Source organism: Acomys russatus, chromosome 31 (assembly GCF_903995435.1).
Source record: "Acomys russatus chromosome 31, mAcoRus1.1, whole genome shotgun sequence".
Taxonomy (NCBI): Eukaryota; Metazoa; Chordata; class Mammalia; order Rodentia; family Muridae; genus Acomys; species Acomys russatus.
Genome location: NC_067167.1, coordinates 11,362,967 through 11,435,055, shown reverse-complemented (window position 1 = coordinate 11,435,055; position 72,089 = coordinate 11,362,967). Strand labels below are relative to the sequence as shown.

Sequence of the window (72,089 nt, the reverse complement as noted above, 5' to 3'; positions counted from 1 at the left end):
AGTGTTCACTGCTGGCAATGGACGCATCAGAACCACCAGAACCAGAGACTCTTCAAGCCAAAGAAAATAGAGCTTTGAAAAGTCTAAGTGTCTGAAGAGACTGTTTTGGCAAATATGGTTTCAAAAAGCACAAGTCATTAGCTCCCTTAATGTGGAAGTAGGACTTTCCCAATGCACAATTTATTACTGGCACAAGATTCACCAAACTCTGCCAGTAAAAGGGGGGAGACTTGTTGGAAAAGTGATCTACGTACACTATTCCAGTTAAGTTATAAAAGCAATATGTAACTTAGCAGAGGCTGGTGCCACACTATTATGGTAACAAGCACTAAAGCAGAATCAATTATCTGCCACATTTGGAACAAAATGCTATTACTCACTGAAAAATCTTGTATAAAACTTAGTTTAAAAGGAAAAGAAAAAAGTCAGAAAATGCCTGCAGGTGTTCCAGGAACCTTTATTAATGGCAAGGTCCAAATCTGAGGATTAATGAATAGATCATAAACCTAGAAGGAAGTTTAAGTCTCAGTTTACACATGAGGAAACAGGCTTAAAGGTGACAAGGCTTGAACAGGGTCATACATGTGTGAGACAAGGCTAAGAAGCTACACTGAGTTGCGTTTCAGGGGCACACATGCTTCTAGGCGCTCAGCCCGTCTCTCAGAACAACTGCTTTCTGCAGTGGAGTGCATCCTGTGTCCCCCAGCGTGTACCTGAAGAAGATACAGGAGCCAAAATGCAAGTATTGCTTCCTGTTCTGTGGACAGGGACTTGGGAAACAAATGAAAGACTGTGTTAGTTTCCATTGGAAGACATTTATATTGGTTAACTTAATTTATTAGGCTTTAAAGTAGATCTATGGGGCTGTGGCAAGTGAAGAAGGGCAACTCTAAAAGCAATACATTCCTGGAGAGAGCCAGGTCTTAGGTACAGTGAGTTTTCATGGCCTCTGAGGGAGGAAGGCCCCACCCCCATTATAGCGCATTTGACTACTCAGAGGGAGCTTGAAAACAAGAGTGATGCTTTTGTAACCTACAGGACTTTCCTATGGTGGCGAGAGTGGTCACTGCATGGGTAGCCTGCAGATTCAAGCTTTTTATACTAGAGAAAACATTGAGCAGGTTTGAAAAGGGCTTTTGTACCCTCTTAGTTAGAGGATGGAACGGTTCTAAACAATTCTGGGAGGAAGCAGAAGAAAAGATAACAAGGTCGCCGAGAGTGCCCAGCAACAAGAGGCTGCTGAGGATCTCACACTGCAGATAAAGATAAGCTCGGCACAGGTGGGCTCGCCTCATGAGTAAGAACACATGGCACTGAGACGGAAAGAAATGGCAGTGTTGTCCTGACGTGAGGCTGTGTGGCACCACTGGCCCTCTTTTGAGAGTAGGATTCATACTGTTGATGTAAGTACTGTGAGGTCCTTTGTTAGAGACAGATTTGCTGCTTTAGCCCAGGCTGTCTTTGCTCTTGTCAATACAAATACAAATAAGCCCCTATTAGCTAAGATGTGGGCTTCTGTGATCCAGCTTCAGTGGCTTACAATAATGCATGCAGTGGATGGCGAAGTGCTCGAGACTGTATCTATACACCAGCAAAAGTCCTTGGTTCTCTGCCTTCAGTCTTCCTCTGCATTAACAGTCTTAGGAAAGCAAGAGACACAGTGACCCTATGAAGCTGAGAAAAGGGGGGCATTTCAGGAACATGTTTGAACCTTCAGGCAGAATAAAGTAGGTTTCACCACCCTACGGCAATTTACAATGAAGGAATGCTCTAGAATTAGCTAGAGTTAGGCTGCTTTGGGGGAATGGCAATGTTGTAATTAGGGTTTCTGTTGCTGTGAAGAGACACCTTGACCATGGTAATTTTTACAAAGGAAGACATTTAATTGGAGCTAGTTTACAGTTCAAAGGTTTAGTTCATTACTGCCATGGTGGATGGCAGGTGGGCAGACATGGTGCTGGAGGACCTGAGAGTTCGATGGCTTGATCCACAAGCAGAAGGAGACTGTGTGCCACACTGGGTATAGCTTGAACATCTGAGACCTCAAAGCCTACCCTCACAGTGACACTTCTTCCAACAATGCCACACCTCCTAATTGTACCATTCCCTGTGGGCCAAGCATCCAAACATATGCATCTATGGGGGTCATACCTATTCGAACCACCACAGCAGTAAGGTATGTTTACCAACTTATCTATATCAACTCCACTCTGCTTATTTTCACATGCAAGGAACTGAACTAACCGAGGAGAGTATACAACTAATTAGAAGGGCAAGAGAAAACAGGAAGGCATACCACCACCCTGGACGAGGACAGGTCTCCTCCCATCACTGATAAACTGAATGAGCAGATACCATGGCTCTCTAATTACTCTACAGCCAGACATTTTCTAAAGAAGATGGTAGTTTCAACTTTGACAGCTACTCACAATGTATGTAAGAAACACAAAAAGTATTTACTTATAGATTAACAATTTGATGCCAAAGATTAGTGTTAACCTTGAGAGACTCCTCTTGTCTTGCTCCTATAAAATATTTAAAACCACCAATTTGAAGAAACAGGAGCTATTTAGACATTCTACATGACTTCAAGCTGGAGCAGAGAACAGGCAGGTGGTATCACGCTGTGGTTGAAAAGATGGATTGAGCATCTGTACAGTGCTGTCATGGTTGGGGTTCCTATCACCATGATGGGATAGGACAGAGGCCCTAAGCAACTTGGGGAGAAAAGGGTTCCTTTCAGCTTACAACTCTCAGGTCACACTCTTAGCTTGCTTGCCATGGATTGCTCAGCCTGCTTTCTTATAGAATGGAGGACTACTTGCTCAGGCTGCCACCACCACAGTGGGCTGGGCCCTTCCACATCAATCATTAACCAAGGAAAAGCCTGACAAACTTGCTATAGGGCAATCTGATGGATGCACTTTCTCAATTGAGAGTCTTTCCCCACATGACCCCAGCTTGCGTCAGGTTGACAAAAAAAGTCAACCAAGGCTATTTGCTATTTTTCCTCATACAGTTCCCCCCTTGACTTGTGATAATATATATATATATATGTATGAGAGAAAGGTAACAGGACAGGTAACTTATAGAGACTCTATCTCATGGGTCCATCACACACACACACACACTTATTTTAAGTAACTAATAACAATATTGTATACAGTCAGGGAAAAGAGTATGAAATAACAAATTCCACACTGACTATAAGAATGGCTGAGTAGGTCAGTGAAGGGAGATGCTGTTGCAGCTTCATGCATGGGTAGGTTCAGAATGCAGGATGTGAGACGAGTGGAATATGAAAATGTAGTGACGAAGAGAAGCAGAATCTAGGTTCGGAGCTGGAAAGGATCGTGCTTATGTGAGGAAGGATTTGTGGTTTGGTTTGAATGAAGAATGGAATTCAGGACAAGGAGCAGTAGGAAACAAAAGTTGAGTAATAAGGGTCTGGGATACAGGTTGGCACAATGAACTAAAAACAATAAAATTAAATTTAACTTGGATGGACTTCCAGTTTTGGAATGGCAGGATAAAGATATTGTTTCTCCCTTTCTTCTTGAAAACCACCCCCAAACAATTAGAAAACAACCTCTAACTCTACTGACTAAGAGGCATGCAAGAACCACAGTGCTTGAAAATTAGAAGCAGAGAGAAGGGTGGCTGATGAGGTAGTACAATGGAGGAAGGTCAAGTCCATGTGCCCCAGGGGGAGGTACCACAAAGGAGTAGCCCTTCCAGAAGCATGGAATGCCAAGAACACAGGACACCTGTGCCACAGGCTAGGGGAGGCAGGGGCTTCAAACAGGGAAAAGCTGAGGCCGATCAAACTGGACCACTGCTTATGCTCAGGCCGAGAAGCAGAAAATACAGTCTAGAGTAGAGCCAAGCACTTTAGAGAGTTTTTTTTCCCTTAACAAAACGTTTATTAAAAAAAAAAATTTTTTTAAACAAAAATTTATAAAGACATTAGTAAAAAGATTTAAACATATTTTAAAATTAGAGACCATTTTAAAAGCACATATGGTCTGGCTCTTACTTCCACATCTAGAGATTCCAGTTCTGTGGGGGTGGAGACATGAGCCTGTATTTTATAGATCTCTCATTCTAAAGACTAGGGCAGAAGACACTGTCATTTAAGGTAGGGTGACTAAGGGAGTTCTCACTTAGAATTACTATTTTGAGTGAAGATTTGAATGTAGTCAGGCAGCTATTGGGGAAAAGTATTTCAGGCAGAGAATAGTTGATGTGAAGGACCCCAACCAAGGTACCGAGCACACACCTATCCAAGGAGCACCACAGAGGCCCAAGCAAGGTACCGAGCACACACCTATCCAAGGAGCACCACAGAGGGCCAAGCAAGATACTGAGCACACACCTATCCAAGGAGCACCACAGAGGCCCAAGCAAGATACTGAGCACACACCTATCCAAGGAGCACCACAGAGGCCCAAGCAAGGTACTGAGCACACACCTATCCAAGGAGCATCACAGAGGGCCAAGCAAGATACTGAGCACACACCTATCCAAGGAGCATCACAGAGGCCCAAGCAAGGTACTGAGCACACACCTATCCAAGGAGCACCACAGAGGCCAGGTGAGTTAGAGCAGAGTTGTTAAGGACTCATCACTATCATACTCCAGCTAAACCCTGTCTTGTTCTCATTAAAAATGTATTATTTTTATCCCGCACTCCACCTTACTCCACAAACCCAAAGGCTGGGACCCTGACTGTCAGAGGGCCACTTTAAAGCAGCACATCTGCTTCTGACACACAAAGGAGAATGTGGCTGCCTTTTGTCACCACCCAATCAGAGCTCTCTGGTGTCACATGGCAGTATTTGCCTTTAAGTCATTTTGGTGGTAAGCAATGTTACTGGCTGTGAAATAAATTTATTCTTTAGTGTCTGGAAAGCATTCCTTTCTCTCTCCCCATTAATTTCTGGATTACCAGAAAAAACAATAATTTTGTTAGCTCTTTTCAGGTTATATGCAGTAGGGCTTTCTCTAGGTATGGGAGTAAGTTTGTTTCTGTTATAGACAGCCACAAACTTTTTTTATATTATACCATGCATAATTTCTTAGAAAAACATAACCATAAAGGTGTATAATAGTAAAACTATTATCTTATGTAGCCAAACTAGCTGTGTTCTTTTTTATAGACCAAATTACTGATAGATGAACATCAAAATAACATATATTTTAAAGCCATATTTACTCTAGCATATGGAAATCAACTCAAGTACTGATTTACCAAATAAATAGTGCTCTTTCATGTTTTTCTGATACAGCCAAGATTTCAAATATAATACTACTAATAACAGCCCAGATCCGCCCTGAGCTGCATTAACCTATGTCGACCAGAAGCGCACTGGAGATCAGAGGAGAAGCCTGGACTTCCGACTCCTTTTATGAGTGCATTAGCTAAGAGGGAAGAAGCAAGAGACTGGAAGACTTGGGCATTTGGCTTAGTCGTTTTCTCAGACTGAAAGAAAGTAAAGTAACAGTGAAGTCTCCAGGGCTAGATAGAGAAGACGGACCAAATTATCTTACCACTTGGACCATCTTGAGGTATCTGGCATATCGTGGATCCTTGGCTACAGTTAGGACATTTTCTGACGGTGCTTCACTTTCCTGTGCTGCGGAGTCTTGTGTGGTGTTCTGCTGCAGAGAGGTTTTATGTTAATCTTTAGGCAGTTCACACAGAGGGTCCATCGTGCTACTTAAAGGAATGTTTCTTTTTTAAATTATGAGGTAATACATATTCAAAAATTGTATTTTTATATTTAAATGCCAATAATTTAATTATGGGATATATGTTTCCAAATGATCTATAAATAGGTATAAGCTAAACTTAATAGCACCCTTTTGTTGTTGTTGTTTTGAGACAGGGCTTCTCTGTGTACCCTTGGCTGTCCTGGACTGGCTTTGTAGACCAGGCTGGCCTTGAACTCACAGTGATCTGCCTGCCTCTATCTCCTGAGTGCTGGGATTAAAGGCGTGCGCCACCACGCCTGACAATAGCACCCATTTTAAAAATGCAAATATATTTCTATGAAACAAGATGGGTGGATACATCAGGAAACTAGTAAAACAATTTTGTCAACTGCTCAACTAATGGACAGTGAATTACTTTTCTAGGTATCTGCCACATATACCACTGTCCCTTTCACTTATTAAAGCCTTATATTCTAAGTGGATACGGTGATTCTAGGTTTTTAGAAAGCAGTGAGCAGAGATTTCTTGGAGAAAAGCAGTCTCTGTGTATATGTTGTCTGTTGATGAGCACCTATTAATGGTAATAAAGTTAACAGAGTGGCCAAAATACTACATACTAGTTTCAGTGACAAATACTTAGGGATTATGTTTTTGAATTATGGCACTCTTGACTCTGCACAGCACTGTGGACAGACACTCGAGCCCAGTGAATCCCCTCTTTGCTTAGGTGGGAAGCAAAGACTCACACAGCGCACAGTGCTCCGCTTTTCTACCAATCTGAACACTAGAATAAACTTGCTTTTGTGACCCTCAATCAACACGGCCGTAACTGCTACAAGGAACTTGTTCCACATATGCCTTCAGTTTTATGTAAATCTATGCTAAAGTGGAGACAGACCAATATTTTAAAAATCTTCAGTTGGGCAGGGTGGTGCACGCCTTTAATCCCAGCACTCAGGAGGCAGAAGCAGGCAGATCTCTGAGTTGGAGGCCAGCCTGGTATACAGAGCAAATTCCAGGACTGCTAAGGCTACACAGAGACTCTTCTCAAAAACCAAACCAACCAACCAACCAACCAAACAAACAAAAAAACCCTTTAGTTTTTAGAATATGAACATAAGTTATGCTTATATATTGAAGTTTTTCTAACATAATTTATATGTAAGCCAAATCTTTTTTAAAAAGGAACTCTGATGCAATAAAACAAAACCAAATTCTTTTGGTATCTTCCACTATGTGATATTGTTAAATGTTACAAAAGCAAGTGAAAATATTTATGAATATATATATATATATATATATATATGGTCTGAAAAACGCTTAAATACACAAGTCTAAAACATTGTTAAGCATAAAAAGAAATAAGAATCAAACCTATTTTTAAAGTCTTTATGTACAGCTCATCCAAAGCCCAACACGGAGCAATGAGAAGAACTCCATTGCAGCCGAACAGCCTCCAACTCCGTGCAACAACCAAGAGCTCACCCGGTTTAATTACTATTTACGCAGCAGCGCACCGTCACTACATGAACGGCCCAGTCAGCCTTGTGACCTTTCTCTCACTGTCCTTCACCTCATTCTCAAGTTGATCTCACTCGGTCTAACTGGATATTCTACTGTGAACAAAGATAAGATCTGAGCCATGAAATTAATCAGTATACAACCTCAGGATTTTGACTCACGGTATAGAAATAGCAATAAATGGGTGGTTTTGTTATTATGTTGTATTATAGGTTGGCCTCCAATTCACTACCGAGCCAAGGACGGCCTTGAACTCCTGCCTCCACCGCCCATGTGCTAGGGCTACACGTGTATGCCATTGCGAATTTTCAAAAGTACATAGTTGAGTTGACTATAATATTCATAAAAAATGTTTTAAAGCAGTATTTTAGTTCCCTTCAAAATATTTCATTTTATTTATTTATTTAGGTTTTTTGAGACTGGGTTTCTCTACAGAGCCTTGGCTGTCCATGAAGTAGCTCTGTAGACCAGCCTGGCCTGGAACTCACAGAGATCCGCCTACCTCTGTGTCCGAGTGCTGCGATTAAAGGTGTGTGCCACCACGGCCTAGTTCCAAAATAGTTCATGTAAAAATATACTAGTTAATTTCAGTGGAGAAAAAGAGAGAAGTTGATGTGAATGCGGACGTGCTTGAGCGCCATCTCCCCAGGTGATCAGCAGAGGACTGCTGTCACAGCTTTAGAAATGCAGGGAGGCGGCAGAAACCCCAACACTTTAAATGAATTCATTTACAACTCAAAAATTGTCAGACATATGACAGGTGATTCTGAATCTGCAAAGCAAATTAAGGAATTCAGGTTAGTAATCAAGTACTAGGTATTCTGGGGTCTGCAGGGGACTGGCTCTGGGACGCCAGGGACACTGAAATCTCCAGCTGCTAGAGTCTCCCATATAAAGCGACGCTGTGTCTCAATGTGACTTACTCTTCCCCTACAATGTGCCTTAGGCACCTCTCGCTTACTTTTATAGTACCTGTTACAATGTAAAGAGTCTTATTATTGAAGGAGTAGAGAGAAGAAAAAGAGTCCACGTATGTTCAGTACAGACACATTCCTTTTTCTGAATACTCTCAGTGTGTGCCTAGGTGAATCCCGAATGCAGAATCAGGCACACAGGACCAACTACATAGGGTCATGGGGCCGTTCTGAATTTAAATGCATTCAGTTATAAAAATGCACTTTGAAGGATGCGCATGTGCTGACACATGGCACGCTCCCTTCATTAGCTACTACCGTTATTAGCAACGTCATTATGACCTAAAAGTACTGTGTGAGAGTACTTGTAGGTAGAGATGTAAAATTCACCTACTTAGGGTGTTTATTTCATTGATAATATTTTACTGGGTCACCATTTTGGTGATATTTTGTTTCATATTTAAGTACCTCACTGAGGTGTGTATATAGTGAAGATTTTGAGTAAACAGTAAAAAAAACAAAAAAACAAAAAAACCCAAACCCTTAAATGTATAGAAGCATAAAAGAATATTACAGCATAAAAGCCAAGTGGACAGTGACTCTTATTATAATATAGAAGTGGCTCTAATTAGGATGCTGATTCAAACAAATCAACCTCAAAACTACATTTTTTTCAGTTCATCCAAATGTATAGACTTGGGTCTTGTTAACTTTGGTTTGAATATATGTGTGTGTGTGTGTGTGTGTGTGTGTGTGTGTGTAATTTAATATGTATATGTAATAAATATATGACATTTTAATAAAATTAGAAAATAAAATAGCTAGCTTCTTTTCCTCAAAATGTGTTTTGCATCTCAAGTTTTTATGATTTGATTCCTAAGAGTTTCACACTTGTTCAGCATCAGATTGCCCTGTTCAACCCAGATGTCCCACAGCTCTTGTGACTCAGACGCTCACCTGAGGTTGCTCTGAAGTGGTTTCAGAATGTGTCCCGTTCGTGACGGTAGCAACACTTAATGGAGGCACTTCAACTGTGACATCCTCCAGGCCTGGGATGGATGACAGCTGAGAAATATAAGTTAGTGTTGGCATATGAAGATCATTCTGGGTGTGCAAATAAGACTGTTTACCTGTGGCTTCCTACTTAGCTCCCTTAAACCTATACAATTGTATAGGTTCAGAATGTTCACCTTTAATATCCATGTCATAAGTTAAAAGTGAAAAACATTCACGATACCTTGTTAGAGTTTTTTCAGAAGTTTAATTCCGCTGATAACAATTTCCCTACACGTTCCGTTAGGATGGCAGAGTGTTCCAGGGCAAGGACTGATAGCACGGGCTTTGGAGTCTGACTGTCCAAGTGTACTAAACTACTAACACACCACTGGCCTCCTGGCTCACCTTCCTTATCCTCCTATTTTTGTTGCCTGTAATGGGGATGAGGAATTTTTCCTTATAAAACTATTTTAAACATTTTAATTAAAAATGCCTTGCTAAAGACAAGCACTCTGCAGTACACTGTGTATGCGCATGAGTGGTGTATGCACGCCGTGCCTGTGTGGGGGTGAGCAAGCATGGGGTGTGTATGCACTTGTGCTGGGACCCTCAGTGAGCCTGGAGCCTCTCCTTTAGCTGGATTGGCTGGCTTTTCCTTTCTCCCATCTGCACTGGGGCCCTCAAGCTTGTACAGTAGGTATGTCACCAAATGAGTCCTCTCCGAGCCCTCTAGCACATTTTAACTTTAATTATACGAGGTCTGTCTTTACATATTAACGTTTATCATTGGATGTTACTAAATGCGCTTTCTTCATACACGGCACAGTGGCATTCTGTCGACATTCCAGACCAGAGCAGTAGGCATTTCAGAACAGAAAAGTAAGCATTTGGGGTTAGATTTCTAAAATGCCTTCCTGATTTTGTCTTGGTGAGAGGTGATATGTGTTTGTCAGCTGTTTGGCTTACTGTGAGGATTATACTGTGGCTAGGGAAATACTAAGGTTAGCTTGTCCATACGGAAATGTAACTTGTGTCCTTGGACGGCAGCACCATAACATTCCCCACTGCTAACTAAGACACAGTCATAAGAAAGTACCAGTGATAGGATCTCAGGCAGCAAAAGCCATTGCGAAGTGCTGACTGACCACAGTGCTTTGCAAAGTGGCAGTGGCCCCAAAGTCACAAGTGGGTAGAATTGTGACTGCTAGAATGTCCCCAGCAGGTTCAAGGCCAGGTGTTCTAAATTTCTATGCCTGAGAAATGTTCTCAGGCAACAGACTTGCTGAAGTCCACAGTGGGCAGAGAAAGTATAACCACACCTTTCCTTCCTTATTCTAACATGAACATAAAATTTTCCACTTAAATATTTAGTAAATATTTTGATCAATTAAAAAAATTAAATTCACTTTTGAACTGACACATAAAAACATAGCCATTGTACACTTTTATGGAATAACAGGAGAGGATTAAAAAAAACACACACAAAAATACAGTAGAATTTTTAAAAAGAAATCAGTACTTTTCCTTGAAAACACATGTGCAACATTACAAGTTAAACCATGTTAAATGTGTCCTTTATTAATCACAATCTCTATGCTTCAGAGAGTTATTTTCCCAGGTAACATGGGACCTTTGGTTTGTTGTTTTGTTTCTTTAATTTTTCTTTCAAGAGACAGTCTCTCTTTCTGTCTGTCTCTCTCTGTCTCTCTGTCTGTCTCTCTCTGTGTCTCTCTGTCTTTCTCTATCTCTTTGTGTGTCTCTCTCTGTCTCTCTGTGTCTGTCTGTCTGTCTGTCTCTCTCTCTGTCTCTCTGTTTCTCTCTCTCTCTCGATCGGGCTGGCATCAGACTCACTATCCCCTGCCACAGGCTCCTGAGCGCTGGGATTATTGGCATAGATTACTGCAGCCAACTTCTTGGTAATTTGTGATTTCAAACTGGTATTTTTCATTAACTTTCAAGATATTTACAAATGAAAATAACAGTTAGTGTCAATTAAATTCTGCTCTGGAGAGATTTAAGTTTTATTCTAATGATGACATTATTGCTCTACTATTACTATACTATATAACCACTAAAATAAAAACGTGAGTTTCCATTAACTGCTGTGAATAACACAACAGCTCAGTTTGTTAGCATGTTGTTTGTACTGTAGTTTTGTAGACCTGGCATAATAAAAAAAAAAAGTGTGAGTTCATTTGAAATGACTGAATTAATGTTAATGTTTATAATAAACACTAGTCTTGAAATTATATTTTTAATGTACCACACTATATTGCTTCACAGATGCAGGGGCTAGATTGATTTCATCCCTTTACATTTTAAGTATGACTGAAAAAGATGGCGTTCACACAGAAAATCTTACCCTGTACTTAGAAATACACACCTTCGCATCTAAAATATTGAGAGTTGTTTCAATTTGTTGAATACGAAGAGAAAGGTCTGCCAGTTTCTAGAAAAGTTAGAGACATAAGAATAGAGTATTTGGTTACAATGGTGAAAAAGAACCGTGAAGGGCAGATTTACAAATTATAAAATACATGGCTTAAGTGTTTCTCACTTTCTCATACATCACTGTCTTCACAAGCATAGCATGGGAACTCTACATTATTAGAACGTGTCGTAGATTTTCTAGATAGTCACTGACAAATGCTAACCTTTTAGCCTTCTTAAATTCACTATCAGAACAATAAGCCGATAAACCACAGCACCAACCCCACCCAGTCCAGCCTTTCACTCACTGCTGTATTCCCAGTACCCAAAACAGCACCTGGAATGCAGCAGCGGCTTAATAATCTTATACAAATGAATGAATTTTCCCATAGAAAATAAGAGAAAGAATAAAAATTAGTCAGAGATAGCCTTACATTGGGTCTTTGTGTAGAAATTTCTTTGGCAAATAAAATTTAGTCCAAATTCAAAGTTTGAAAAGCAAAAGGAGGTGGTGGTGAAAGGGGAAGATGAACAGTTCCTTTTGGAAAGAGGAAAAGAGCTCTCAGGAGGCAAACGGCACACCTACTATGAAACCAAACATAAGCCAGCCCGAAGCGCATCATTCCATGTGACTATTATCTGCTTAGCCCTGGGGACATGGTGACTATTATCTGCCTAGCCCTGGGGACATGGTGACTATTATCTGCCTAGCCCTGGGGACATGGTGACTATTATCTGCCTAGCCCTGGGGACATGGTGACTATTATCTGCCTAGCCCTGGGGACATGGTGACTATTATCTGCCTAGCCCTGGGGACATGGTTTAGGTCATAAAGCACTTGTTACTCAAGGGTTTGATGGGAGCTTGCATCCCCAGCAGCCACACAGAAGCCAGGCCGGCACAGTGCCCCCCACCCCTCATAACCCCAGCACTATGGAGGTAGAAACTGGATTTCCAGAGCAATCTGGATAGTCAGAAAAGGCACACATATACTTTCACAGCTAAAAGCTAGCATAATAAAGTACAGTTCACACAAACATTTACTGAGTACCTTGATTCTACATGTTATCATATTTAGTTACACATTCCAACAGGGCTGGCCAGTCTACCCCATGGCACAGAGGCAGCACCCTGTCTGCTACCGGGGCTAATATAGAAATCCCTATTAAAAGGAGAGCCCTAATGCCTCAAGGTCATTTTGGCCACAGTGAGGAGTAAAATGCTGGGCACTGTTACAGAGCACTAAGTGTTTCTTCATAGGATACTTTGTTGTTTTGAGACAGGGTCTACGATGCTACCTATGCAGGTCTCAAACTTGAAAACAGCAGGGCCGGCAGGCTATATTACTGCACCTGAGTCTGCCATCTGAAATTAAATTAAAGCTGCTTTCTTTTTATTTTGTCTATTTTATATTTTGTCTCCTTCGTCTTTGTGAGCTGGGGTGAAGATGTATGACACCTCATCCTCAACCTTGGGGATGGCAATAAAAGCCCTAGTGGACGGAGAAGCAAGAGTACAAGAGGACACGATAGAAGCAGAAACGGCTCTTGGATGTAGCAGTTGCTCTGGTAACTTAGATCAACAAGATTGGTACACAAGTGAGACAAGTACTTCAACATTATTTAACTCATATGTTGCATTTTATCACACTATTATACCCCTTTGTCATACATGATGCAAAATGTACAATTACAGAACACATGTTTTTATTTTATTAAAGATAAGGCTTATTTTAAATTACGTGTATGTCTGTATGTACACTTGAGTGCAGGTACTAGTGGAGGCCAGTAGGGGGAGTCAGATCTCCTCGACCTGACAGGCAGTTGTAAATCACCCAGTATGTGTACTGAAAACCAAACCTGGGACCACTGAGCTATCTCTCCAGCCCCAGAACACAGACTTTTAAAATGATCATCTTGACATCTCCAAAAATGCATCTGGAAATTAAACATCTGTAAGTGAATTTTTGGTTGTAGTTTCTTTCTTTCTTTCTTTCTTTTTTTTTTTTTTTTGAGATAGGGTCTCACTGTGGAGCTAAGGTTGGCTTCAAACTTTCAGTGCGGTCCAGGCTAGCCTCAAATTCTCAACACTCTTGTGTCAGTATTCCTGGTGCTCAGATTACAGGTCTATATCCCTTAGATAAAACTTAGTTTTAGTGGCATCAATGCTAAGTTTAACTTTTGAAATTTGTTCACAATAAGCTGTTATGTAAACATAAATACAAGTTATAAAACATGTCATGCTATCCAAATTATAGGCACATTCCTGAAAATCATGGAAATTCAATTTTGACAAACTTAATAAGTCTTTTAATTCACTAGAGAAGAAATCTTACAACAGATTAATTTGTAAAATGATAAATTCCATTTTTGAAAAATGAGCATACTGGTTTGAGCAAAATAAACATAAAAAGAAAAATGAGTTCAAAAGTTAATATTTTGTGCATGTATGAATATATACAGGTTCATGTGTGTGAGGGAGTACACATGTATGTGTGTCTATGTGGAGGAGGCCAGAGGTCAACACTGACATCTTCCTTAACTGATCTCTACTTTAGGTTTTGAGATAGGCTGTCTCCCTGCACACAGAGCTCATCAGTGCAGTTAGACTGGCTGGTGAGCAAGCCCTGGGGATGCCCCTCCCCCACGTCAATGCCCTCTCCACACTGGGATCATAGGTACATGCCCCTGCTTGAGTCTTACATGGGCTCTGAGAAATCAGGTGCAGGGCCTTATGGTTTCATGACAAACATTTTACTGACTGAGCTATCATCCCAGTTCCCCAAATTTAAGTTTTAGGCTTTAATATATTCTGATAAATATACATTTTAAAACATATGATAGTATAAATACCTGAGCACTTGTGTATGAACTACTTTATCCACAACATAGCATCCAAACTGTCACACCACCTCTATAAAGTAGGAACTATTTTGCTAACTTTAAAATAACTTAAACCCAAACACTTCAAATCCAGAGCTGACAGAAGTTTGCTATGACAGTGATGATAAATCTGGGGGCCGCAGACTATTGTTCATCACCCAGGGTTAGTCAACAATTGACCAGCTTCTCAGCAAGCTCTGGACTATACAGACAGGAAATCAAGAGTTTGTGATCTCGGAACACTTACTAAGGTGGATGCCATTCACCTGCTATTATTTTTTTAATCAGTGTCAATTACTCTCATGATTAGACTATAAAGCTAACTTGTCACTGAGCACTGAGTTGGGGATATACATAGGGTAGATTGGAAATGGAAAGATAGATCTTAGCAATTAAGGGAGTAAAGATGTTTGTTAGGAAATCTACCTACCGATTAGAATGAAGATGCTAGAAAAAAAGCATCATTTTAGTGCAATAATTTTCTCTATCTCTTTGTATGACCTGATTAGTCTGGTACTACCATTCTTTCATTTGGAGCTAATTTATCTACTCTCATCTGCTACTGTCATGGCCTTGGAAGGCATGAGTGATTTATCCTTGCCAGACATGAAAGACACTGATATAAACATCAATACATATTTGTTTATAATCATTTATCCAAATACCCTTGGTAATTGTGGGGCCAAGTATTCTGAGCAGTTGTCTTTTCCTTCCTATGGCTACTACCACATATGCCAAAGCTAGATAAACCAACGGAAACATAATTTCAAGAAAAAAAACAAAACAAAACAAAACCTCAGCAGTTTTATACTACACTAAAGTTCTAAAACCCCCTCCAAAGAGTCTAGTGAGGAGTGCTATGTTAAGAAACAATTCTTGAGGGATAGAAGGATCTGGAGGGGACAGGAACTCCACAGGAAGACCCACAGAGCCAACAAATCAGGGCCCCGGGGATCTGGCAGAGGCTGGTGCGCCAAACAAGGACCATGCATGGAGTGGACCTAGGTCCCCTATACAGATGTAGCCTATAGGCAGCTCAGTCTCCATAGGTGTCCCCTAGGTAAGAGGACCAGAGACTGTGCCTGCCATGGAATCTGTTGCCTGCTATTTGATTACTTCCCCCTGGTATGGTGCCTTACCAGGCCACAGAGGAAGAGGATGCAGGCAGTCCAGATGAGAGTTGGTACAGTGGGGTCAGTTGGTAGGGGAGAAGGGCTCCTCCTCTTTGAGAACTAGAGGAGAGGAATAGGATGGAAGAGGGAGGGAGGGTGGGACCAGGAGGAGATGAAAGAAGGGGCTACAATTGGGATATAAAGTCAATAAATGTTTAAAAATAAATTTAACTTTAATCCCAGCACTAGGGAGGCAGAGGCAGGTGGATCGCTGTGAGTTCAAGGCCAGCCTGGTCTACAAAGTGAGTCTGGGACAGCCTAGGATACACAGAGAAACCCTGTATTGAAAAACTAAAACCAAACAAAATAAAAAATAAATTTAAGTAAAAAAATAAATGCATGCTGTAAAACTCAGCAGTGTGAAAAACATGCATGCTTGCGAGTCACAAGAATTGGGGCATACATTTATTATTAATGTTCAGGCACATAGCACATTAGTGCGAAATCTCAAATCCCTACTTATCCAGTAAGTGGGCTGAAATTACCACGTGAAAATCAGTGTTTTGGGTAACAGAATATTTAACCTGAATTTCTGTGACTCCCGAAAATGACCAGATGACATTAAACTCCTTTGCGCATGATTTTAGTTGTGCACATGTAGAATATTCTTTTACTTTTTTCTATATGTCTTTGGTACTGAATATGTCAATATCACTCCCCAAGAATAAACTGGCTTGCATAAATGGAAAAAAGAAAAAAGAAAAGAGAAAAATAAATGATTCTCACAAATAATAAAGAACAGAAAGTCCACAAACATTGAATATCTGAGATTCTCGAAACAGCTTAGAGAAGGTTAATTAATACCACTGTGAATGATAAAGTGATCTAACTTTATGGTTACAAATACTCGGTATGCATAGCCTTGTCTCTAAAAGAGTGTTTTAAAGTAGACCCTAGTGTACTCTGCTGTATTGTGTATCCTAGAAACCAGCACGGGAATCAATCCACGTCTTTACTAAGCTGCATAGAACTCTTAAGCCTCTCCACTATAAAGCTGCGGCAAAAACCAAAAAAGGGTTTAAGAAAGACATCATTTGTTTGAAAGTTAAGTTCAATGTGGGCCTAAAACTTGGATATAAAAGATAAACACTATAAATTTGTTAGATGAGAGTTCTCGACACCTTCGCCTGAATTTAAAATTTTTTTCAGAAGAAAGAGATCAGAAATTATTTGAGATCCAGTATGTATTGTGTGTGTAATCAAGCTGAGTCAAGATAAAACATCCACACGTCTTGTTTACATGGGGTGGTTTACCCCGTAATTCATAGTCCAACAGAGTCTGCAGATTTTACTGCAGTGAGAACTGAGCTGGCCCTCAGAGGTGGATGGCCCTACAATTCTGCTGACTGGAGCAGGAACTAAAATGTTCACTGAGGGTTTGTGAAGGAAGAGGAGATGACCCTAATCAACTTTGTAACTTGGGTCTGATTCAACTTCTTTCCTTTGTCTGGCCTCTGGCAGGCACCCTAGTATGCACAACGTTTTAAGAAAGTTGAGTTCTTTAGAAAAAGTAATAAAAGAACAAAACAAGACAAAACAAAAAAAGAGTCCTGTACTGTTCTCTTTATCAGAGAACACTAAGAAACAGAATAAAAGATGAAGAAAGAGCTTAATTTGTTTCAAATTTAATCCCAACTTGAGGCTGAGAGTGTTATATTTATGCTGCACTGAGATCATTTCTAAACAAACAAACAAACAAAACCCAACAACAGCAGATGCTCATTTTTGTTTATTTGTTTGTTTTCTGAGACAGAGTTTTTCTCTGTTAAAGTCCTGGCTGTCCTGGAACTCTCTTTGTAGACCAGGCTGGCCTCGAACTCACAGCGATCTGCCTGCCTCTGCCTCCCGAGTGCTAGGATAAAAGGTGTGTGCCACCATGCCTAGCTGCTTCATTTTTTTTTTTTTTTTCCTTAAGGGAAACAGTCATTTTGGTTTCTGTTAAGGCATGCGGAACAAGGGCAATAGGCTCCCCGGGGGCTATTAACATTAAAAATGGTTCCAGGAAAGCAACATTGAGATACATATAAATGTCTTCTGACGTTATCATATCCACAGAGGCACTATGTCCAGTAGATGTAGAACAACAAAGCGTACAATAAGGAGTGGAGAGAAGTGTTTAGCATCACCACTTAGACCAGAGCTTGAATGCCAGTTTGGCTCCTTTGGCTTGGCGCTTCTCTCACCAACTTCAGAATGCATCGTGTAGCTAGCTACAAACCCCAGGGACTCAAAGAGAATGAGCGGATAAAGACAGAACTAGGTCCGTCCCCCGTATCTTAGTTTGTGGCTATGTCAAAGAGATGGTTGCACTTGTCTTAAATGGCAGGGCTGTGATGATTAAATGCATCTATTTCACTTAGTGAGCAAGTACACAATAAATGTTAGCTAGTGCCAACTCTCTGAGCAAATAGCGTACAACTGACAAAACTATAAAAGTTGCCAAAATATCATTTGTAAATAATGAATCAGCTAGGCGTGGTGGCACACGCCTTTAATCCCAGCACTCGGGAGGAAGAGCCAGGTGGATCGCTGTGAGCTTGAGGCCAGGCTGGTCTACAAAGTGAGTCCAGGACAGCCAAGGCTACACAGAGAAACCCTGTCTTGAGAAATCAAAAACCAAAAACAAACAATAATGAATCATAGTCAATTATCAAACATAAAGCACAAAAGGGCTGGATGCCAGGAAGATGGTGACGCAGGACTGTCCAGTACCCATCCACAAACAAAAACATTGATTTCATCAAAGAGCCACAGACAAAAACACTTTCCCAAGGGCGGTGTGTGCCGAGGACAGTTTCACACTACTGGGCGCACCTCTCACCAAGCCCCAAGCAGCGCATCATGGAGGAAATAGCTCTATCTGAGGAAGGGCACAGAGGCGTGAGTCCCACAGTCCACCTCAGAGCTTAACACAAGGACTACCCCAGGCTAAGTTAGCACTTACAAAGCCTGGTGGTCTATCATCCTAAGATTCAAGACAGCCCAAGGGTCAGGCTAGTCCTCACAGGTTCTACAAGAGAGCCACACTGTCCGAGAGGCCCTAGGGTCTGAACTGATCTCAGAATGAGGCTCCTCTTTGGGATAGGATGAGCCCCGGACTCAGCCTTCAAGCTAGCTTCTCTGAATGCAGACTTCAGGTCTGCCCCGTGTTCTAGCCCAAAGCCAGGCAGACCATACAACCTAAGCTTCAGGCCTGTCTCAGCTCCAGGTTTATGCCTCTGACTCGAACACACAGACAGACACCCAGGAACACAGCTAGGTTGTTCCATACAGATTTACTTTCTGGTCTGGTTACAGAGCTTCATGTTCTGATGGACTTAGCCAAGGACAACCCTCACAGAGTTATAGGGCAGGCCAATATCTGTAGCCTCTGGTCAGCTTCCACAACCCAAGCTCCAGCCCACTAAAAATGTGTCCCTTAGCATCAGCCCAGCACCCATTATGCCACACTTCAGAGGAGCACTGGGGATGCAGGCACTATCCCTGCCATAGTACCAAACTAGCCACGCAGACTCAGAATCCAGGCAAAACCTAAGACACCTTAATGCCCTCACAAACCAAAGCTCTCAGAAGACCCCAAGAAGACCCAACCACCAGATCATACAGAGTGGACTGGGCCTACCTCCTCAGACTCAGGTTCAGACCCATCCCAAAGGACCCAGGGATCAGGGGTGGCCAGGTGCATAGCCAGATTTCGCTAACTCAGGCTCACAGCCAACCACAGTTCCACGTCAGTCTCTGTAGACTTGAGGTTTAGGGTGACCTCTTGGAGACCCAGACTCTAGATTGTTCCTTGCAGATCCATATCCAAGGCCCACCTCATACGCTAATCAGTAAGTCCATCTCACTGGCTCCAAGCTCTATGCAGGACCAGGAATGTGAGATCTGGGTAACAAATGCTATAAAATACTGATGCAAGAAAATCAGACACAAATAAATGGAAAGATATCCTGGGCTTGTGAGCTTGAAGAATATTGTTCTCCCAACAGCCACCTGGTGAAGGGCTACCACACGGGGCTACTTTCTTCCTAGAGAGCACAACGCTTTGACCCTACTAGAATAGATGCTTCTTCTTCCGGTCATGGATTAGCCTTTCCTGCAAGTAACCTCTGCCAGAAGGACCTCCTGTGGCTTTAGAAATGCCGTGTCCAGCATCATGGTATTCCACAGGCATAGCCAGAGCAGTGCAACAGTGGGCCCACGCTCACAGAATCAACGCGTGTTCTCTCCCGTCCTGAAGCAGCCGGCCCTTTGAAGACACAATAACAGCACCACCTGGGTTGGCAGCAGCATGGAGGGCCAGGGCAGGGTTCCCTAGAAGGTAGCATGTGCTCCGAGTCAGCACCTGACACTCAGTACAGTTTCTTCCATAGCTAGGATTCCAGGGTTCAGGAATCAAGGGGTAGAAACAGGAATGACTGCAGTCACTACCACTTCCTAGGGGCCTGCTAGAAAAAAAAATTCACTTCCTGCTCCTGTGACTGTAAGTTCTGCTCGTGTAGACGGTTACCTGACCTAGAAACTGACAACAAAGCTGTATAGCTGTACAGTATAATAGTGATTAAAACATGCAGTGGGCCACAGGATGGGGCGCCCAAAATAAAGCCAGGCATTTATGATCAATTGATGTTCCCATACACGCCAAAAACATACGATTGAAAAAGAGCACCATTTCTTCAATGAAATTAGACCTCACACACCACGCATGAAGGTAGGGACAAGGCAGCACGTCTATACTGTTGGTAGGAATGTAAGCTAATATAGCCACTTTGCAAAAACAGTACAGAAATTCCGAAAAAGACAACTAGAGCAGTGTAACTACTTTAAGCTCTAATGATCCCCCTCTGGTTACAGCCCAAGAAAGTGGCGACTGTATGTGGCAGAAGCATCTGCACTGTTTTGCTCATTGTAGCATGACCGCCGGGCAGGACACAACGTAAGTGTCTATGAACAGTAACTGGATAAACAAAATGCCATCCATGTTCACAATGGACGACCCCAACCTTAGGGAAGGAAATCTGTCACTTGTGACCACAAGCACGAACCCAGAGGGCACTAATGAGTGAACTAAGCCAGGAACAGAAAACAACACTGTACAATCTCATTTCCATTTGTATTAGAAAAAAAATGCCATTTGGCTAGAGTCCGTGAAGTTGAGAGTGAGCAAGTGTGTGTGTGTGTGTGTGTGTGTGTGTGTGTGTGTATGTGTGTCTGTGGGGGTATGGGATATGGGAAGAGCTGGAGGGAGGTCAGGGAAAATGATGTAATTATAGCTTAAATTTTTTTTAAATAAAAAAAGTTCAAGCTCAAAAATAGAGTAAAATAGAGTTGGGGATGGGAGAGATGAGAGGACCAGGCACAGTATCTCAGGAGAAAAGGTCCAACATATTTACTTTACATTATGGTGACCGCAGCTAATATAGTAGAGTATACACCTGAGAATGGAGACACCACAACTTATATTCTTTCCACACACAGAAAAGCAACATGAGGCAGCCCGCATGAGACTTACATATTCCACAGTGGGTACAAGAATCAAAATGGCATGTTCTGCACAATCAAGACATACAATTTTTATTTGTCAAAATACATATATAAAAAGGGGGAAAAGAGGAGTAGACTAACTGTATTTGAGCTTTTCATCCAACAAGCTTCTACCCAGAGTTCAAGGAAACAGTAGGGGTTACCGACCAACGGCGGCGGGGAAAGCTGAGAGCCAAAAGATGGAGGGTGAAGAGGCGGGTCATAACGCATCACTTCATTCATCAGCCATCAGTGAGGTGAGACTCACAGCCTTTGATCCTGCCTTTGTCAATGCGTGGCACCCTCTCCCCAGAGCAGCTTCTAGCAAATTGCTTCCTGACCCGAGTTTACTAGCTTTACTTAACTCAGTAAAGGGCAACTGCACCACTGTAGGGTATGAATATTTGCTTCTTTCTGCTAAAAACCTACAGTCTCTATATACTCTAACCTAGAGTAAAAGGGGTGATATAATAATCCAAAGGTGAAAGCCTTGGCCTACTGGCTTTTACTCTCCTATTCAGAGAAGCAACAGCTCTAGAGGAAACTGGAAAGAAGGCTCAGCAGTCGGGAGCACAACTGGGAGCACAACTGGGAGCACAACTGGGAGCACTCGTACTGGCAAGAGACCCAGCAATGATTGGCAGCACCCACATGGTGGCTCATGACCATCCATGACTACAGTTCTAGGGGATCTTATGGCCTCTTTTGACCTCCACGGGCACCAGACATGCATGTGGTGGACAGACAGGCATGTGTGCAAACCACACAAACACACATAAAATAAAGCAAGTAAATCTTAATTGTTTAGAAGACCAAAACACAAAGAGAGAGAGAAAGAGAGAACTGACTGGAAGCAAGGACCTAGTCTCTGGGGCTGTTAGTGTATAAAACACACAGAACTCAGCTCCTTGCTGGATCAGTAATGATGTTTTACTTTCGCTGAAGTAATTTTGATAAAGAAATAAAAACAGCTTGGGCTAGGGTTGTCGCTCAGTGGCAGGGTGCGTGCCTAGCACATTCAAGGCCTTAGTCACGATCCTCAACAGAAACGGCTCGAATTTTACACAAATGAGAAGTTTCCTGTCTCCACACAGTTCTGATTAACAGCCACACATCTAACATAAACTCCATTTTGTTCAGGATATGCCTTGCATAAGACAATATAATATTAAATTGATTCAGCTGTGAATTGTCTTAAGGTCTCTACCTTTCTATTTCATTTCTTAAGTTCTATTTCAACATATATTCCCTATTTTCCTCCTCATTCATATATATATAGATAGATAGATATGATCTATCTATCTATCTATCTCAAACAAATAAAACCCTTTTTAAAGATCAGGCGAAGTTCCTGAATCTGGCACTTAAGTCTTAATCATGTACTTAATTCTCATTTCACAAGTTATCCAATCATTGGAATTAAAAAAAAATTCCTCTATGAACCCTTTTTTGGCTCAAAGAATGCAAAGCAACTCAATATAACCCCAAACATATATTTAAAATACAAATCTCTGGAGTTGGAAAATGAAAAAGAAACAATTTTTTTTTTTTTTTTAAATTCAATCGAGATTCTGGATTTCCTTTTGTTCTCATAGTCACAATAAACTTGACTGGGCTATCTCACAGAAGTTTCTAGAATACGAATTCAGTTGAGGCTGATGCAACAGAATCACAGAGGTGCTAAGGTGTCTTAATACAGCTGAAGAGGGTCATGGCAAAGCGAACACACGAAGGCTCTAATTCTTGTTTACTTCATTTGTCAACAGAAAGGTGGAAGGTGACTTCTCGGCTACTGCACAAACGAGTAGCACAAGACCTACCTCCTCACAAACTGTGGAAAACCGGTTGAGAAACTGCACAGTGTGCACCACAAACTGGTTTAGAAATGCCACGGTTCTTTTCTGCTGAATGGCTGGCACCTGTATTGTGTAAAAACAAACACGAGTCTTACAGGAGAAACGTACACTGCACAATCCTTTGGACACCTGCATTTCATAAGGGCTATGGTTTTGCCCTCTGACATGAATTTCACGAAGGGCTGTGAACAGTCCCTGATGTGTTTTTTCTGAATCTTGTGTCAAAGTGACAGGGGCTGCATAAAGTTTGAGAATGTTAAACACACACACACACGCACGCACGCAGAGCAGCTTGAGTGTTAGAGGTGGCACTATCTCCAGACTGTCAACCTTGGGCGTAGAGACACGTGATATGGGGAGCAAAGGCTGAGAGGCACACCAACTCTTCACACAGCTCAGGAGGGACCTCTCTGCAAGTGGACTGCGGGGCTCCCCCTTCCCTAGGCTAGCAAAAGAGGGGCCAGGGTTGGGCCTGGGGAGGTGACGTCTCCCTAGGAACTGGGGGCCCCTTGGCCAAGCCTCCTTCCCTGTTCGCCGGAAGCTCGAGTCTATCTTTTACAAACCTTGGTCAGGTCTATGCCTGACCCCATGAGAGGAAGCCCATCCTCATCCATCTCCTCAGCGGAAGGGGACCCCGGGACTCAGGCACAAGCCCCTCCCAGGCCGGTAGAGAGCCCCGACTCGCTTTCCAAACTCCTGCCTCCGGGGCCTTTCCGGAAGAAAGCGCCTGTGCTCACCAATCAATCGGCGGCTTCGGAGAGCTCGCCCCGCCCCTTTGCTCTCGCTCAGCATTCTGGGATTGGTAGTTCGTCGTGTGGCTAGTAAAGTTGGCCCAGGAATCGCTGTTGAAGAGCAGTGTGCACAGTTGCTGATTAAGCTGTAAATTCCAAAAAAGATCTGAAAAAAGGAGAGCGAGGAGAGAGACACACACACACAAACGGAGAGCCACTGACAGAGAGAGACAAGAGGACACACGGGGTAGGAATGAGTTGAGGTTGCCAAAATTAGAAGCTGAGCTGCATCTATTTTGAGATGCAGTCGTCCAAATCTGCAATTCACTGAAGAGCAATTCTCTTTTGTGTAGTCCTACCAAGTGCCAGGTAATCTGCTAGGCCTTGTGAAGAATTTAGAAACTGATCAGAGGGAGTCTGAGCCTCGTGCCCTGGAGATCGGTTTCTATTTGTTTGTTGTTTTGTGTTTTTTGTTTGTTTGTTTTTGACTTAACATACCCCTGAGACACAAAGCTATGAAAGCGATTGCTGCTTGCATCAAGTAAAAGATCTTTGCGCCCGGAATTTGAAAATCTTGGTTCAGAGTTTGCACATTTTTACCAGCTATGTAACTTAGGACAAGTCACCTAAGCAAAAGTAAACCTTTTTACTGTACCAAACAAGTACTGAAGAGATGGAGGGAATAGCCTCTGCCTTCAAAGAATAGTATAGGGAAGACATGCAGAATTTTGATATGCAAAATTTAGATGGATGTGCAAATAAAATCCTGTGGAAGTTGCGCCATTGCAAATTAGCGAGTACAGACACTTGTACCCACACGGATACAAAGTGCTGTGGTTCTGTTGATAATAGGGGTTTCTCAGTTTTGAGGAAGCAGACTTTAGTAGCTACTTAACATTAAGAAGTGTTAGGATGACAATCTGGTATGAGCCTCTGTACAAACGAAGGCACAGCGGCATGAGGGCATATGGTAATTAGGGCAAAGGGAACGCTGTTGAGTGGTGTAAGCAGATATGCCCAGCAGTGGAGATTATGAGAAATAAGGCAGAAGTAGACAAAAAAATGCTGACAAAGGGCCTCTTGTGCCAGAATTAAGAGTCGTGTTTTTCTAAATGTGATTCTGAGCCCCTGGTTGGGGGATTAGTCTCTGACACACCAAATCAGGACCTCTTCTGCATTTTAACACTGCGCCCTGGAGTTTTTCTGAATTGTGTTGTCTTCAGCAAGAGGGGGCTTACTGTCTAGGTCTATGGGACCTCACTGGCCAATAGCTCTAAAGGAGGCAATCCATTCCTAGTACTAGGGTTTTTGTTAGCCTGCAGTATTTAGTAGGAGCACTGTTGCTTTGTAATAGGGTAGTTACAGTAAAATTATGTGTGTATACACACACACACACACACACACACATACACATATTTCCTATCTTGGTGCCTCTAAAATTCTGAATGTAAATCAATATCTATCATTTCTCATCATTATCAATTTTAAACCTCTATCTAGACCTAAAAACATCTTAAGCTCTAAAAACAACTAAGTTTAATTGTAAAATTAAACTATCTGATCTTCGATCCCATCAGAGACTTGAGAAGGGATAAAATTGATTGCCTGAGTATACAGAGGGTGCAGGTGAGAAGCTTTCAAAATGAGAAGATGACAAGAGACAGTTTGCTACCTGAGCAGTCACCCAAAACTCTCTATAACGTTGGAGCAATGTTATTTTTAATTTGCTGGCATAGAATTTTGTGTATCGATACAAAATAAGTTTAATTTTAGATAAAGTGGTATAGAATTAAAATTCTTCACACACATTATATATATATATATATATATATATATATATATATATTTGTACTCTAATATGTGGTATTATACCCATGGGGCATTCGATTATAATAGAAGGTTTACTTCTAATGCTTTGAAAGTGCTATTGCAGGCTGTTTAGGATAAATAAGTTATACAAGTTAATTGCTAGTTGATCAAAACATGGCCATATCAATTACTAGTCTATTTTTAGCATAAGAATATACATCTTAGGTGCAACAGATAGATATGATTACATAGAAAGATGAGGTGAAACAGTTAGATAAGGGCTTCAAAGACCTCAGAGACACGCATGCTGCAATTCTAACTCCAGTCCTCTTGCTGTTTCTAAGGCATCTACGGTTACCTCCTTCACTGACTCGTGAATCACCTCAAGCCATCTGCGCTGTGGAACCTACTTCATGCAAACTCTCCCTCCCTCCCTTCTTCGGAGGCTGGCTCTCCTGTAGCCCAGGTTAACGTCAAGCAAATGTAAAGAAAGATGATTTCGAACCCTTGATCTCCTAAGAACTGGCATTACAGGTATGTGCCACCATGGCCAGCTCAACTTTTCTTGACACTGACATTGTGACCCTCTGCCCACGGATCACAAATGTTCTTGGCATTTAGAATGTAGGAATTCTTCCTCGGAGACTTTTGGGTTATTTTGCCAAGATCCGCAGGAACTGATGTTTAAGGTGTAGCCTTACTAATTTGGTTTTCTATTCCTTCCTTCTTTTCTTTCCGTTTTTCTTTCTTTCTATCTTTCTTTCTTCTTTTCCTTCCTTTCTTCCTTCCTTCTTTCTTCTTCTCATTGGTTTTTCGAGACAGGGTCTCTCTTTGTAGACCAGGCTGGCCTCGAACTCACAGAGATCCACCTGCCTCTGCCTTCTGAGTGCTGGGATTACAGGGGTGCATCACCATGTGTGCGTGTGGCATTCTTCCCCATTTCTTTATTCCTTCCCCAGTTCCCTAGTTCTCTCCCTCCCCTCTCTTTCTGTCTCTCTTCCTCTATTTCTTCATTTCTTCTCTCCACTTCATTTTCTGAGTCAGGGCCTTGTATATTTTACCATGACCCCAAACTCACCAAATAGCCCAAGATGGCTTTGGATTTGCGGTCTTCCTCTTGAGTTCTGAGATTACAGGTGTATGCCACTATATGTAATGACATGTATTTATTCAAAATGAGACCTGAATGTAAAAATTGCAACTTTACCCATGGGCTGCAGAATGGATTATTTTCCCCCAAGACAGGCTTTTTCTGTGTAGCCCTGCCTGTCCTGGACTCACTCTGTAGACCAGGCTGTCCTCAAACTCACAGAGATCTGCCTGCCTCTGCCTCCCTGAGTGCTGGGATTACAGGTGTGCATCACTGTGCTGGGCCAGAATGGATTTTGTATTGATAAAACAAAAAACATCAAGGTCACTGCCCATCTCAATTGGAGCTCTTGAGTGACAAGAGGTCATGCAGACTAGCAGTGATACTTTGAATCTTTTTTTTTTTTAAACCCCTGGTTAGTATGTCTCAATAGTGTCTTAAAATTGTCTGCAAACCATGTTATAAACAGTTATGATGTCATCTAGGCTTTGTTTTATTTATTCTGAACAAACAGAATAGGCTTAGTGTAAATCCCAAGGGGCCTAGGGCAAATTAGCATTGGCTTTAACGTACAAACCCCCAGCTTCATTAAACCCCACCAAGAGAATCAGTCTGGCCTTTGAGGTTTTGACAATAGCACTGACATCCCTTTGGCTATAAAAGTCTGAGATGGCATCTCCCAGCAGAAGGCTGCTCCATCTGTGTTGGAAGCCTGGTGGGTAAATGTAGCCACCATCATCATTTATCTTTTCTAGACCTCAGGGTACGTTGCTGCAGCATCAGCATCAGCACCCATAAGTCTGTGCACTTATATGTTATGATTGAGGACAGCTTCATTCTCGAACCCGAACGAAGCAACCTCTGCTAGCATCAAACCTGCCTTCGGTGGGACCTTCACCTTTCCCAATTTTCGTAGAACTGAAGATGATTAAGAGCTTGTTTTGGATTAGGCTTTGGCTAAGGGGAACATTGTGGTTGGTTTGACCTTCTATGCAGACCAGTAACTCTCTCCATATTAACAATAAGGTGACTTTAGGTGGTTTTGTTATCATCCTTATTAACTCCCTTCAAACAATTCTTTTCCAGTGTGTATTTTTTTATTTGCAAATTTTCACAATACAGTTTATAAAAATCCATATATCTTTTAAAAGTCTTTACAACTTGGCTGTTTCGTGGAAAGGGCTTAGCTCTTGGCTTGCCTGCACTTTCTGCATGCCTCCCTCACAGACTTTAACCTTTCTAGCATTTGCTTTGAAGTGAGATAGAGCAGAGATTCTTCTTTCAAGTGGAAACTTAAGAGGTCATGTGTGCGAATTTACTGGTTTACTTTCATTACTGTGTTTCAGGGCCTAGAAGGAGACACAGGTAGATGGAGTAGGTGGGACATAGAGGATGCTTATGGGTTAAGCCTGCCGTCTTATATGGGCACAGACTGTGGCACTCAAAAACAATTAGAGCAGTGACATCAGTGGTTACGGATCCCAGATTATTGTAGCAGACATAATGAGAAAGCTGAAAATGCTGTGAGAATTACGAAGACGTGGCATAGATGCCTGAAGTCATCACGCACTGTTGAAAAGGGGACCAATAAATAGACTTGCCGCCGAGCTTCAGTTTGTGTGTGTGTGTGTGGGGGGGGAAGCAATTATCTGGAAAGCCCAGTAAAATCAACCACAATAAAATGAGGTATGCCTAAACTGTATTTGTGCCACGAGTATAAATTACATAAACACTGTGACAGTTCTAGGCAACTGTACTTATGTTTTGTTTTCTCCCCTTGATAAAGTCCATACGACCTGGAATTTTTCCATTAGGCTGTAAATTCCTTGGAACAAAGGCTATTCTCTTCTTCTGAGTCCTCAGTTAGTACCAGTCAGGCTGCTTTTCGGTGAAAACTCATTGATACATTAAAGATGCCATTTAAGAGCTTCTTATGATGCAGCCATGGTCCTTGGCATTGAACAGTCAGCCTTCTACCCATCCCTTGAGCTGCCTACTCTCACATACCCCATGTTATATACTGAACATATTATACACAGGCATACGGAAGCGAACAAAAGAAGAGATAAAGTTTAGGTTCTCATGAATATAAACAGATTATGGAGATTGTGGAGTTCCTCAAAGTCTAGACTGGAAAACAAATAAATGAGAGATTTGACAGTTTGATAACATCTAGGCTAACGTGCACCCTGAAGAGCAGCTCCCAGTAGATTGATGGAAATAGGTCTGTCTTTCTAGAGGACCCTCTGCTTTGCTTTGACGACATAATAGGTGGAATAAAATAAGAGATATCATCTCCACAGCCTGGACAGAAAATGGCATTCTACACTGATGACCTTATCTTTTCCAACTTCCATGGACACTCTGACCCAAGGAAACCAGTTATGGGCAGAATCCCCACTAGCCTCTCCTGGGATACTGCTGTGTAGCCTGTGGTTCTTTCCTCATCCTCACCCACCATGTACTATCAGGGGAGGAGTCAGCCATTTCCTTTTGCTCCTCGTTGCTTCTCAGCCACGGTCTTTCCCTTCTCTGTAAACGGGCCTCCGTACTTCTGAGTTCACGCTCTGTGAGCTACGGTATTCCTGTGTTTGGGTTTCTACAGATAATACTGACGCTGTCTTCTCAGGCCTCTCGACTGTCCCCCTGAAAGCTTGCTCTTTGCCTTTCAGACGTAGAAGGTACTAACGTTTCATCTTTAATCCCTGTGGCTTGTTATTGTCAAGATCTTCAGCCTCTCCATATTTCTACTGAAACATTTTCATCTGTCCATGTAGTCATTCTTCCCAGCTTGCTCTCCTGTTACCCCAACTTTGATAGTTTTTTGAATTACAAGAAGCCCTACTTACTGCTGTTCTTGTTTTTGGTATTTTTGCGTTTTTGAAATGGAAGAAATAATTACATCATTTCTCCCCTTCTGTTACCTCCCTCCAACCCCTCCCATTCTCCCTCTTGAACTCATGGACTCCTTTTTCTATTTATCTGTCTACCCTACCTATCTATCATCTATGCACAAATATATAAATATAATTTGGTCAGCCCATTTAGTGTTACTTGTATGTATGTGCATGATTTCAGGGCTGGCCAGTTAGTACTGGATAATGAATTTTTGTTTTCTTTTTCTTTTTCTTTTTGGTTCTTCGAGACAAGGTTTCTGTGCATAGCCTTGGATGTCTTGGAGTTGCTTTGTAGACCAGGCTGGCCTCAAACTCACAGCAATCTGCCTGCTTCTGCCTCTTGAGTGCTGGGATGAAAGGCGTGTACCATCATGCCTGGCTTGGATAATCAATTAAGGGCTCATCACTGGAGAATACTGTTTCTCCCACTCTTCACCTACTTTAGCTGCCTATAGTTCTCTGTTTAGGGGCGGGGCCCTGGGAGGTTCCCTCTTCCATGTTAACATGCCTTGTGGTGGTATAGCTGTGTGGGCCTTGCTTAGGCACCATATTGTTGAGGCATCATGGGTGAAGCTTCACCGTCATTTCTAGGAGACTCAGTCTCACAGATTTCCTCAAAGGCTTCGTTTTCATCACCACTCCCTTCCCTCATGTCCTTCCTTACACAGTGTGTACCCTGCGTTTCATTAGAACAACTCTGCAGGACTGTCCCCCCCCCCCCTTTTTGCCATACTTGCTTGGCAACATTTTAATGCCTTTCTATGACTGTCACCTGTAGTACATACCTAGCGTTGGCTGTCCTGAGTTAGGCTCGCAGTGGGCCCCCTGTTACATCCATCCCTGATCGATAGCCAAGTCTTTAAACCTTGCCTTCCCCTCAGTTACTGTCCTTATTCCTAGAAGACAAGTCGTCCCCCTGTGTCCTAGACACAGGACATCCGAGGACATCACCCTAGTGGTTGTTTCCTCCTCTCCAGCATCATTAGCATGGTACTGTCATTGGCTCATTGCAAAAATGCAAATGGGCTATGATTTCACCTTTTTCTATAAAACAGCCTCTCCCCTTCTTTTTAGGCAAGTTCTTCAAAAGATTGCCCAGTTCCTCTTTCTTAAATTTTTTTTTTCTCCTGCTCATTGCTGAACTTCTTTTTTTTTTTTAAATAAGCTTCACTGCTGATCTCAAGGCCAACTGTGACTTTCATGATGTCACCAAAGGAGTCTTGTTATCCAACTTGACCTGCAAATGACATTTGATAAAGTTGATCCCTTTTTCCTGCTTGGAACCGCCTCTATTTTTTCATGGAGGTAGATTCCTCTCCCTCCTCTTCCTCAACCCCCCCCTCCCCCATCCTTCTCCATCAGTCTGCCACTTCCGCGTTTTGCTTGCTGGTTTGTCCTTACCGCCTCTAGGTGGTATCTCCTCTAGGCATTACAGTGGACGCCAGTGACGCTGAGGCAGGGTGGAAACTCGGCTATCGGAGGTGCTTAGAAATGTGAGGCACTTTGTAAGGGCACAGTGTGGCAAGGACTTCAGGTTTTTCTCTGAGTGAGATGAGAAACCACGGAAGGAACAAAAACATTATCGGAGGAGCTACTGAGGAGCTTTAAGTAGGGGAGTCACGTGTTGGGAATCTTATTTTAGGGCAGACATTCTATTGGACACAGCATATAGGCAGGCAAGCTTGGAAGAGTTCCATGGCGGCAGTGGGCTGTGAGGCTGTGTGCTATGTAGCAGTTACAGCGGCTGTACTCCTCCAGCCTCTGGTAAATCTGATTGTCCACTTCCTGTGTTCTTTTGCTCCCCAGCAGCTCTTTCTTAAGCCTGTTGACAACTGTACCCTTCCTGCCACATCTCAAGTTCTGCCCAGCACTCAGCTGTTTGCTCACCTCTTTCGTCTCACTCTTCACTGTTCTGTGTAAGTCCGGTTTCTTTCCATTCCTGGAATCGCTTACTGTGGCTCTTTAAACACGAGGCCTCCCTTGGCTGGAACCCTCGCCTTTGCTCCTAACCACTGTCTGGTTAACTTCTGCGCATTCTCACATCACATCTTGATTTTTCAACAGTTTGCATACCACATGCTTCAGTACGATTGTCTTTATGCAGGATATAGTGAGCATTTGCCAAAAACGACATGCTGTTCCTGTTAGTAACCTTGCAGGGGATTTAGTATTGGGACTGGTCACCTTCCAGACCCAACTCTGTCCCCCAGCTTATGTTGCTACTAAGGTCTCACCTGATTTCTTCCTCTCAAGTCTTCTTGCAGGAGAATGCTCTTCTCTTTCTCCGCCTGCCATTTTCCTTCCACAGCTTTGTATTTGCCTGCACTTCTCTAGACCAGTCTCTGCAGAGCTTGTTTCATCAAGGTCATGTTGTTATTGCTTCGCAGTACTCCCATGGAAAACATTGATTTTTGTGAGGCCAGCCTGGTCTACAAAGTGAGTCCAGGACAGCCAAGGCTACACAGAGAAACCTTGTCTTGAAAAACCAAAACCAAACCAAACCAAACCAAACCAAAAAACAAAACAACAACAACAACAACAAACCATTGATTTTTGCTTTCCTTGGTTGTTTCCTGTTGTCATGGCTTTGAAAGGCTTTCTTACAACTTTCCACCTCCCGACCTTTAACAGAAGTCTTACTCCTCCATCCGTAGCTTTCTCTGATCTGCCCAAGGATGTCATTCTTCTGACTATATGCTGCCGGCCAGCCTTGCTTAATCCTGTATTAGTAAATACTATGCTTGCCCGTTTGCTTAGATCCCCTTGGGCACCAATTAGGGCCCAGTCTGCCTTTATCTCTACTTAGATTCCAGCCCAATGTCTACTTCACAGCACACCCTCAATAAGTATCTGTTGAATGACATTTAGACCTGATGACCTTTGTGCTTTCACATCTTTATTTTCCATGAACTTTTGACTTAGGTATAACTCCCAACTCTGGTTTCTCAATCAGCTTTAGTCACATCTTTGTCAGCCTATTCTGTCTCTCCAGAGCCAAGATGATAGGCTCCCTGTCAAAGGAGGGAAAATTCAAGAGTGTATGAAGGGATGAGACGCCCCCCAAAAAAAAGAAGAAAAAAAGAAAAAATCATCACTACCAATTGCCTACCTATAAGTAAAGTGTTGTATACATATAAAATAGGATTGCCAATTTATGAACTTCTTAGTTGGCCAAAGGACTGCAAAGGTTGTTTAATATATCTCAATCAATATAAGTAAATAATGCTGGAAGAAGATGTGATGTCTAGCCAGCAGAAAGAACAGCCATTTCTGTCTGCCTTCTTGGACCCTCGATGAGTATTGCTCATCAATTATCCATAGTCCCTGAAAGCAGTGCCATTCTCATTTTGATAATGGAATTTCTAGGACTAGTAAAAAAACAACCCATAGCTAGAAGTTTTGGCAAACTACCAGGAAATCTTCTGAAATATTTGGTTTCGGGCAGACTTTCTCCCACTGGCAAAAAAATAAAACATATTGCCAGATTTCATTCCCTATAGTGAATTTTGGCAGTAAATTGAGCAGATTACAATAGACACTACTTTAAAAGTAGAGAATATATATATATATCTATCTGTCACTCACGCTTATTCACTCAATATAACAATCTTAAGAACTGTAAGCGGTTACTTTTGTTTTTGTAGGTGATTGCTAGAAGATGGCTGCAATTTACTTTTATCTCCGGTAAGTTCCTAGGTAGGAGAAAGGATGAGAAATAGGCCCCCGTTTTTACTCTATTCCTTGTTTAAGGATGAGGACTGGTCCATAATCATAGGAAGAATGAAATATCTCTTAGGCTTATCCTCTCCACTAGGCCCCGCTCCTTAACAGTGATGTAACCCTCTGTTGAGACTCGGTTAAGGCAAGGAATTCCAGTGTACTTACTCCACTGTGTCTGTTTTAGACCACTCCTGCTAAGTGATCTGGCTTTCCCAAGGCCACTCAGAACGCCGGCCTATAAATTTATATCATGCTGGTGGGAGACTTAGGCTCTTCTCTAGAAAGCCAATCAACTCAAGCGAAGGGACCTAAAGACACTTAATCAGAAAGTGCACAGTAAAGCAATAGACGGCACAGTGTTATTCTGCAAGCTTTTCTTTTACTCATCCATTCATTCATATTAATTAGTTACTTAAATTGAGGGCTTTGGAGGAATAAAGTCTATTTCATTTCTACTCATGGGACTTTTTATTTTAGGAGATGACTGACTGATGATACGAAGAAGTTAACAGCACTGAAAGTGTTATTGGTCAGCCGGCCAGGGTCCTTTTGCTCTCCTGCATAAGAATTTTAGGTAGGTGGGAAGTCATTCTGGTACTGGCAAAGCCAGGTGAGCGCCCAAAACCTACAGGCTGGACTCGTGGACCCAGTGGCTTACAGCTCCTTTGGGCTCTAGGCTACCAGGCTGAAGGCTTATAGCTTCGGGGCTTAACGACCAGCAGCCCTGGCAGTTGTCATCTTTGGCTTCACTGAGCAGCGAGCAGAAGTAGGGGACATCTTCCAGTGCTCTTTTCATACAGGCTGGGAATGTGCATACACATGGACAAGTGTTACAGCGCTTGAGCCCGGGGTGTTAGGATTCTTGGTCCTTAAGCTTGAAAATGTTCAGGACTCTTCCAGTAACCAAAGCCTGCAGTGCCTAATCTTTACTCCTCACCCTTCATTTGCTCTGCTTCCACTTCACTCATCCTGCACTATGTCTGCCCTGGCTGTTCCCGGAGACCTCCCCAGCTGCTCTGTGTTATCACTGTCACTGCTGCTGTCCTTTCTTCACTCTGCTAAGGGTGAAAAATCAAAAGCAGGCAGGAAAAGACTCGTCTAGAGAAGACTTCGAAGGGCCTCATGCTGCACATCGTGGCACAGTACAAGAGGTAGTCTTCAGGCCAGCTCAGAGAGTGAGCCGGACAGCAAGCTTCCACAGTTAGAAGGGGCGTGCATGCATTAATCCCAGAAATGACAGGCTGGGCTTGCACCACTCAGAGGCCTTCTGCTGGGCCTTTCAGAGTGTAGTTATGACTTAATAGCAAGCAACTGTGGCTACTGGCTAGTAACTCTCAAAGTGGCCATTGCTGGCGGGAGGGCAATCCAGCTAGCTGCTTAGCTGACCGTCTTGCTCAAGGCAGCCAAAGCACCAGGGAAGGATCTAACAGTTGTCAGTCAGGGAGTCAAAACTTCCCCGGCCTCCAATAGCATAGCTTACTTAAAGGAGCAATCAATATCAAAATCAAAAGGGTCATTACAATAGAGACAGTGTACTACAGCTGTCATACACACTGTGACACTTAACTCCTACTCTGGGGAGAGGTAGTAGGTCTTTCACACTTGTCCTAACCAGGAAAAGGCTGCAAGACTCCATGTCATGCAGATACAAGGAAAATGCTGGGATCTCCTTCAGGAGACAAGGCAGCTCCTGACCCTTAATTGAGGCTTTTCTCCTGAAGGAAAGGCAGGACAAACAGTTAAGGATTAACCAGTTTACGTAACAACTAGAGGTCCTGAACTCAGCGTCAGACCCACCCACTGGTTTGGAGTAGAAACAAGGTAGGTCTTGATCACTGTCTTAGGCTTGCTTGGTTCTGCACACCTTTAATAATATGTTATCTTCTTTTTAAAAAATGAAGTCTATTAAAAAATGCAGCGAACGTGGCCACTGTCAGCTGCTTTTAATTAGCCTCTCCCGGCTTTTCAGTAAGTGACTCAGCACCTGGGCTTCTGAAAGCAGTCAGGTTACTTTGAATCACAGCTTCACACAGTCACTCAGATGGACCCCAGCATCAACATTTCCTCTTGAGGCTTTGTTTCTGGACTTGAAAACCATGTTGGAGTTTTGCTAGAACTGACCAAAAAACCCCAAAATGACTAGGCCAGAAGTTATGAGTACAACAGTTTAGAAAAGTGGCTCATTATGTTGGCCAGCATTAGAATCACTCTTCTCTCCTGTTTTGATTTCTGCTTTTTTTTTTTTCTTTTCCAGTGTTGGGGACCAAACCTAGGGTCTTCCATGTGCTAGGCAATGTTCTACAACTGAGCTATTTCCTGAAGTCCAGAAGCAAACACATACACACACTCACACACACATACACTGTCTAATAGTCACTGGAGCAAAGTATACACATTGCTGAAGAATTAGGTATATTAAAAAGAAACAAGTAAACGATCTCTGGAAATCCACAACAATAACCTATCATTACAGCCAAACATAATATTCCCCCCTTTGTTTTCTAAGCTAGATTCCACTAGTTTTCCTTACCTATCCTGCTTTAGGAAGCGTTGTCTCCTCTGTAACTGTGGAAGGAAGGGTTAAAGTATCCTGGCTTTCATCTCAACACAAGAGGCAAACCCAGAACCACATAAAAGCCACTAAGAAAGAAAAAAGACCCACCTGGATGTATTAACATTAGGAACTTAACTTTCTCCAGATTTCTGAATAAGGGCTCCAAAAGCCACCATGTCTGAAGACCAAAGGCTTTACTGGCAGCCTTATTTCCCCTTTCTATTATGAAAATTTGGGGGTAGGAGGTGGCAGATGTCAGGACACACTGAATCAATGTCTACTAGAAACATGTAAGCCAGTCTGATTTTGTGGTGTCTATTCCAGGATCCCAAGAAACTGCCACTTTTAAGATTTTAATAGTGATAACATGAAATTATTTCTTTTCTAGGTATTTTCCTTCAACAGGTTTAAGGAGCAATGACCCAAAGTCTTGTTAAGACTATATATGCAGAGAACACATTTTAGAGATTGCAGTGTCCAGGTGATGTGATGCAGAAAGGCCAGTAACACTTGACAATTTCAGAACTGCTCCTAAGACATGAGTGTGCTGTATTTGTCAGGCAAATCCAGGAGGTGATAAGACCTTGGAAGCTGAAAATCAGGAAACTCTTATTAGATAAATAGAACTCCACATAGTTCAGATGAGGGATGCTTCCACAGATGTTCTCCGGGAACATCTGGAGAGAATGCATGATTGAACACATACTGCAGTTTGAGGCACTAGTGGTCAAGTGCAAGAAGAATAGGCCACAAAAAAGTCGGCAAAGTATATAAAACTCCTGAGTCTAAATATTATTGAAAAATATTATTTCCTTTGTATGCTGGACATCAAATGAGCTACAATACAATAACTGTCATAAAATACATACATCTGTTCCATTTTAATGAGCGAACACTTCATTTTCACGATGACTAGTGAGAGAAAGACCAAATAAATATTAACATGAAGTTCATTTAAAGGAAACCTATTTCAGTCTGACTTAAACTTGATGTGAACTAAGAAAAGTAATTTCTCAAGATTACAGTCTAAGCAGAAATGAACCCAAACGGACGAATTTGGTTACTTTCCACTTCCTTATCACTGTGGTACAATTCATTATTAGTTGACTCTGGCTAACTTTAGAGGTTGTCTGGGACCTCGTTCCCTTTGTACACTGTCTCAAGAGTAGAGATTTCCTAAAACAGTATTAGAAAGCTTTTATTTGCGATGGATGCAAAGATTAAGCTTAATTTTGGCACGAGTCTAATCTTGTCTGGATTTTGCTCAATGATGGGATGACAGCTGTGTTTATAAGAAAGATCAAAGTTTTGTAGTTAAACACTATCGTAAACAAAGAAGCCAGTGGCTTTTGTCTTTTATTACACAAAAATAGAGGAGGCTCAACAAAGCATCCTAAATGCAGATGGTAGAAAGTCTTATCTCATAAACAATAAATCTATTGAGTTATGGAAATTGTTTGCAAAGGTCAAGAAACCTGGTGGCCTTCGTTTTGCTTACTATTCATTGTGACATGGAGTTTATAAGTGTTATATGTTCCAAAGTCTTCAGTCAAAAATTATCCCAGAATGCAAAGAATGACAAGACAAAGGCACACATGGAAGTAAACTGATGCAAAGAAATTTCCAGACAAAATGTTACCTGTTCCTACTCAGGGTGGCAGTTGTTTTACCAGGCTAGTTACAGCCAGCTTGAAAAAGTCAGAAAGTAGATTAATGCTTTGGTTTCCCATAAAGACCGACATGTGTGCAACAGAAGCTGCTCATGTTAAACATGGCAGCAAATAGGTCATAAAACATGAATTCTTCCTTTTAAAAATGAGATCTTCAAAGTAGTAGCTTAATGGCTTTATTGTATTACTGTGCTTAGGGAATAAATGTTCATTATAAAGTCCTGTTAATTAAAAATGGTTTGGGTCTTTATCTAAGGCATGAGAAGCTCTCCTTTGAGTTATCGCCTCCCTGAGGTGGGAGGTAAGTCCCCCCTGCTGAAAACAACATGCACTTTGAACACAGGACCCAGAAGACCTGAGAGGACTAGCGTCTATGGTACCAGGAGGTGGCATACAAACTTCCACAGGAGGGAAGCAATTGACAGTCTTAGCCATCTATGATGCCGTGAAGCATCATGACCACAGTGGCATGGTAACCATAATGGTGCAGTAGTGGCACACATACCTTGGTGGTCACCAACAGCTCTCTAATGGACTTAAGATCTGCTCAACAAGAGGGAAGTCAGGACTGGTACTGGAGACCTAGCCAACTATGCAGGGCTAATAAAGACACAGACCTTGGAGGACTCACGAATACAACACTACTGAACCAGTGTAATCCCTAACTACATTCTAAGTATTTGTCCTTCTACTCACAGGTAGGTGTAGTTCTCACCCTCATCAACAAAACTTCTCTCAGCAACAGATGGAAACCAATCAAAATGCATAGTTGGGGAGTCTAATTCCAACGGATACACTTATAACACAACTCCCATACCTGAGGTTCAGGGGGAACATTACAGAGGAGCAGGTGGAAAGACTGTAAGAGTCAGAGGATCCCCAGGGAGTTTGCTGTGAGATTGTGTCTCCGTGTGACGTCAGAGACCACGCCCATGCCTCACTAACGTGACTGCCTAAACATGAGCTATACAAGGACAAAAGTAGTCATGTCAAAGCAGACAGAGAAAGCCCACAAGGCCTCAACCCTACATAAACCAATGAGTGCCTGGAGTAGGAGAAATCGTCTTCTCCAGGGTGGAATGCCAACTGATTAGCCCTGAAAACATATGCATACAAGTAACATTATACAGACTGAGCAGGTTGTATTGAGGTATTTAGGAATGAAAAAGGAGGCCATAGATTTTGGAGAGAGCAGGGGTGTGGCGTGGGTACATGTGAGGGTTTGGAGGGAGAAAAGAAAAGGGAAGGAGTAAGTAAAAAAGATTTTATTTTTACCACAGTAAAATAAGAACAAAACAAAGCCCGTGTCTTAGGGCTACCGATCTTTAAATGTGCAATTATGCTTAGAGATGTGGATGTTTTTCAATCAGCATGGTGTACTGTTAAAGAAACTGCTTGCTCTTGACCTGTTACTGAGCACACAGGCAGTGCTGAAGACACACTGGAGCAGAAGGTTGTTTCTAAGGACTCAACTGAGCTCCTATAAGGGGAACTGAGGATGCAGCAACCAAAACAGTCATTTCCACCCTGCAAGCATAGTTCTGCTTAGCAAAGGTACCAATGGCTGGGCCAAATTGAGTTAATTATAGAAAATGATGGAAATAGTCTGGGACAGTCCTTTTCTTAGAATTATTAAAAGTGGCTTGGGGCATAAAAGTGCCATATAACTCCCTCAAGATTTTTGGAATAATGCCTGATTCTGGACAAATTAAAAGCCACAACAACCATCACCAAGTCATGTATGTGGGAAAAAAAAGATTTAAAAATTTCCCTCTACTGACATGAGATTTAAAACAGCTATGGGAACATATCTAGTCAGTGTCAGTATCTAGTCACAAATTATCGAAGTAAGAAGCAAACATGAATGTGTGATTCCTTGTTTTGGCATGAGAGCGACACTGAAGTTTCCCAACAGCCAGATCATGAAAAGAGAAGGAGATTTATGACTCCATCATCTTGAAAGAACAGGATTAGTTCCGACATCCTGCGGATTTGTGAGATCCTGACCTTGTTCAACAGTGTCAAACAACGTAAGTTCTAACATATAAGCACAACTTTTTTCTTTCCATGATGTTTGTGAGTGAAGCCATCCTGAGGGAAATGTCAACAGAAAGAAAACCCTCTTAGACATAGTTATAAATAAACACAGAAAAACTAAACTCAGGAAATGCATAATATCAGAACCCAGGTTATTTACTGAGAACCTGAGTGATGACTAACAACTTATCACGGGCATCTCGCCAAGTTTTAGCCTGTCTTTCTCTATTATTCATCCATCCATCCATCTATCCACTCACTCACTCACTCACTCACTCACTCACTCACTTGTAGATAGAAGGTCTGCTTCTATAGCATAGGCTGGCCTGGAGCTAATGGCAACCCTCTTAGATTATGGCTTCTGTTTTAGCCTAATGGAAACACATTTCCAAGAACAGGCTTCCTAAGGAAAGAGTGCACAACAAGTATAACAGGTGAGAAGAAGCTGGGCAGGGTCCTGTGCCCTGTGTGTAACTGAGGGCATCAGTGAACTCTGCTCTTTCAGCTGAGAGGTGAAGGAGTTTCTCTCATTTCTTGAAGACGTTTTATTATGTAGTAATATATAATTTACCACTGGAAAGAGCATTTTCTTCCCTTTTAGGTCAATACCTCCTGTCTCTTTTTGGCAAAACTGCATTTAAACATCTATAAGTTATCTTTTCCCAAGATAGTTACCTTTAATAAACAGATAAAGTTATACAAATGCACATTCTGGATTAATTTACTCTAAGCCATCCATCCTAGATCCCAACTTCAGCATACTCACATCCCAAACTCGATCCCTAAATACAACTTTGTTTTTACATCACTTTGTAAGTTTAAGAGGGCAATTTTCAGATATAGTGGTCCAGCTGATTAACTTCTGGGTTCTCAGTGTTCTTATCTCTGACAGTTAGTGAAAGCAGACATACACTCAAAGTGTAGAGGCTAGGATATACAGCTGTTAAGTTGATTATTCACTTCTTACAGGATATTTAAAATATTTAGGCACATGTACACACATATTTGGTATGCAACAAAGTACAACAGGAAAATATTTTCCAAGGAGTCTTTATCATTTTATTTATCAGAAAAGACAACTGAAGCATTTCTAGTTTTACAGTATATTTGATATAAAAATAAGGATTTCTCCAAAATATATACTAAAAATACAAAGTGTAGGAGCAAAAATAGAGGAAAATCATACTTCTGTCACCCAAAACAAGAGCTTGTGGTCTCCTCCAACTGCACATAGTGGGAGCGTTCTGTGCCAGGACAGACCAGATCCGACAGCTATGGAACCAATGAGGATGGGCTGAAAAACATGCCAAGAATTGAAGAAGCACAGTGAGTTCTCAACTTAAAAATGCTACTTTAAAAAAGGAATGCATTGCATTTAAGTGCCTGGTAAGTGTTGATAAAATAAGTGTCATTATTTATAGTGAGGCTGTTGCTTCTTAAGCTCTTATCTCCCTGGGAGGCAGAGACAGCACCAGGAGAAGCTATCTGAAGAAGGCAGCAAAGGTGGGCATGAGTTCAGACGGATAGCGGAGGAGCCTATGTGTGATGTGTGTGCCGAGAACCACGACAAAGCAGTGGACCCTGCCAACCCCTAATCTACTTTATAAGTAAGAAATGGGACTAGAGGGATGGCTCAGAGGCTCAGCGCTGCCGAGGACCCAGGGTTCGATACCCAGCCCCACATGGCTGCCCACAAGCATCTCTCACTGCAGTTCTAGGAGATCCAATAGCCTCTTATGACCTCCATGACACCAGACATGCACGTGGTGCACGTGCATATATGCAGGCAAAACATTCATAGACACAAAATAAAAAGAAATGTATTAAAAACTACATTTGAAGGAGAAGCCTAATATTTCTGAAATACGTGGTATCTATTTGCATCTGACTTGAATGAAAACCGAATCCAGCTGTGAATAATGGGAACAGTCTAGAATCCAGAGTTTCTGCAGTCTACACACATCAAGCAAACAAAATTAATATACTCAAATGAAAGATAAAAAGCAGATGGGATGGATAAAATACAATTTTTACATTAAATTTGAGGAAAAGTAATCTATTGTTATTGATGATCAAAACATTAAAAGAAAAAAAAGCCTTTCAGTTTAAGCAGATAGCAAACGTAAGTATTTTTAGTTAGGAACTGCAAATTTGGGTCTCTGGATAGAAAAGTAAAAAAGCCCATTAAAAAAAAAAAAAAACAACAATAACAAAAAAACAAAACTAACTACCCACAAACACCACTAAACATTTTCCCATTACCTGAGAGTGCCCTAAATGGTGAATCTGAAACTGAGTTGCCATTTTGCCAGGATATCCAGTGGTTGCAAACAAGTTTTCACTAATGGCAGACCACCTGAGAAGAAAGAAAGCACAAGAATAAACATTGTACTGCGGGCAATAAGAAGTTTTTTTCTAAAAGAAGCTCCATTTCTCTGTGTAAAAGCAGTTATTTCATAACCCTAAGTTTGTTACCATGACTTTGCACGTAGACTTGCAGTTCACTTAACTATGAGGACTTTCCCACTCAGCGTATTTGTTAGGTGCTCAGGTGAGTCCTGAACTAGACTCTGAAGCCACGCAAGGCTAACACAGTCCACAGGTGGGGACACAGGGCATCAGCCATGGATGAAGACTCTGAAGATCAAAGTAGCGGTGAGCCGCCACGTGGGTGCTGAGCTCAAACCTGGGCTCTCTGCAACAGCAGCCAGTGCTTTTAACTGCGGAGCCATCTCTCTAGCCCTGTTTATTGACATTCCTTTTAAATGTGTGTGATACACCTGTGTTTAAGTCTCTTGGGATGACATGACCACTTAGGATATTTAAGCTTCAAGGCATCTCGATCTCTGTGTTTCTCTAAATCAGTGAGTGCAAGATGAGTAGTACTGTCCATGTGGCGAAGAAGGCACAAGAAAGACAAATTTTTGACAGGAAGTTATCTGGTCTCAGATATTAGTAACTGTTTAACAGCTCCTCTGTCCTTTTGTTTATAGCAACCGACCCTCGGTCTGTTCAACTCTAGGGGCTGAGGTAGAACTGGCATAAGGAAGCCAGCGTGATCCCCAACAAACAGGGGGGTGCTCTGTGTCTCCTTGGATCTTAGGTAATGTGGCACCAGGCTAAGATATTTGGCCAGAGGAACGTAGCCAGTGTTTTATATTGCTCTCCTTCCTACTGCATTAAGATGGGATCTCTTTATGAGCCAGAAGTTCATCACTCCTTAGGGGCTGGCAGGCCAGTGAGCAACTAGGATCCATCTATCTCTAGTCCTCAGTGCTGGGGTAGGTGCTGGAGATTTGAACTCAGGTCTTAAGGCCTGCATAGTAAGTGCTCTTAGCCACTGACCTGTCTCCCCAGCACCGAGTCTGAGTTTTTGATATCAAAGAGCTGCTAAACCATGCTGAGAAGGCCATACGTAATTCATTGATTAAAAAAAAAATTATTTGCGCATATCTTGAAGTTTAGATTATTTTATAATTTATGGAATTTCTTAAAAAATATAATTTATTTTTATTTTATGTTCATTGGTGTTTTGCCTAAATGCATGTCTGTGTGAGGGTGTCAGAAGCCCTGTAAGTGGAGTTATAAACATTTGTGAGCTGCCATGTGGGTCCTGTGGAAGAGCAGCCAGTGCTTTTAACCACTGAGGCATCTCTCCAAGCCCTAATCTATAGAATTGTAATACTATGGTGAATGTACTTCATTCATTTTTCCCCCCTTGGGACAGAGTTTCTCTCTGTAGCCTTGACTGTCCTGAATCAGGCTGGCCTCACAACAATACACCTGTTTCCTTGAGTGCTGGGCACAGCTTTCATTTTTTTCTTGTTTTTTTTTAAGACAACGTTTCTCTGGTAGCCTTAGCTGTCCTGAAACTCACTTTGTAGACCAGGCTGGCCTTGAACTCAAAGGTCCATCTGCCTCTGCCTCCCAAGTGCTGGGATTAAAGGCGTGGGGTACCACCTGCGCAGCTTTCATTCCTAATAATAATGGAATTCCTATGATTTTAGTAGGAATATTTCAGACTTTGAAAAAAAAAAAAAAAGCAACACATTACAAATGCCCTACTGACTCCAGTCCGGTTATTTGCTTTTCCTGTTATTTAAGGCTGTTTAATGACTACCCGATGGAATAAAATGACAAAAACGAAGATATGTTGATTTAAACCAATAAAACCAAACCAAACCAAAGCAATACTAAGCTTCAGCACATTAAAGATATGTGCTAGTTGGCATGACCTTGTTTAGAATACAATATTTGTATGTATTCATTGGTCTACGTGCATTTATTATGTATCAGTAAGGAGGAAGCATAACCCTACATTTAAGGTGGTACTGGTATACTGGCTACATGCTTTCTGTGAATTATAAAGATTTTCAAAGTATCTGAAAAATAAATCTGCTTGCCTAAAGCAAAAGACAAAGCAACTGTTTAGTAGGGAAAACAAACTAGGCCTTAAAAAGCAACCAGCGAGAAAAGGAACCAACGCCCCAAATTGCTCTGCAGAGGGGAGGCTGGGAAGCCACGCTGCAGTGCTACAGCCCACCCCAGCAAAGCAGCACATTACCTGAACAAGTGTGCCCGATCCATGTGAACAGGCCTTGTCTCTTGAGGATAACTAAAAAACAAGAGTTTACATTTTGCAAATTATGTGTTAGATTCAAGTAGATTCCCCTTGAAGTCCAATACATTTAAGCTATAAGAAAATTCCAAGTAAGCGCCCAATGGAAATAGATAGAAAACTACGGGCATGACTTAGAGCCACTCCAGCACACCGCAGGGCAGCAGTTCTCTCTCTCTTTTTCTTTTTTTACAGGAGAGACTTGCTTTCACTCTCATGGAGGCCGACATGTATAAGGATAGCCCAATGGGTCATTTAACAACGTACTTATGTGATACAGCAGACAGAGATATAAATAACTACCTGGAACGAGTGATATCCCAGATAATCCAATCATTTCCTGCAACAGCGCCAACTTTGAAGGTGTTTTTCAAGCACCAGTGTGCTGACATTAATGGTGTCTGTTCTGACTGAAGAGATAATATTGCCTGTTGGGCCATTAAATCATAAAAGCGGATTGTTCCATTCTTCTCTGCAACCATTAGCTGTAAGACAGGGTGGAAAAAGGAAATTTCATATATATCTCATTGGCTAAATTTAAGAAAGAAGCAGAGATTCAATGTTATAAAATAAATATAAACATAAATGTCACTAATACACACACATATAGGTATAAACACACGCATACTTATCACAAACAGAAGCCAAATGTGTAGGAAATAGTAATGTAAAAGTACAAAAACATTCCAGAGGAAATTGGTAGAAAGACTCAAAGTTAAGTTTTTGGGTATCAGCTTTGTTACGAGGAGGACAAAGATTAATACTCTAGAAAAAGCTACCTCTAATTTAGTGAAAGGCCACTGTGTATCTTTTGCCAGGTGATAATGTTACACATCTGTACACAATTTAGACTTTTCCAGACAAATGGAAGGCAGCCAAAAAAGACAGGCAGGTCTAGACAGAAAGGTGGTTGCTTCTCCCACTTACAGCTGAATGACTGCAGCGTGATTGGCAGCTCCCTTGTTTCTAAGATGGAGATGTGAGGATGAGACTAGCTACTGGGGCGGGGGGGGGGGGGGGGACAGTATGATGGACCAATGCTGGGTACCACTGTGTCCTGAAGTTTAGCCCCTATGTTCTGCCTCTACCATGTCCAAAAGAAAACCTGAGGTAGCTACTAAAGGAGATAAGGCCAAGCCAGAGAAGAACCAGATGCCTAACTGCTCCTCCAAAGCCAGGTCCCAGGCCTGCAAAGGCATCTACAAAGCGTCGGAAGGGAAGAGCGAACCCTGGCAAGGATGGCAACAGCCCTCCAGGGCTTGCAGACACCAGGGAAGGCTGACGATGCTGGAGAGTCAAGTGCAGCATGTGTGTTGTTGATAATTCTACTTCTGTGGCTATAAAACTTCAAAACTATTTTAAAACCAAGGCTTATAAAAATGCAATCTTTTGTTTTTAAAGCTATGTTGGTAGCACATAGAACCCTTCAGTGTTGGGGGAGGGGTGATCACGTGTTACTAACAGAATGTTTCCAAGGCTAGCCTGAGGTACAGGAGAGCACCCTCTCCCTGCTAGTTCTGAGACTTTCTCTTGAGTTGTAAGATGAGGAATTCCTTTGCATGTATATACATGGCTACCTTAGTGAAAATGCCTTGTGATGATGTGGGAAAACTAAAAATTTATTTTTATGTGTCCTTCCCCTCTCTGCCATCATCATAGACTCATGTTCTCTTACAGGCAGAGTCACACTGGGATCCAACCTATTAAAATTGGTGTTGCCAGTCTTGGAGATGGGCATTCACTGGCATGCTGTTCCACCTAAGAACACTGGGTCCCTTTCCAGCAGGTGCACTGTTGGTTATACAATTTGAAAGTGATTCATGTGGCTCTTCAGGTCTACATTTCTGCCATTTATATTCCTGAATGCCAAGGTTGGCTTATAACATAAGGGGACGGTGAACACTGGTTGTCAGCTCCACAGGTTGTAGGTTGCCAAGCAGACAATCCTCAGGGTATAGTCCAGAGCAGGCTGGTTGAAGTGGGAGACTCCATCTTGACCATGGTGGCCTAGTTCTACGTGCTGGGGTCCTGGACTGCAGTGAAAGCTGAGTGCCTGCACTTCTCACCTTACTAACGACAGATACAGTGTGACCAGTAGTGGCCTTCTCTTACGACTTCCCCTCGATGCTGAACTGCTCCTCAACAGTCAATCAACAGAAACCCTTTCTTTCCTAAGGTGTTTGGCTAGGTTTTTTCTTATAGCAATGAGAGAGCAACTAATAAAAATCGTAGCGTAAAAAGTCAGTCCTCACTTTATACCTTCTCTACTTCCACCATTATGTAAAGAGTTAATTGAATTTTATGGTATCTAATTTTGATAGTTCATAAAAGAAGGGAGTTTGAAAACTGTTGTATACTGTTAATGACTGCCTGTGTCCTGATTAAAATATAATGGTTCATGAAATGTATCGCTAGAAGGTTATATACAAGTTGGTATGGAAAAAGTAACTATAAGCCTGTTGTGCAAAGCACCTAGGAAATACTGAAGTCTTAAATCAAGAAAAAGTGGCTTTTACTACCTCAGTATTTCCTTGTTTTAAGACTCCAGTAATTTTAGATGTTTAATAAATTAATGTTATCAATATATGGATTACATAATCAAATGCATATTTATACAATAAATCCTGCTTTTTAAAAATTACAACGAGAGTTGCTTTTTAAGACTCGGGAACATGCCATTAGAATATCACCTAGAAGGGACAAGACTGGTCATCTGTGCTGGACACGGCAGCTGTAGCTTATGTCCAAAGAAGACGCTTTACTTCTTCTGTAAAGTTCTTTCTTTCCGAGACTCTTCTTTTAATTTTGGTTATAAAGGTGAAGACATTCCTGGATGTGTGAAGTAACATGATAGAATGGAAAGAGTGAAAACTTGCAGCAGAAATGGTGTGTTCTAATACTTAGTGTGCTAAATGTCTTGGAGTTTATGTCTTAACTACTTTCAAAATGAGGGAAAACAATTCACAAACAGAATGTAAAAAATGTTGACATATACACACACTTATATATGTACACACACACACACACACACACACACACACTCCAGGACTCGTTTCAAGAAATAGGCAGTCAACAATGTGGAAACTGTCTCCATTTAGGAATGAAGGGAAAAAAAAATCCACTAATGCACTGGTCATACCGCTGGTAATTGAGAACATATTGGTAATTAAATGAAATTATAGAGTTAGACTAAGAGATGAAGTACAACTAAAGTTAAAAGAGGATGATCTTGATGACTTAACCTCCCATATATATACACATAAGTATCTATGTCTATATGTATACACACATACACATATATGTTAAAATCTAGGACCTGAATCTTAGAGAAACCATGAGGTGCAAATGTCGTGACTTCAGTTTTCCCTATGCTAAATACTAAAACCCAGTTCTACACATATGCCACAGTTCTGCTGCTTATCTGCTGACGGACATCTAGACTAGTCCATTTGTTAGCGACTCTGAATGGTGTAGCTGTTTTCACGAGACATGTATGTGAACACACACATGCATGAATATAGGCCACGCACTAAAAAGAGGACCATGAGAAGTGAAGAAGAAAGGATTTTCTCAGAGGATAACAGACTGTGTGTGACATAAGGAACAATGGAGGGATCCGAGGACAGGACGGGGACTGGCAGGAAGGCAGTGGGGAGGAAGATGGGTACGGAGAACAATGCAACAAGGCATGCATGCCATAATCCGTTAATTTGTATTTTAATTTTAAGAAAGCTAAAACAAAAAAGGAAATTTGATCCAAACATTTAGAAATAAAAGGCACATAAAAGCTTGGGGAGGTCTACAGAAGTGAGACCAGGACAGCCAAGGCTGCACAGAAACCCTGTCTCAAAAACCAACCAAAAACCAAAAACAGGCACAAAAGAGATACCTTGAATTTAAAGAGAAGTTGGAATAATGTAATTGTTAAGAGAAAAAGCTTTGTCACTGTATATTTGCTATATTAATCAACTCTATCTTTTTGTGCAAAATTGAGGGCAGAACGGTGAACTGGCAAAAGCATGAAGATGTTAGAGGCCTACGCGAGTCAGCTGCTCAGGGACGCTAGAGGGCTAACCCTGAGATGGACACGCTGCTCAGGAATGAGTGCGGCTCCAGGGAACGCTAGAGGGCTAACCCTGAGATGGACACGCTGTCCAGGAATGAGTGCGGCTCCAGGGAACGCTAGAGGGTTAACCCTGAGATGGACACGCTGCTCAGGAATGAGTGCGGCTCCAGGGAACACTAGAGGGCTAACCCTGAGATGGACACGCTGCTCAGGAATGAGTGCGGCTCCAGGGAACGCTAGAGGGCTAACCCTGAGATGGACACGCTGCTCAGGAATGACTATGGCTCCAGGGAACGCTAGAGGGCTAACCCTGAGATGGACACGGAACTCAAAGTCTATCGAAAAGACTCTGGCAAATGAGGAAACTTGCTGAATGGCTTCAGTTTGAACAGGAACTGAGTGCCACCAGTACAGGGCAAATGTGCCTTAGGCCACCGAGGCTTCTTGTTTATATCTGGCTCATAAGCACGGACTGAACTTCTGCTTTTCTGTTTACTTAAACTGCATACTGCTAACCAGACTGAATACCAATTTTTAGGCTGTGATCTGCCAAAAGCTGGGAAAAGTATATTCTGCATCTATGAGTGGTGTTTGCCAAAGAGCGAGCAGTCTCAGAGGGCCTGTTAAAGTGCTGACCTCTATAGAAACTCAGCGTGTTTGTGCCGATTGGTGTCTGAGGTGGAAAGGCACTGACTCCCTTCCATCATGGCGACAGGCATTCTGCCTGCATGTCTTTTAAGCTTGGTAAAGGAAAATCAAGTTATAGATAATCACCTTAAAGCTCTCCTCAGGGTGCCAGCACACGCTCATTCCGGGAGAACGAAGAAGAAAATGAGCTGTTTGCTTCCCTTCCAGGCTCCAAACCCTAACAATATGAGCATGATGTTAAATACCCATGACACATCACGACCAAAAAATACTTGGACCAATTATTACATACTTGATATCATTTAGATTATTATATATTTAATAAACATCTTTGAGAAAATACACTGTTGCGAGAAAAATATGAAATAGCATAAAAACTTAAGTTTTACCATGCTTGATTATGGAAACAAAATCACAGATTTTCTAATTAATATAACATAGTAACATTAATTATTTATATACTCATTGTAAGCAAAATCGATGTTTCTAGGCCATTAGTCAGTTGCATGCCTACTGAAGTAATTCCAAATAACAATTATCTCTATCACGGGTGCTTACACATACACACACGGATGTACACACCAGCCTTTCCATTTTCAAAGTAACATAAAGAGAGGCAAATATTAAGTGATAGGAATTTAGTGGCAGCTGGACATGGTGGCACACACCTTTAATCCCAGCACTCAGGGAGGCAGAGGCAGACAGATCTTTGTAAGTTCGAGGCCAGCCTGGTCTACAAAGAGAAACCCTGTTTCAACAAACAAACACCAAACCACCACCAACAAAACCCCCCAAACAAACCAAAAAGGAATTTAACGGCACAGCCATTTTCCATAATGCTTATTCCTTTCACCTTTGGGCACGTCCTATTTCATACAATTTCTGATCTGGTTGACTTCTCCAGTGTTTGCTCCCCAGCTACCAGATTAAAGATGGGCTATCTTCACTGTCTATCAGCAGCATTGGCTTACTACAGACGGGGCTCTTCATCTCAATGGCTTCCTGACCTCAGAAACCGCAGGCACAAATGACACTGTGATGTGAAAATACTATCCCCAGGAACTACGCTTTGTGGCTAGCTTACGATTCTGACTCAGCCACTGTTACACCGTGCTGGGACAGGTAGCACGCCAGGAAACAGAAGTCGATTGACTGGATGGCAGAGAGCCTCCAGCAGTTTGGTCTTCGAGTGAACACTCACAGAGCTGAGGGGTACAGCTCAGGGGAGTGTGTGCTTATCATACACGAGGTGCTGAATTCCATCCTCAGCAACCCCCTAATAATAATCAAAAGTATTTTTTTTAGGATTTCTCCTTTTTCCAATAGGTTTTATAGTTCCTATTTTCTTTAGAACTGTAAAGAAGTTTTAAAAATGTAGGAATGAAAAGTACACAAAGTCTATTTGTAAAAAGTCTAAGATGTCAATTTGAAATGTCACAGTAACATATAAACTAGTATGCATGTTTCAGCATCATCTACTTGATTAAATATTAGAAGGGTATCTTTTATCAAAAGATATATCTTGCTTATTTTTACTATGTAAAGGAAATAATTATGGTTTAGTTGAAGAAAGCTCTTGTCCTTTGATCCCTAGAATGAGATTAAAATTAAGGCAACTAAATCTTTCTCTCTACTGACATTTCCATAATGAAGCATTGTGGTAGCATATATTTTATCACTATTGGAACAGAAGAAATTTGTCTTCTCAATTCAGCAAATTTCATTAGAGAGTGGACTAAAGCATTCTTTCTTCTGATTTTATTTTAAAATGAATTTGATTTTTGTTGGCTTTTATAAAAATCGAGCAAATACATGCCAATATTATCATGGCTTTCCCCCCTTTTTCAAATAAAAGAGACAAAAGAGGTGAAAAATAGACAGATAGTTATAAAAATAAGTCAATTAAGTAAGTATATTGTGATCTAATGAGCAGTATTTTATTCTGATCAGAAGCCCATGATCCTTTAAAAAGAGAGCTCATTCAAGCATGAGGAGGGGTGCATGGATAATATTTCAGAGGACTAAGATGCACTGATTTATGGTTCACAATTATATACTGATTCAATAATTCCCAACTGTTGCATAACCTCAGTACTCAGTATGCAAAATACAACAAATTGGACTAAAATAAGTTATCCTAGCTAAATTAGATGCAGATGGTACAATTTAAATTGTTATGTCTTGTTTCCCTTTTTGATAGACTCCATAATTAAGGCCTCTGAAATTCTCTTGTGGAGATCAACTCATCTTCTATCTTTACCAAATGGTTCATCTAGCAAATACATTAAGCCCATTTGATAACGCCACCTTCTTTTTCTTACAAACGGTATGTGCATCTTAAGTTAAACGAAAAACAGAACACACTCACAGGGAGCAGCAGCAGCCACCCTGGAGCACCCACAGCACCAGACGTCACCCACGTTCTGCTCTAGCCGTGGTTCCTCAGTCTTTGACCAAAGGATAAAAAGTCACTATTGTGGCTTCTAATGAGGTAGCTTATATTTTAATAGCACAAAAACAAAGCCACATAGAATGTATTTCTTTTGTTCTGGCTTCTTTTACTCACTTCAGGTTCTGTGAAAATGTCTAACATGATTGCATGCTATTATAATCTCACTACTCATTTCAGAACTCTCAGTAGAGTACATAACAGATAATCAGATTTTCACAAGTTTTTTACCAGTAACGCCACTGTAACCTTCCTGAACACATCTAACTTTAGTGAGGACAGTCTTCCACATAAACCCTGCTTTTGGTGGCACAGAACTCCTCCCCAGTCTCTACTGTCTGCCCAGCACATATCTAGGCATGGGACTGGTGGATCAATTTACAAATGTATTTAGCTTTGTCAAGATAGACAATGGTCAGACAGTTTTCCAGGTTAGCTGTGGTGTATTTTCTTCCTCTCCCCCACATATTCTTTTTAATTACTACTGTATAAAGGTGAAACTTTCATCTTATGTTCTAATAAAAAATGATCACTTATCTGAGTGTCAGAAGCTGTAGTTTTCCAGATGGTCTTACTTTGTAAGACAGATTTTATTTCTTAGATTTTTAAAATTTGTATGTTTCTCTGTGTGGGTATGTACATGTATGTGCAGGTGCTTGCAGAGGCTACAGCATCAGATTTCTCTGGAGCTAGAGTTATAGGTGGATTTGAGCATCCTGAAGTGGGTGCTAAGAAACAAAGCTGTCCTCTGCAAAGGTAGTATGCGCTCTTAGCCACTGTGGCATCTCTACAGGCCCGAAGACAGAGCTCTTTAAGACTCTGCTTTCTGTCAGGCAGTGGTGGCAGACACCTTTAATCCCAGCACTTGGGTGACAGAGGCAGGAGGATCTCCGTGAATTCGAGGCCAGCATAGTCAACAAAGAGAGACCAGGACAACCAGGGCTCTGTGTAACAGAGAAACCCTGACCAACACAACACAAAACAAAACACTCTGCTTTCTTAAGACATCACTCTTTGCCCCCTTGCACTTCATCTACGTATGGATACATTTGTGCAGATTTTAAGATATAATTATCCTGGTTGTCTGCCTATTTACACAAGCTAGTTAATTTGGGAAGAGAAACTCAACTGAGGAAAGGCCTCCCTCCAGATTGACTATAGGCAAGGCTGTGTGTGGTCTGTTACCTTGCTTAACGACTGGTGTGAGTGTGCGCAGCTGTTCTGGGTTGTATGTGGAAGCAGGCTGAGGAAGCCATGGAGAGCAATGTAATAACCACCTCTCCTCAATGGCTTCTGCTTTCATTCCTGACTCCAGGGTCCTGCCTGAGTTCCTGCGCTGACTTTCTCAATGATGGAGTATGGCTTGAGAGATATAAGCCTTTGTCTCCAAGTTGCTTTTGGTTGTGGTGTTCTATTACCCCACAGAAACTCTTACTAAAATAGGAGTAGCACAATATGCAGCAGATTCCTTATGGCGAATTCTTCCTCTGTGAACTCATAAGAAAAAGAAAGTTGTTTCTTAATGTATTCTCATGTGCAATTGTTGTATGCTTACCAAGATGGAATATGAGTTTTGTATGTGATTCTTTATTAGTTTAATTAGTTATATAAACTAAATATGAATATGAACGAAACATTTCAATGAAATGAAGTTGATGGCAAGTAACTAAAACAAAACAAAACAAAGTCTAAATTAGGTATGTGAGACAAATAAATACAAAAAATTCATTAAATATTGACTTGTGCTGAACTGACTGTTTTTAATCATGCTGTTCATATTGTAATATCTATTATGGTAGTTGCTCATAAAGTGAGATAGAGAGATAGAGAGAGAGATAGATAGATAGATAGAGAGATAGAGAGATAGAGAGAGAGATAGAGAGATAGATAGATAGACAGATAGAGAGATAGATAGATAGAGAGATAGATAGATAGATAGAGAGATAGATAGATAGAGAGATAGATAGATAGATAGAGAGATAGATAGATAGAGAGATAGATAGAGAGATAGATAGATAGAGAGATAGATAGATAGATAGAGAGAGAGATAGAGAGATAGATAGATAGATAGATAGATAGATAGAGAGAGAGAGAGAGTATGAGCACAAAGAAAAACACATAAGAGACATAAGAGTAAGGATGTTCCATTGGCAATCAATGGATTAATAATCTAGGAAAAAAAGCTTTGTCCTCCTATCAAAACTTTGGCAAACAATTTTCTCATATGTGTTGGGCATTAAAGTAAGATGGCAGGCATGATTTTAAGGTATCATAGCTTTCTAGTTTTCTAAAAAACTACTGGTCTAGTTCATGTTAGACAGAAGGGCTTCCTATTAAAACCAAACCAAACCAACCAAACAAACAAAACATTGAAATTAGGAAAATCAGGTCTTAATAGTTCCAAATGTGTTCATAATATTTTTCAAAAAACTGGAAACCAGAGGACAAGAAAGGCTTTAATCAGGAACTAGGCTCCCCCCCCCCCCTCTGTGGCAGGGCACTGGGCTCTCCCCTCTGTGGTACAGCACTAGACTCCCCCTCTGTGGTACAGCACTAGGCTCTCTCCTCTGTGGTACAGCACTAGGCTCTCTCCTCTGTGGTACAGCACTAGGCTCTCTCCTCTGTGGTACAGCACTAGACTCCCCCTCTGTGGTACAGCACTAGGCTCTCTCCTCTGTGGTACAGCACTAGGCTCTCCCCTCTGTGGCAGGGCATTTGTCTCCATGTCTAAGGGCTTGGTTTAGACCCCCAGCAACTCAAGTGGAAAACAAACAAACAAACACAAAAAGCATAGTCAAACAGACACAAAGAAACAGCCGTTTGTAAAGTTTGGAGTAAATGGTTTCAGGTTCAATTACTGGGGCCAAAAAGTCAAGAGCTGCATAAAATGGGCGTGCTCACATATGTAAATGCTTGCAATTAAGTTTCAGAGGTAAGGGTTTTACGATCCATATCAAGAAACCAATCTTTAATGAAGGGCCCTGGAGAACTGGGTGATACAGCAATTCTTACCCACTTTAAATGGTAGCAAAGAATTTTCCATTCCAACACCATCTTGTAAATAGAATGTAGACTTAGCTGCAACATGGAGGGATTAAGAGTTAACTGGGTCTAAGTTTATGAATTATCCTTCAGTTTTTGTAATGTCTTGCTAAAGTGACTTCAAGCTGAGTGCTTTTCAGCAGCATATTACGACTCCTTACCATATAATATTAAAATGTAATCAATTACATTAACTAAAAGATCCCACGAATTGTGTGCTGGCATATGGGATACCACAGATATTTTCAAGGCCTATTTCGGTTGGCAATCAGTAGCAGACACTGTTTGAGAACCCAAGAGGAATTTCCTGTGTAACACACTGTTCTTTCTATTTGTTTATTCTCTATTTCAGTTGGCAGCTCTTTGTCTGCTAGAAAGTGTGTCACAGGAGGACATTTCTGCTAGCAAATGTTTTTCAACAACAGACAAAAGAAGGAATGGATGACATTAACTGACACATCTGTATCCATTTGGCACTCGCTGATGGGTAAAGCCAAAATACAAACCACAGTACTTCTAAAAGACACGGCCAGATCACATGAATCGGCATGCCGATTAGTTAAATAGGAAAGAACAAAAGTGCCAGCGCAGAGATGTAGCTGTAATGTCCTTGTGTGCAAGAATGGGACCGCCTGTGTTGACAAGACATTTTTCACTGAATTTGCTGTGATAGCAAAATGAGGATTTCCCTTCTCACTTTCAAATAAGCAACCACCAAGTTACTCATGTTAGATGATTAAAGAGAGTCATGGTATGTATGCTCTTTACTGAAGGCTCCTAAGAGAGGGAAGTGAGACAAAAGGACTTAGTATTAACACATTGGTTTTAGGGCAAAGTTCAGAGGTGGGACTCCAACAGAAAGCCCAAACCTAGGAATCAAACTACCAAATCTTGAAGACAGGTTTTGTCAGTTACAGTGGAGTACAACTCATATATTTTTGGTTTCTATAGATTAAACTATAGAAAATTTTAACAGCTATGTAAAAGCCTTAAGTAGAGACAACTAAATGGAATAACTTGAAGCAAGAATTTTGCTAAGGGTATAAAAATATGTCAGATTTTCAAATATACTCTGAAGCTAACATTGGAAGTGATTCTTAAAGATGCAGCAGAGACTGAAGGAGTGGCCAACCAATGACTGGCCCAACTTGAGGCCCACCCCATGGGAGAGAGCCGACCCACGTCACTGTTAGTGACAGTCTGCTATGCTTGTAGACAGAAGCCTAGCTAAGTGTCCTCTGAGAGGCTTCATCCAGCAGCTGATGGAACCAGATGCAGAGACCCACAGATAAATAATAGGTGGAGCTCGGGGAGTCTCGTGGGAGAGTGGGGGCAAGGGTTGAGGGAGCCAGAGGGGTCAAGGATTCCACAAGAAGACCTACAGAGTGAGCTAACCTAGATCCATGGGGGCTCAGAGACTGAACCACTAACCAAAGAGCATACGTGGGCTGGACCTAGAACCCCTGTACACATGTAGCACATGTGAAGCGTGTTCTGCATGTGGGTCCCCTAACAATTGGAGTGGAGCTGTCTCTTACTCTGTTGTCTGCCTTTAGATCCCTTTCCCAGAACTGGACTGCCTTGTCTGGCTTCAGTGGGAGAGGATGTGCCTAGTCCTGCTGCAATCTTAGACCTGATGTCCCGGGTGGACTGGTACCCATGGGGCGGGGCTTCCCTTCTTTAGAAGGGAATGTGAGGGTGGGACTGGGAAGAGAGGAGGGAGAGGGCTCTGATCAGGCTGAAAATTGATTAAATAAATAAATTCAAGGAAACACATTTTGCAAAGGCTAAGTTATTATATGCCAGATTTTCAAATATACTTTGAAGTTAACATTAGTTCGAATTCTTATTTTTTTTTAAATATTGAAGTCTAAGGAAGCAGTAGCAATAACTTTAGTACACTAGCAATATTAATGATGAAAGAAATGGATTGCTAATTACAGAGTAAGAAGAATTAAAAGATTAAAACCAAGAATTGCCTATGCTTCTATTTTATCTTTCATCAGCATTAACTCATTCACTGATTTAATAAAGGCATTATGCAAATGTGATCCAGTTTGTAGTGTATTTATTTCCTGAATTACTTAACCATAATATAATAATGAGTAACACATTATCTTGATTTCATTCTATGCTTAGAATTATTTAGGCATTGGATATATGGTCTTCAATGCTGATTATTCTTAAAGAAGTGTTGTATTGGCCTAATCTTCAGAAGGCTTTCAGTTTCTCCTTGGCTACTTTCTTCAAAGGCTATTTTAACTTATTTAATATATTTTATGGTTCTAACTGGAGAGGGAGGAGAGAAACTCCATAAACATATGTAAACAGACAGACTGCACCAAGAACTTGCTAGCATGTTCTGCTCATTCCACAAAGAAATGGGATAGTCTTGCTCTCTTTAACATTCTTTTGAAAGACTATCATGCTGGCTCAGTGAGTATCTTAGGCCATCACTTTGTATCCTAACCAGTTATTGGGTCATACTTGTAAAAACAAAGACAAAAACTAAACAACAAAAAAGAGGGACTAGAGAGATGGCCCAGAGGTTGGGAGTTCCTGCAGAGGACCTGAATTCAGTTCCCAGTATGCATATCAGGTGGTTCCAGGGATCTACTGCCAACTCCTGGACTCTGCAGGTACTGCACTAACATCCATTACTTCCCCCGTCACACAGACACAAAGCTAAAAATAACACATTTAAAATAATTTTTTATCTCTTAAGAAAAAATGTTTCTCCTGCCCTTCACCCATTCCTAGCTAGAACATGAAATCTATGATATCCCATGTTTTAGAGAGAAAGTGGACGGTATATTACATGCCTCATATATTAGTCTTAAACTAAGAACCCATGCCTGACACTGCTCAGGTAGCCCCCAAACCTGAGACAAGATAGTCCATGTACCTAGGGGAAAACCAAATACTACTACTGCCAAAGACCATGGCAATAAAATGACTAATGGCTGTCTGCTATACTCATAGCAGCTGGCCTTGAACTCACAGAGATCCATCTGCCTTTGCCTCCGAGTACTGGGATTAAAGGTGTGCACTACCATGCCCAGCTAAGCTATAGTTTAATTTTTAAAATGGTTATTAAAATAAAATGACCATTAAAAAAGTGCAACACAAGCAACATACCTGCAGGTGTGATCATCACTTACACTTGCAATTTCATGGCCTTCCTTGGGATGGAACACCAAATCATTAATGAAATCCGAATGACCCTCCAAAACCTGGAAGAGAAGATCAGTACAGAAGAACGCACAATCTACAGTGTCCCTAGCTAATGTTTGCATATACTTTTCCTATAGTATTTTAATAAACCTGTCATTTTAAAAGTCTGAGTTATAGAGGCACTTTCCTATAAAGGCGGTCTTGGAGAGAAGCCAGTCGCTCAACACACTGCGGTTAGCTCAGTCCTTCGTTTCTAGTATGCATTTCTTGGAAAAGCACACTTTGTAAAACAGCAACTGTCCTCACATCATTTCCCTTCTCGTTTATTACATAACATCTTGGGGATCTGAGATAGAGTCCTTCTAGGCTTTTCCTTATGTACCTGTTGCTTTGCACACTCACAACCATGTAACAAATAAGCATTGTTAAGTTCACCTTCACCGTTTATAATCTTTGCTCAGTGTGAATGGTGAACATTACAAACCCACAGTCACAATCAACACAGAATTCTTCTGGCCAATGATGGAATAATAGGAACTTGCAATGGTCAATTTCAACTCAACACGAGAGCTAATTACTATTATATATGTATGTTACTATGTATAAAATATTGTTCTCTAAGTTTTTTTTTTTTTTTTTTTTTTTTAATGAATTAGCTTAACCACTGCTCAAAACCTTATGAGGCAGAAGCTACACCCTAACTTTATCAACTAGGAAGAGTACAGGGTACCTGCAGGTAGAACTGAGTTTTAAATGCAGGGAGTGTGGCTCCTGAATCTATTTTCTTAAGGAGGTCTGCAACTAGTTTTCTAAAAATCTGCTTAAAAATGTTCCACCTTTGCCAGGAGGTGGTGGCGCACGCCTTTAATCCCAGCACTCGGGAGGCAGAGGCAGGAGGATCGCTGTGAGTTCGAGGCCAGCCTGGTCTACAAAGTGAGTCCAGGACAGCCAAGGCTACACAGGGAAACCCTGTATCGAAAAACCAAAACAAAAAAATATGCTCCACCTTTACTGAGGTGTAACTAAAGCAAATATATGTTTAAGGAGTATGCACACTGTAAATTATACTGGCAACAAAAAACCTAATCAATCTGCCAATAATGAGTTTTTAGGTTCACTTGCTTCACTCTCCCCTTCCACCTTTTTTTTGGTTTTCTGCGACAAGGTTTCTCTGTGTAGACCAGGCTGGCCTTGAACTTAGAGATCCACTTGCTTCTGCCTCCTGAGTGCTAGGATTAAGGGTGTGTGCCACCACTGCCTGGATTTCTTCACCTTTCTTATGTGTATTGTGAGAACCTAGGACCTAACCCTCAGCAAAATGTAAGAATACAGCATATTATCTTTCATTTTTGTAATTCTCAATGCATATATCACGCTCATAGTCTGTCCACCACCACTCTGTAATCCTGCCTAGGAGATCCTGTACTCAGTGGTTGTTCTCTTCAAGTTACATTTCATTCTTTTTTTTTTTTTTTTTTTTTTTGGTTTTTTGAGACAAGGTTTCTCTGTGTAGCCTTGGCTGTCCTGGACTAACTTTGTAGACCAGGCTGGCCTCGAACTTACACCGAGCCTGCCTCTGCCTCCCGCCTCCCGAGTGCTGGGATTAAAGGCGTGCGCCACCACCGTCTGGCTTCATTTCATTCTTAATATACCCACCTGTAAACTCCTCCCTTAATGCAGCTCCTAGCATCTGTAAGTGATAGCGTATTTACGAACTGGCTGCTTCTAACAATCTATTTACTAGAGTATAACAGTAAATGAAACCTAAGCTGCAGACTTTAGAGAGACTGACCTTTAGTTAAGGAGGATGCAAGCCTCTGGACTGAAGTGGCTGGAATAGCTGGCCTCAGACCCAGGAAGAAGCAGTGCTGCTCGTCAGCCTGCCATCATTTCCTGCCTGCTGTTCCTGTCCCTATTCTTTGCTGACATCTGAGTGCCCATGTGATCTCACTGAGCAACTTCCAGGCCTTCAAGAGCAGACTGGGACGTCTGAGGTGTGACACTTCACAGTGAACAGTACAGTGTTCCTGCCCAGGCTCTTCAGCATGCAGACGGCCACTGTTGGATGGCCCAGCTCCCACTGTGCCAACCAAAGTCACAAATCCACTTTTATAAAATACATTCATTCTACTGCTTTTGTTCTTCTAAAGAATGCCAAAGGTTATTAAAGGGCCATTTTAAACCATGGTAGCTACAATTTAATAAGCAAAGAAAATGAACATATTTCAACATAAAGATTTATTTATACTTGTCAATATACCTTATATTCATTTTTATCTTGAAGATCTGAAGTAAATAATCTAATCTTCATATCAGCAGCTGAAGTACAAAACCTAAAGAAAAAAAATCAGACCCCGTATTAGACTTTGTAACCTGAAGTCCCCCCCCCCGCCCCACCATGCCACCTTTGCATCTAAGTCATTAAACCTTGTCCTAACTCAGAATGATGCATTTGGGGTTAGAGGTGGCGGGTGTAGTGGTTACTGCAGCTTACACTAGAAAATATTACAGCCATTAAAGAAGGTAGGAGATAAATTCAGTGTTTTATTCTGGAACACATAAAATGCTAGTACATGTGGATTTGTGTCTTCAACTATAAACACAGGACTTCATATTAAGTTGGCCCAGAATTTCCTGCATTCTCTACCTTTCTTGGAATCTTGGTTACATTAGGGGTTTACAAGTCTTCCTTTAAGGAGAGCAGAAAACCTGAGACTGAGATAAGATGAGCCATCTGCTCTTCACTACTAAGGAAGAAAAACAAGCAAGGTTCACAAGTGCAGCAGGTCAGGAAGAGAGCAAACAAACAAACAAACAACCCCCCACACTGCATTAACAACCAGAACTTTTAAACACAGTAAACTTGACAACAAGAGATCCTAAGTTGTACCGTAGCCATATACAGAGCCACTATGCAGTCAAAAAGAAACTTCTCTTTATTTTAGAATATTCTAAATGGAGTATTCTACAAGAAATGGAAAATATGACTATAATCATACACAAATATATATAGATTAGGCTATCTAACCTTTTGGCTTCCTTTAGCTATACTGGATGAAGAACTGTTTGAGACAGACATTAAATATATAAATATTAATAAAAGCTGATGAGCAAATAAAATATGTGTATCACTTTTATGGTATTTGCTGTCACAGATAAGCAAGAAGTCTTTACTCAATAATCCTAAGTATGAAGCACCTGTGTGCAGGGTCTTAAAATCACCAAGCTGGTCCAAGTCTGTCACTCCCTCATAAAGAACATGCACATATCTAAGTAATGGAACATGGTTTTCTTTTTTCGTTATGAGAGTAAAAGGGCAACAGAACACAAATGAAATACCTGACACTGTGTTTGAGAAATCATTGCATCAGTACTTGGTTGGATGGAATTGCGACAACTCTCAGTGTATTCTCGAGATGCTTTCTAGATATTCTGGCTTGAATATAACAATTAGTGTTCTATATTTTTAAAATAGTTGCCCACTAAAACAGGTACAGCCAAAAAGTGACGACATGATCAGATTACTAAGTTGACTGTGAGATTGTAACTCTATGCACTCCGTGTGAAAGTTGGAAGGTGACATATTCATGTTGATGTAATCTTTACTGTCAACGTGATAGAATTTTTTATTATCACTGAACCAAATTCCTGGGCGTATCTGAAGGAGACATGCATGATGGTATCAGGTACTTGAGATAACCAAATAAGCATAACTACTTCCTTTATCACAAATAACTAAACGTCCCTTGTTTGCAATGGTAGGTCAAAACAGTATTGGCAATTACTGTGTTTCACTCTCGCGGTTATCCTGAGCACATATAGCATCTGAAGGTGCCGAGTCAACTTTTGTACTTGGACCACAAGACGTTACAAGACACAATCCACTGTAAAACTGAAGCCATGCATGCACACAAACAGTAACATCCTACACGTATTTATACGGCAGTGTGACACAATGTCGTCATCTACAAAGTTCCTCTCAAGAACTGTATGACTGAGTCACCTGCTGCACTGGCTGATTTGTGTGTCAACTTGACACAAGCTGGAGCCATTGAAGAGGAAGAGGCCTCAGGTGAGGAAATGCCTCCATGAGCTCAGCTGTTAAGGATTTTCTCAACTAGTGGTCAATGGGGGAGGGCCCAGCCATGGTGAGTGGTGCCATTTCTGGGTTCTGTAGGAAAGCAGGCTGAGTAAGCCGTGGGAAGCAAGCTAGTAAGCAGCACCCGTCCATGGCCTCTGCATCAGCTCTGCCTCCAGGCTCCCTGTCCTGTCTGAGTACCTGTTCTGATTTGCTTTGGTGATGAACAGCAATATGCAGGTATAACTGAATAAACCCTTTTCTCCCCAACTTGCGTTATGGTCATGGCATTTCATTGCAGCAATAGGAACCCTAACTAAGGCCATGTCCCTCTCCCGACTCATAATGGCTTATTTAAGTTTACGAGTTTATGTTGGGGCAGCTTCACAGCTATCCTGGGTCATGTGCAGCCCTTGGGCTGTGGGCTGGATACTCCTGTGAGTGATAACACAAGTTTTTGAGACAGAAGTAGGTTTTTCTTTTTCTATTCTTGATCCTTCTAAATTTTGCACATTAAAAATGTACTATATAATAAAATGTAGAATTTTTTAAAAGATTTATTTATTTATTATTTTTTATACAGTGCTCTGCCTGCATGTACACCTGCAGGCCAGAAGGGAGCATCAGATCATGTTATAGATGGCTATGAGCCACCATGCGGTTACTGGGAATTGAGCTTAGGATGTCGGGAGGAGTAGTCAGTGCTCTTAACCTCTGAACCATCTCTACAGTCCCAAAATGTATAATTTATTTGAAAAATATATTTATTCTATCAGCTTGCTCTAAAATATTCTTTAAATTATATATAAGTTCTGAAAATGATTTGAGGCAGCTTACTAAAGAACAAGAAAGAAACAAACAAAACCCCTCAAAAATGATAAACTGCAGCAAATCTACTGAAATATGAGAAAACAAGTAACAAAGAGTGAGTTGAGTTAGCATCTGATACAATAGAACACACTGAGAAGCACCACAGAACTCAATCCAAAACTTCGGGAACAAGATTTTCTATTACTTGCTGTTGTCTGGGTACAGATACTGTAAACATTTCTTTCTAGTATAAAAGGCAAACAGAAGTGTACCAGCTGTTAAGTCATGTGTGCTGACAAGAGAGGCTGTATCATTATTCAAAGTTAAGTTAGATAAAAATGTGCTGGGCAGCCCAGAGGCAGGCGGATCTCTGTGAGTTCGAGGCCAGCCAAGGCTACACAGAGAAACCCTGTCTCAAAAAAAGCCAAAATCTCCTGGGCATGGTGGCACATGCCTTTAATTTTAGCACTTGGGAAAAAAAAGGCAAGCAGATTTCTGAGAGATCCAGGCCAGTGCGTGTTACATTAACTGTCTGAAAAGGAAGCAAAACAAAAAACAAAACAAGAAAAACCTTCTGCAACCTTGTAGGCAAAGACATAGAGAAAATAAATCATAAAAGTGCTGAAAATTATTAGTCACAAAGGAGATGCCATATTTTAATGAGATCAGAAAACCTCGTAAGTGAACTATAATGGCTAAAATTAAATACACTAAATGTTGGGGAACAGGAAGAGGCACGTGAACTCCTAATTACTCATGGGAAAACAAAATGAAAGAAATGCTTTAGACACTGGACCCTCCCTCCATGGTTTGTAGTGCTGGAGACAAAGCATGGGGCCGCACGAATGTCAGGCAAACATTCTACAACTGAGCCACACCCACAGCCCCAGAATCTGGCACTTTCTTTCTTCTCATTTTTTTTTCAAATATGTTTATTTTATGTGTGTGTTTTCCCTGCGTACAGAAGGAGTAGAGGATCTTGAGTTCCACCATGTGGGTGCAGGGACTAAGCCCAGGCCATCTGTAAGAGCAGTCGGCACTCCCACTCGCTGGGCCATCACTGCCCCAGCTCCCCAGACTTCATGGATATTAAATATATATCTATTGTGACCCAGCAATTATACTGCTAGGAAAAATTAAACTATACGTCCACTAAAGCTATATAAAGGTATGCACATGAAACTGTAGTTATAATAGCTAAAAACTGGAAACTGTTCTTGGATCCATTACAGAAAAGAATAAACAAACTCAAAGGTTTAAAAAAACAAAAACCAAACCAAACCAAAACACCCAGTAGAACGTAAAAGTTGAGGCTCAAGACCTCACGCCTGGCACTGATGAAGTCACAGAAGGCAGAACTAAGTTCTGGTCACAGAACTGTAGTTAATGGCTGCTGTGGCAGGGTTAGGGCTCAGGGATTAACCGGAAGGAACATGAAGAGCTCCTGGGGGATACAGGAGAGTTGTGCATTAAAAGGATGTAGGTTATAAAACTGTAAGAGGAGCTGGGTTGCTGCTCAGCTGGTTAAAAAGCACTTGCTATGCACATGTGAAGAGCTGAATTCAATTTCCAGAACTCATGTGAACGTACCAGGCACGGCAGCACATGCTGGGGAGGTGCAAGTGGGAGGGTCCCTTGTACTGAGGATGATATCCAAGTGTGTCCACCAGGCTCTGTGTGTGCACGTGCTGCGCATGCACGCACACACACACACAATGCACAAAAATACATAAAGCTATACCTTAACAATTTTTGAGTTACATGTACACGTGTGTGTTGGTGTGTGGAAGCCAGAGGCATCCGGTCCCCAGGAGAGGACTTACAGGGGTTGTGAGCCACCTGATATGAGCCCTAAGAATTGAACTTGGCTTCTCTGCAAAAGCAGTTTGTGTTCTCAACTCTTGAGCCATCTCTCCAGCTCATCAAACTACACCATTGAGAGCGCTGATAGTTTCTTTAGATAAAAGTTGTCTCCTAACTAAAACGGTACATTAGCCCAATCAGTGCACTTAAACTTCTTAAGTACTGTTTTCCAGAAGACAAATCTTTTAGCTCTGACGTTTGCAGGAACAAGATCAGGGACTTGTAACACACCTCACATGACCTACTGGGGCTGCTCAGCAGGCATTAGGACTTGATTTTTCTCAAAAGCAATTGTCATTTTTTTCAAACTGCTCTCATCAAAGCTGAAGCCCACTGGCTAGAGATTTACGGCATGCTAAGCATGCAAATACAGCCTTGGTTCACATCTGGGATCAGAAAGGCTGTACTACTGTTTCAAACAAATGTTATTTTTAACAAAGCAGCACTCTGTTTTCATGTTTGTGTGTCCACACAATGGCAGATGTGTGGAAGTCAGAGGGCAACTTGCTAGAGGTGCTTAGCTTTCTTTCTATCACATGGGTTCTAGAAATTGAACTCAGGAAGTTAGGAGTGGTGGCAAGTATTTTCACCCACTGTGCATCTTGCAGGCTCTTAAATAGTACTTTAAGTAAAGAGTACAGGGTCTGTGGTGACTTTGAATGAGCCTGATGAAACTCAGGTAAAGAGATTGTAGCCTGGACCAAACACACGGCCAGGGCATCAGCCATAGTCACAAATCCAAACTACAAAGATGAGATCACAGAATTATTAAAAAAAAAAAAAAAAAAAAGCAAACATATAACCATTGAAGGTTATGGAAAATAGGCATGGAGCACTTGGGATCACGTAACACAGACAGTAACACTGCCTTGAAATGTTTAAACTTACTTGATTACTGGAGGCAGTGAATCAAGCTTGGTCTCTGGGCTCCAGGCAATGCCATCAACTCGGACTCCATGGTGAAATGTTCGTAGTGTTTTATACTGAATTCCTTCAATGTCTGTTTCTTCCTCCTAAATGCATACAGTAAATGTTTTAATGTTATGAAGACAAACACGAAAATACTCAAGTTCACCTTAGTAATTTATCACAAGGCATGCATATGCTTTTGGAGAGTGCAAAAGAAAATTAGACATTGAGATTATACTAGTTCATGGGATGAAAAAGAATCCTGGGGGCCTGAGATGTGGCTCTAGAGCACCTGTCTACCACACACAAGCTCTTATTTTGATCTCCAGCTCCCTGGGAGAGGGGTAAAAGAAATGCTACACTTCACCTAGGAGATATTTTATTTTCAACAGTAAATACACTGCACAGCAATTAAAAAATGAGATGGTTTCAAAATCAGTTATTGCATATAGATTATCAGCTGATAGAAAGAAAACAACATATATGAAAGTTTTAACTACATGGAAGAGCCTTTGAGTGACAATTCACGCCTCCAAAATCAGTGTTATTTCCACGAAGTATTCTCTAGGCACAAGAAATTGTAATTTACCATTAGACCACTGGTTCTCAACTTTCCTGATGGTGTGGCACTTTAATACAGCTCCTCATGCTGTAGTGACCCAAACCATAGTTATTTTTCTTGCTACTTCATAACAGTAATTTTGCCAATGCTATGAAATGTAATATAAATAGCTATATTTTCTGGTAGTCTTAGGTGACTCCTGTGAACTGGTCATTTGATCCCTAAATGGGTCTTGACCCGCAGTTGCGAGCCACTGCGTTAGAGGCCATGAGCCGTGAAGATAAGGGTCGGGTGGCTCAGAATACTGTGCACAATGATGATACCGTTCGGAAGAACAGGGAACCAGCCACACAAGTTTCCAAGCCTATGTCCTGGGAGTGAGAAGACAGGCAGTGAGGGACGATACCAGGAGTCTTCTAATTGTTAATCTCCTAATTGTTAGACCAAGTAATAGGTATATATTATTTTTATACGTTTCACAGTACACTCTCATATATACTTTTGCTGAATCCCAGCAGATGTATAGATTTTCTTTCCAAGACAGCTTTTGAGATCCTAGCAAAGTCATTTCATAGGTATCCTACATGTGTCTTTATAAAATTCAAACACATTTAAATTTAACTTAAAATTTCAGGTAAACTTACAACTTAATAAAAGGATTTTTCCATTAATCCAAGAATATAAATATACTTAGTGAAAAAAAAAACTGCCAAAATTTATTACTTCATAATTTACATATATTGCCAGCTAACAGATATGCCAAGGCAGCAACCACTAAGCAGTTTAAAATAAAGTTTAGACTTCTAATGATGCTGAAATGACAGTCTGACTTAGATCTATTTTTCCATATTTGACAGATCTAAAAATGAATTTTCATATAAAAACACACTATTTTGCTACTGTAACAAGAGTGATGAAAAGCAGGACCTGTATTTGTTACTCAAATTAGATATGGAATTACTGAGTGGTCATGGGGATAACAAAATCACAGGGACTGCACAGACCAAGCTTTATGTAGTAACAGGAAGCCTTGCCCTGCTCCTGGCATCACAGTTTGCTATTGAGTCAGCCGATGAAAAGGGTAGTGTGTGTGTGGTATAGACAGAGATGGACGCTATTTTTGGTTCGGTTTGGGGTGTAGGCAGTATTGTATAGGCAGGAAATTCAGAGACTCTGGAAAACTTACTGTAATAGAAATGATTATACAAGGTTCCAGCAATTTGAGGCTGAGGAACAGCCAAGTTGGTGGAAGGGCTATTCTAAGGCTCTGAAAGTGGTAGGCCTTTCTACCTCACCCATGTAGGAGCACATACATCTGAAAGTGGTAGGCCTTCCTACCTCACCCATGTAGGAGCACATACATCTGAAAGTGGTAGGCCTTTCTACCTCACCCATGTAGGAGCACATACATCTGAAAGTGGTAGGCCTTTCTATCTCACCCATGTAGGAGCACATACATCTGAAAGTGGTAGGCCTTTCTACCTCACCCATGTAGGAGCACATACATCTGAAAGTGGTAGGCCTTCCTACCTCACCCATGTAGGAGCACATACATCTGAAAGTGGTAGGCCTTCCTACCTCACCCATGTAGGAGCACATACATCTGAAAGTGGTAGGCCTTTCTACCTCACCCATGTAGGAGCACATACATCTGAAAGTGGTAGGCCTTTCTATCTCACCCATGTAGGAGCACATACATCTGAAAGTGGTAGGCCTTTCTACCTCACCCATGTAGGAGCACATACATCTGAAAGTGGTAGGCCTTCCTACCTCACCCATGTAGGAGCACATACAGAACTTCACTTGGTCAAGGCTGGCTTATCTAATGCAACTCTCTTATTTAGTGCTTTCATTTTTATTTAAACATGAAAAATATTTTTTAAAAAAATGAACACTTCCAATGAGAAAGAAGTAGCTGCATTTGGGATACGTGGATTCAGTAGTACGGGGGTGTGGGGGGGGCTATTAGAGTTCTTAACGTTAAGTCGGAGTGTTTCCATGTAAAATCTACTCAATGCCCCAGTTCCATCTCTGGATGGCAAGCCTTGTCACAGCACTGTTCACAGTGGATTTAGCACCAGTTACTGGAAACAAGTGGAGGTGACAAGTCAAACTTTGCTAGTCTAATCAGTCTTCCCTGAGTTTTAAACATTTTTCATATAGCTCTGAAAATTATTCCCAAATACACTATCTCCTTTAAATCAGAGCAGTGATGAGAAATAATGTTGAGAAATAAAGATTATAAAAAACTTTATTATCAATTTATAGAGAACTCTGCTGTCTGATAAGCCTCTAGCCACATAGAGCCTAAGGCATTTAAAATGCAGCCAGTATGTATACTTACTTTGTAAGATATAAAACATACACAAAAATCTCAATTAAATCTATTAATATAAACTATAGAATAACCTTTACATTGATTATATATAAAGTATTTTAGTTGTATTAGTTAGAATATTCACTTAAATTAATTCAACATTATTTTTAGTGTGTGTGTGTGTATGCGTGCGCGTGCGCGCTATAATACAAATGCTGAAGCCAGAGGACAACTTTCAGGACTTGGCTCACTTTTCCATCGTGTGGGTGTCAGGGACTGACCTCAGGGCACGAGGCCAGGCAAGAAGGGCCTTTACCCATGGAATCATGACACTGGCCCTGCCTTTCTGTTACTGTTGTAACAGCTAAACTTATATTTGTGGCTTATATTATACTCTAGCCGGGTGGTATGAGTTAGCTCTGTTCAGTCCTCATTGTGTTGACTTGGGGTTAATTTTTCAGGTGACTAAAATCTGAGTCACAATTCTTCCTTTCCAGTTCTAAGTCTATTGTCTTAAGACTTACAGTCATCTTTATTAAAATTCTGCTTGCTTGACTTGGTCCAATGTATTAAACAATGTTTGGATCTGAACATAGAGTTTGGCGTACAAAAAGCACTCAATAAATTCCTGCTAAATGAAGTTGGTTATCGAAGGATTAAGGTATCTTTCTGTTTCATTTTCTCTACAAAAATAATGTGCTTGCCTAAATCAATGTTGTCATTCAAGTCCAACCAGAACTTCTTTCTTACTGAAGGGCAAGTAAGCTTCGAAGCTTCTCTCCTCATTTGGTCATTTATAAATGAAGCTTTTATGTACTGATTCAAGAATCTCTTTGGGGACAGGGCAAAGACTCTGTCTCTCTTTCTTTCTCCATTTCCCAGTCCTTAGTGTATTCATGGCTTCTTGACAACATGTAGCAATCAACAAGCTCACCACTTTCACTCATATTTCTGTATAGTTAAAAGGACAGCATGAGATTCTGCAAACTTATGGTCAAACTCATAGTTTTCTGCACTCAGTGCTCCCTCATGATCTTACAATGAAGCCTGTTTTTTTTGTTTTTTTGTTTTTCCCGATAGGTATGGGACAATCAGTTTGATTTACATCTTTTTCCTTACAAGGTATGAAATTGGGTGACATGAAGCTTGAAAGTTCTAGGATGAAAGAATGCGGATGTTAAGCAGCATCTAAATAGGACAGAGAGAACAGTCATTTGTTCTGGATCTCCAAGGGCAAACTAATGAAACCACATTTTTCAGAATATTTGAATTACTGACTTCATTTGAACAGAAACACAAGAAATGGTCTGACTGAAGAACAGGGTTAGAGTGTGGTCTGAGCCTTGTTCTCATGTAATCCTTAGTCATGCCAAACATCTCTGAAGCAGAGTGGAAACTCTAAGAGGAAGGCGACAGTTGTATTAACTACCTCTAATGTTGAGACCTGAATATGATTTGTGCTCTCTATATGCTAATAAAAGAAAAAAGCCTATTTTTTTTTCCCCTTAGATAATTTGCAAATGAGACCTACTTTGTCACTCTCCTAGATCTGAGGATCAATAAAGACAAGTCTTTTGAATAATACAAATAGTTTTTTCTCATTTTGTCATTTTCCTTTCTCTTCTTGTTGCCTATTTTCCTCTCTTTCCTTTTGCTAATTTTTCTCCTGTCTTGATTTCTTCTAGTTTTTCCTAACTGAACTTGAACTAGAGGTATATTTATCACTATTCGAAAAATGCAATTCTGTGTCCATACCTATTGATTTAGTAAGCAACGGCAATAACGAAGGAAATTCGGCCCCACCATGTGGGTTGCTTACTTTCTGCATGTAGGTGGCCCGTGTTAGAGAAAGTAAGTCATTCTTAAAACGATGCTATGTTATTTGCCTAATTCATATGACTTATGATTCGGACAGTCCAGCTGAGCTTAGGTCGAGGGTCATAGAAACATAGTCCTGTAAATATTATTTTGGTACACAAAGAATTGCCGAAAATCCCAGGGAGTTGAATCTTCACTGCCGAGTGTCTCTTATGCATTATAACCTAGGTTTCCCGTGAGATAACATGGTACGATATGACGTCTATTGGAAACAATTTGTCTTTGAGGACTAAGTATGAGGTTGTGACTGTCACTACTGCTCATATCAACCACATTAAAATACACATGTGGGTTAAAATGTGCCACATGTCCTCCGAGAACTTGATACACACTAACACACTACACCTCACAACGCGCACTGAACACCATATCCCTCACTTTTTGAGAAGACAGGTTATATATATATATATATATATCTAATGAGGGGCTGATGCTCATTAAGTACAGCCATGCGAAAGTAAGTTTCTAGGTACTTTGGCTCCAGATAGAGGGCTAAGATGAACTACTGCCTGCTGTAAATGTGACCCTATACTTGGTTATCTAAACACCTGCTGCAGGGGCTGGAGAGATGGCTCAGAGATTAAGAGCATTGGCTGCTCTTCCAAGGGTCCTGAGTTCAATTCCCAGCAACTACATGGTGGCTTATAACCACTTGTAATGAGATTTGGTGCCCTCTTCGGGTGTGCAGGCACACATGCAGGCAGAGCATTGCATACATAATAAATAAATAAATAAATAAATACCAGTTGCAGATACAGAAAGTGTGAAGGCAAATTAATAGGAAAGATGAATATTATGAAAGCTAGAAATTCTCTCGAAAATAGTTTTTTAGACTCTCACTATGATCTTGCTTCCTACGACATAGCATAATAGAGGGACATTTGAACTGGACTGCGTCTAATTGCACTTGCTAATACATGTGAATATGTGCAAGATCGTGTTCAATTATAGCAGTTGTTCTCAGAATATTCCACTACTGAGCACTGGGTGAAAGAAGAGCGTTATACGCGCCCCTCCTCCCCATAATACAAGTCTCAATCGTTACTATTGGGGATGAGTTTTGCTGTGGACCTTCAAATTATTATTATTTTTCTTGTATTCAAACTCAACCTATTTTTAACAGCTCAGCTTTGGCTTATATGAACGTTGTTACTGATAAAACTATCTTCACTGGGATTCCCTACAGTTTGTAGACTAACCTGAAATGTACACATGCCGATAACCACGTAATTACTGCCGCCATAGGCAATCAGGTTTCCCGAATCTCCGCTCTCGAAGGGATTAAATTCTACCACATGTACGTAGTCTTCACAATCCACAGTGTAGGCAGCATTTCTTGCAGCATCTTGCTTCATTATGTACCTCAAGACTTGAGCAGTTGTAAGAACCAAACAGCCTCCTACGGGAAGTAACGAAATCGTGGATCACAAACAAAATTTAAAAAGAGTTAGTCATTCGACACATAATAAAGCTTGGTATTGCATGTCAGAGGCAGCTCAAAAGAGAATTCTGTTTATATTACCACACACACACACATGGATAAATTTAATAAAAATAGATTCATAAAATTATTAAGTAACAGAGACACAGGACTATTTGTAGTTGGCATGTTTTACATTTTGCTGACATCATTATACTTAAGAATTCCATAAACTTTAGTATACCCATAGTCCCCTTTTTGCCTATGAAGAAATTTGCCAAGTTAACAGGTTGAGGATTTAAAAGACTTAGATGTTTTGGGCCCAAATGCTAGAGAAAACACAAATACACACACTTGCCTTTGTCAGGACTATGCTGCATTACTTGCTTTGATTATATGACTTTTAATATTCTAATTTGACAATCCAGTTGAACTCGCATCAAGGGTGGGATGAGCTGTAAATTGCTAACACTGCCTAAAGAGACAAGGAGTCTAAGAGCCTTGAAAGATGCTAGCATCTAGGGGTACGTTACAAATCGGAGTTAACTCATGCACTAAAATGAGCAGATACAAAAATACAGGACCTGGGGTAATGTGTGCTACCAATTGCTATAACGCCTGTCACAAGCCTCAACTAATTTGTCACGGGATGGGTAGTGTGCACTGTGAAAATAGCATTCTCATATGAGAATAATTTTAATTTGTTGTTCACGAAAAGGAGGGGTCGTTTTAGGCTCA

General features: G+C 41.2%; 2 protein-coding genes across 2 annotated transcripts in view; both read right to left on the bottom strand.

The window, feature by feature from the left end:
* Washc3 (WASH complex subunit 3) overlaps positions 1 to 23,739 on the bottom strand; it is a 43,975-nt gene extending 20,236 nt beyond the window's left edge. The window contains exons 1-5 of the mRNA XM_051172650.1: positions 23,573 to 23,739; positions 22,974 to 23,072; positions 11,530 to 11,595; positions 9,108 to 9,215; positions 5,551 to 5,661 (exon numbers count right to left, since the gene is read on the bottom strand). Coding sequence (XP_051028607.1) covers positions 5,551 to 5,661; positions 9,108 to 9,215; positions 11,530 to 11,595; positions 22,974 to 23,072; positions 23,573 to 23,623 — 435 coding nt within the window. The 5' untranslated portion in view covers positions 23,624 to 23,739. The remainder of the gene's footprint in view (positions 1 to 5,550; positions 5,662 to 9,107; positions 9,216 to 11,529; positions 11,596 to 22,973; positions 23,073 to 23,572) is intronic.
* Positions 23,740 to 40,538: 16,799 nt separating this feature from the next.
* On the bottom strand, positions 40,539 to 71,342 carry Nup37 (nucleoporin 37). The gene is made up of 9 exons (XM_051139640.1): positions 71,131 to 71,342; positions 65,154 to 65,278; positions 59,775 to 59,847; positions 57,479 to 57,573; positions 48,976 to 49,066; positions 44,439 to 44,620; positions 44,082 to 44,132; positions 41,780 to 41,873; positions 40,539 to 40,811 (listed from the first exon to the last, which is right to left on the bottom strand). Exons 1-9 carry the CDS (start codon positions 71,284 to 71,286, stop codon positions 40,698 to 40,700), a joined length of 981 nt encoding a protein of 326 aa, XP_050995597.1. The 5' UTR covers positions 71,287 to 71,342; the 3' UTR covers positions 40,539 to 40,697.
* Between the last annotated feature and the right edge of the window lie 747 nt (positions 71,343 to 72,089).

Coding starts and splice junctions, on each gene's coding strand:
- Nup37 (XM_051139640.1), bottom strand. CDS start 71,286: ATGAAGCAAGATGCTGCAAGAAATGCTGCCTACACTGTGGATTGTGAA. Junction 44,621..48,975: donor ACCCTGAGGAGAGCTTTAAG/GTGATTATCTAT, acceptor CCTGTCTTACAG/CTAATGGTTGCAGAGAAGAA. Junction 44,133..44,438: donor TGGGATATCACTCGTTCCAG/GTAGTTATTTAT, acceptor CTTGTTTTTTAG/TTATCCTCAAGAGACAAGGC.